Source organism: Xenopus laevis, chromosome 6L (assembly GCF_017654675.1).
Source record: "Xenopus laevis strain J_2021 chromosome 6L, Xenopus_laevis_v10.1, whole genome shotgun sequence".
Classification (NCBI taxonomy): Eukaryota; Metazoa; Chordata; class Amphibia; order Anura; family Pipidae; genus Xenopus; species Xenopus laevis.
The window spans coordinates 53,261,612-53,322,559 of record NC_054381.1 but is presented as its reverse complement, the minus strand read 5'-3'; the positions used below and the strand labels follow the sequence as shown (position 1 = coordinate 53,322,559).

The following is a 60,948-nucleotide window of genomic DNA, read 5'->3' as shown; positions in this document are numbered from 1 at the left end:
CTGTGGGTTCAGACAAATACCAGAGGGGCTGCCACAGAAAGTCACTATTTAGCGGGCTGCTGGGGAGCTTATTTGGCCTCTCTGTACTGTAATTCCTGTCCCTGTTTTGACTCCTAGTCCAGACCTGCACACAGAGATTGCCACTCTGTTGTATAAGCTCAGTTGCCCTACTTTATTATATAGCTATTTTATACCTGCCCATTCCTATAAAGGGTGCAAGCATAAATCGTAGTTAGCTTCACTGCTCCTTTAACACACGACTGCACCGTACAGACTTTAAATTCGTGCATACAACAGACGGCATCCCACCCTTTTCTAAAATGGCAGCTGGGTGCGATTTTTATGACGCTATTTCCTCGTCGGGTGTGTTTTCAGCGCTGCCAATCACAGCGTCGTTTTAGCGGCTCTTGACGTTTCTGCCCCTTCGTTCCCAGGTCTGATGACGCGTCTTGAAGGCGCGCGTTGATTGGTTAGAAAAACAGGGCTATCCGGAAAGCACCGCCGCTTCTCCTTCCTTTCTACGAGCCGGCGCCATCATGGTGAGTTCGTAGCGAGTGAGCTCTGTGTAATAGTGGCTTTTATTAGAAGCCGTTCTGCATTCGGAGACCCTTATTTAGTTTAGCGCGTCTAATATCCGGCACCTGTGTGGAGTATGGGCGGATGGAGTCAGTCTGTGGCTTGTTTATGACGATGAACCGCAGCCACATGGAGCCGGGTCTCCCCACACGGGCCCAGTCGTTCAGCTTTAGTGTGACACGTTGTAGTAGATGTACAATACGGTGGCGCTGCTGCAAACGTGCAACTTAGAGAGTCCCAGAGCTGTGTCAGTGTTCTTCCAGCTGACAGTCTGACACGACCTACTGTGACACTATAAGTGCTAGTTACTAGGAGCGCAAGTGATGTCGAGGCTTGGCACGCATTCCTATTGCACCAAGACTGCATGTTAAGCGGCGTGTTCATCTGTTTATCTTAGTGACAACGTTTAGTGTGAGAATTAATCTAGCCGAATGCATTGGAGGCAAATTTGTCAGTTTCATCGCAACAGTGTATTGCTACTGTGCAAACCCAGCGCTAACTCCTACTCCACAATGCGCCACATACTAGTTCATTCAGGAACTGTACTTGCTAATGCCAACAAAAACTATTGTGGTTTTCTCGAGAATGTTATTTTATACTTTTTTTATTGGATGCCTTTTTTTCTTTGGATTCTTGGCTCTGTAAAGCTATAAATGTAGTGGTGTTGCTACTTTTTTTTATTGCTCATCTTTCTATTCGTGCCTCTCCTATTCATATTCAAATCAGTGCATGGTTGCTAGGGTAATTTGGACCCTAGCAACCAGATTGCAGAAACTGCAAACTGGAGAGCTGCTGAATAAAAATCTAAACTCAAAAACCACAAATAATAAAAAATGAAAACCAACTGCAAATTCTCAGAATATCACTCATACTAAGTTAGTTTGAAGGGGAAGAATCCCTTTAAAGCAGCCAGCTGTCTTCTGTCTGTTAGAAATTGAAAGCTGTGATGCTGTTGGCTGCCATGGGCAACTGCTCTGGGGCAATGTAGCACCTGCCTTTCATTTTTTTATATTTAAATAGGTTGTTCACCTTCAACACTTAGTATAAAGGATGATAGAGATATTCTGAGACAATTTGCTATTGGGTTTAATTGAAATTTGTGTTTTTTTTGTTTTTTACTTAGCTCTTTGTCTGGCAGATTTCCAATTTCAGAAATCTGGCTGCTAGGGTGTAAACTACCCTAGCAACCATGCACCGACTTGAATTAGAAACTGGAATATGAATAAGAGAGGGCCTGAATAGAAAGATGAGAAATAAAAAGTACCCATAACAATAAATGCCTTACAGAGCATCAGCATCATCAGCAAATCATTCTGAAACGATAACAAAATAAAATGAAGGCCAATTGAAAAGTTGCTTAGAATTGGCCATTCTATAACATACTACACGTTTACTTAAAGGTGAACCACCCCTTTAAAGGCCACTGCAAATTTATGCTGACCTCAAGTCTTTTGGTGCCAAACTAAAGTGATTCTGAATTGATCCTATAACTAATTGTTCATATTGGTAATCCTACACAAGTGCACTGTTCTTTTACTAAACCTGTATATGGCCAGTGGACCATACCCAGTTCATACATAGAGCCAATGATTCATATGCTTGAGTTCCTTCCAACATAAAAAAAAAAAAAAGTACTGTGGCCTATAGAGTGATTTAGCTGCTGCCAATGCTGTTGGGAGGGGTAAGCACTGCTGGGCTATGGTGGCTTTAGTTTGATACAGACAGTACACTGGTGAATGATTAGCAATAATGACATGGCCCTTATAGGAATGTGTCGGGTCACTTTATTATATTTGATATGTTCAATATAATGTATATAACCTTTGTGTCAGTGATGTTGCAAAGTATTTAGAAGACTCTTTTTTTTTTTTTTTTTTTAATTAATTAATTTATTTTTAATGTATTACAGGTATTCAAGCGATACGTCCAGATTGGCCGTGTAGCCTACCTCTCCTTTGGCCCACATGCTGGCAAACTAGTGGCGATTGTTGATGTCATTGACCAAAACAGGGTAAACATGATCATTTAGACCTTGTTCTGTTAATTGTAATGCATTTCAAGTTTGCGAACAAAAGAATGTTGAAGAATATAAGTAGAAATTGACCAAAATACTGCAACAATATTGACTAACGTTTACCTGTACTAAAATCTTTAGCTTTTTGACATTGCATGAGATGACAGTTGTGTTTTAGATGCGTTTGAGTATAGTAGTTCTGAACTCAGAAACAGAGCATTTCAGTTTCAACAAGGTATCTGGAGTTGTTTGCAGGAAAAAGACCTTTATGTTTTGCTTTTACAGGCCCTTGTAGATGGTCCTTGCACTGGAGTAAGACGTCAGGCTATGCCTTTCAAGTGTATGCAGCTGACAGATTTTGTAATAAAGGTTCCACACAGGTATGTATTGCCTGGTGTCGGCACACTAAAAGGATACCACTAGCCTCCTTAAATTGTTACTCAGCATAGATGTCATCCATCCCCGTATTAGATGTCTTAAGAGCTCATTAAGTTGGCCAAGACTACTGCTCTCCAAGTACCTACCCCTGTAAGCTAGTAGGCTAAACTAAAATGTGGCTTTGCTCTGTGCTTCATTCACTAGTAAGAATGTGGGTTTTGCAGAGAGCAAAAAGTTTTGAAAGCTACAAGCGACTCTTGGGATTATATTTATCAATGCTGTTGTTTTGGTATCAACCGCTGTAGCCTACTTAAATGCAGTAAACTCCTTTTCAATCCATACGTCAGTGAAGTGAAAAAAACAATTGTATCCTTTGAAAGTCTAAACAAATATACATTTATGAAGTTCGCAAGAAAGGAGTACTAGTGTACTTTCCTCTTCATCCTTGCTTTCGGTTCATAATGCTTTTTTATTGCGACTGTACTCTAGCCAGTCGTCTGGGATCAGGTCCGGACTGAGAATTACAGTAGGCTCTGGCATTTCAGGTACACAGAGGCCCAAACAGACCCACCAGCCACTAAATACTGACTTTCTATGGCACCTTATAGCAGCCCCTCTGGCATTTGCCACAACCCACAGATTGCCAGTCCAGGACTGTCTGGGATGGTTGGCCGCCCATCCATCTGACATATACCATGCATTCCATTGTTCCGTTTATTTGGACTGACAAATTATTGCAAATTATTTGCAGTGGCACCTCTTTATTTCGTGTTTATTGGTGCACCATGTACTTGCCAACATAGTGCACTGGCAAATATTTTCAGCTGTAACAGATGAGATCTGGTAGAATCAGGATTGTATTTTCAAGCTGACTTTTCATACTTGCCAAGACACTCTGGAAGTTTAGCCATCCGCAAACTGACAGTGTTGATTTGCAGTGCTGCAAAGAACAGCGTAGGGTTAAGCTGGCCATAGACACACTAATATAGTTGTTCAAAATGTACACTTATCACTGTTTGGATTCAATCGGAAGTCGTTCAGACAGGCTAGAAAATGTGTCTATCTTTGCATGCATTTCATATCTGACAATATACATGGGTGACTGTAACTACTATTTCTCGGACATAACTTTTGTACAATTGCTTTCTTTCAGTTAATGGCCAAAACATCATCTAATTTGTTATTAAATCCTACAATTTAAATCTGAATTAGTTTTATATTGTTGCATTAAAACAAATGATCAGTACAATTAACATCTGAACGTCGCAAGCTTTACCTGCACACCTTCTAATAGTGGTCACTGCTCAAGGTGAAACTGATTTAGAAACTTTATTGGAGCGTTATGTATGGGGGTTAAAAACTGTAGATGGTAATGCAGGGGGTACTATTCGTATATTCATTTAGTGTGAACCAAGGCTGTATTTCTTATGTTTAGTTGAGCCAGCAGGAGGTGCTGTAGGACAGATTCCTATAACTGGCAGGGGCAGGCACTTGGTCTGCTCAAGTCAAGAAGTCCTTTTCAAACGTAAACAAATTGTTCAAAACAGAGAAATCCATTATGTTTGTAAACCGAATTTAAAAAATATAAGCCTATTCTCAATGGGGCTGAGGCATCTGTCTGCCATTAGTAATAGGGCCTGTGTTAAAAATAGTTGGATTACTAGTTAGGTAAAACATACACCTGTTTTCCGATATAATTTAGAGGTGCAGGAAACATCTGTTCAACATGTATTTGTAAAGAGTAGGTCTGTGATAATCCACTGGACAGACACGAACACAATGTTTACCAAAATTCAACCACTTTTGTTATGTGTTAATGTGAATGTGATCCTCTAAATCTTGTTACTTTCAGCTCCCTTACCTTCTCCTCTCTATATGGGTTTGAGTAAACTATAGCAGAAATATAAGTAAGAGTAAAACAAGTATATACTGCATTATGTTTAAAAGTGTATAAAACACCCTTGTGTGTGTGACATGTCCATAATGTTTAAAGACACAGGGAACAAATACTATTACACCACAGAAAATAGATCTCAATAAAAAAAGACTTCTCTATTTGCTTTTATTGAGATAATTGAATCTGGTCACTGTCCCAAATATTAAGCACACCCTGACACACAAGGGTTATACACTTTTCAGCATACGGCATTATATACTACACTTGTACTTTTCCTTATACTCCATCTTTCTTGTAGACTGGCACTACACTGTTGCTTTTTCACCCCTACGACTCTGCAGGCATGTTGTCTTAAATTAAGTTGTTTTTTTTTTTTGTTTTTTTAATTGGTTGTGTAAATGAAGGCTTTCTGCATTAACACCACAGAGTGATGACCACACTAATGACCCGATATCTGTTGATTCCATTATAGTGCTCGTCAAAAGTATGTTCGACGTGCCTGGGAGAAAGCCAATGTTAATGAGAAATGGGCCGAATCCAGCTGGGCAAAGAAAATTGATGCAAGACAAAGGGTAATATAGTCTAATCCTTTTCCTCCCTTTATCAAAGTAAAAGCCTCAAGGTCTAACTGGGATCACCTAAGAGGGCATCTTCCTACTCAACAGAATGGTCATCTTTGTGATTGGTGCAGTGTCCGCGTTAATTCCTGGAATTGTCGTCATTGGAATGGGGCACTGTGTTGCTGCACCCAAATTTAACTACAGTCCAATCATGTTGGGATCTGTTGTGCAGCAACATCAAAGCTGGATTGCCCAGCTGCCCAAAAATGTGGCCTGAGTGGGGAGAATTCTGCCTATGTACGTCAGTTGCCTATGCTTTGTTTATCTTAAGAGCTTTGCTGCCTGTAGTCACTAACTTTTTTTTTAGCAGTGAGAATCTGCACTCTCTGCTTTTGTGTTTTATTCATGCAATATCCGCTCGAAAAAAAGGCATATCCCTGATAAAAGCAAGGTGATTGAAATGGCACTGACTGACTCACTTGCATCTGTAATTTAATTTGAATGTTGGTTCTGGGGACTCGGTAAAACTTTCAGGCAATGTCATGTGTACGTGATGTGTTTCTGTGCCGTCTGTTACTGACATGATTGGAAGCTCCTATTGCAATGTTCCCTAAGCTGTGTGCTTGTGCATGCACATAGAGATCTTGAGGCCAGCGCACACAACAAATTGTGTTGTGAAAACAGTTTTGTATTCATTCTGACCTGAGCAGTTTTGCAAACCTGCACACACAATTTTTTTGTGCACTTAGCCGAGAAGCAATTGGAACATTGAACCTTTGACCGGTGGTTTATGGTACAGATATTCTACAAATGTGCATTTTTGGCCTGAAAGAACCCTGATACTACTGGAGAAAGTTTTACTTTGAGTTACAGTTGGCACATAAGGTACTTGAAGGTCTGGTGTTTCTTCAGTGTCTTGAGAACATTATGTACCGTTTTTGGGGAAAATTTTTGTGCCATTGCTTCTGATACAAAGATGTGGCTTTTTGAAGTCCTGCTTTTTATAGTATAGAAAAGGTTCAATGTCGATGCTAAAAACCATAAATCTGTAACTGTAAAATATTGAAAATCTTTCTAGTCTAATTCAGCAGGGGGATTAAAATTTGAAGTTTACTGCTCTAATCTTACTGCTCTCTGTAGCTGCACTAATTTCCTTGAACCTTGCAGTCCTTTTTATTCTTCAAGAAAGCTACTGTTCAAAGATAAATGTTTTAATACAAATTTATTATTGTTCATTTTAGAAAGCAAAGATGTCAGACTTTGACCGTTTCAAAGTTATGAAGGCAAAGAAAATGGTAAGGCAAACGTCTTGTTTTTTGAATTTGGTGCTTAAAGGGGAAGCTTATATTTATGTAAAAATTTGTGTAGCAGGAAGTGTAAAGCCAGTTATGGCATGGGAAATAAAAACAAAAATACTTTGTTAAATCTGGATAATAAGCTGCACAGAATTTTTGTTTGACTGGTTGAATGTTTAACATGGCCTGAATGGTACAGCCCATGTCCAAGTGGCAGAATGGTTGGATTATAAAAGAGGTTTAAAAGAAGTGTTCCACTTTAATGTTGGCACAGGACCCCCTGCGGATGATGAATTTTGCTAAATTTATAGATCAATCAGAGCTCTGGGCTCCTCTATCCCTTTGCATCTAAGGTTGAATTCCCAGGGAAGGGTCACGCTGATTTGGTTTAAAACTAGGCCACAAATACCACTCTGTTTGGGCCCATGTTGCAAGAAAAGCCTGTTTTTGAGTAATTACAATACAGCTATGGGATCAGTTATCCAGAAAGCTCCGAATTACAGAATGCCCATAGACTCCATTTTATCCAAAAAATTCAAATCTTCAAAAATAATTTACATTTTTCTCTGTAATAATAAAACAGTAGCTTGTACTTGATCCCAACTAAGATATAATGAATTCTTATTGGAAGCAAAACCAGCCTATTGGGTTTATTTAATGTTAAGATGATTTTCTAGTAGACTTAAGGTATGAAGATCCAAATTACAGAAAGATTTGGGAAACCCCAGGTCCCAAGCATTCTGGATAACCGGTCCCATACCCGTATTCTCCTTTTTCTACCTTTACTTTCTATTAATCTAGCAGGTAGCCAAACATTGTGACATTTCCCTGTTGTTAGTAAATTTATGCTGTATGTTGATTTTCATTTTAAGTTTAACAAGGGCCCATTTTGTCTATGAGCTGCTTCACTGTAGTGAGAATTTACAGGCGATTCATATTCGCACTACATTTTCACGGCAAATATTTTACTTTCTACCAACAACATGGTCTACTTTAAAATACTTTCCAATACATTTCTATTGCACTAGTTTGTATGACTGCTTCTTGGTTAAATCACCCCAAATATTGTTCATTGTATTCGCTGTATACAGAGACCATGAGGCAACAATCGCCCACATTGAAGTCTTGGCTCTATACAATGTGCTGCAATGTAGCGCCACAGAGCTGGGTACCTGTACTGTGAAATGCTGGTAGTAAAGCTATTTGTTTGCTATTTTTTATTAGAAAAGCTTCCATTAATTTAACAAAAATCGTATTGTAATATATTTTTACTTATTCCTATTTAGTTGTGAAAAGGATAATATGCTAATGTGTCTTTCTGCTAATGTTGGAGCTCATTCTGGAGAATACTTAACGAAAATGTCACTTTCTCTTTTCCACAGAGGAACAAGATCATCCGACATGAAATGAAAAAGCTCCAAAAGGAGGCTACCAAGAAAGCATAATCAGTTCTCTGAATTTGCAAAGTAAATCAAATAAACTGTTTATAGACATAGTTTGTGCTCTCTTTATTTTGCTGCCTTTGCACTGCGTGGGCATTAATTCCAAGTTTTCAAAAAAAAAAACGTTGTCACGGACAGGATTTACTTGGAAATCTGAAATCCCAGGTCCAAAGCTTACTTATCCTTTAATACAAAGATAGGCTGGGTTTCTTGGGAACAGTACACTGTAAGGTGCAGGGATTAATGGGGTAGTTCACCTTTAAGGTAACTTTTAGTATGTTATAGAATGGCTATATCTAAGAAACTTTTCATTTAGCTTTGATTTTTTTTCTTTAGTTTTTTAATTATTTGCCTTTCCAGCTTTTAAATTGTGGCCACTTGACACCTTCTAAAAACAAATGCTCTTGTAAGGCTACAAATGTATTTTTGTATTTCATATTACAGTCTCTCATTTATATCAATTAATGGTTGCTAAGGTAATTTGGACCCTAGCAACCAGATTGTAAACTGGAGAACTGCTGAATTAAAAACGTAAAAAACGCAAATAATAAAAAAACTCAAATCCAATTGCTAATTGTCTCAGAATATCACACTCTACATAACGTTAACAGTTAATTGGAAGGTGAACAACCCCTTTAAAGCTGTCCATTTGCTATTCGAAGTGCTATTCGAAAACACCCATTATTTAAATATTACGAATATTAAGACGTTATATACAACTACCCTTCCCCACCCCTGACCACATGTGACAAATCTCCTCTTCTTCGGGGTGACTAATCTCCCCGAACTGCCTTCCCGCCGGCTAGAATGTAAATCGCCGGCTGGATGGCACTCGTAGCGCTTTTGCGAAGCTCCCTCATGAGGAAACTTCAGGCGACTTCGGAACACGAAGCGCTCAAAATGCCATCCTGCCGCCTATTTACATTCTAGCCAACGGGAAGGCAGTTTCCCCCCCCTCCCCGAAGAAGAGATTTGTTGCCAGGCAACTAATCTCCCTGAATCTGACCGTGTGTCTCTGCCCTTATCAAGGATAATATTCTGATGTATTCTGGAATCTTTTTGGTGAAGCTTATTCTGAAAAATAATAAAAATGTAATTTATTTCCACAGAGGAACAAGATCTTGAAATAAAAGAAGCTCCAAAAGGATAAACAATTGGTTTTCTGATTTAGAACGTAAATCAAATAAACAGTTTAAAGACATCGTTTGTGTTGTGATTATTTTGCTGAATTTGCCTCTCATTGGCATTAGTCTCTTTTTCCCCCCAAGTTTTAGTTTTCCAAAAACAAAGAGTTAATTATAGACGAGATTTACTTTTTGCACAATGTTGCCTTAATGTATTAATTCTTTTGGGTATCTGTACATCTACTTTTTAGAAAGTAAGCTCTTTTGATTAGGGCCCAAAATAATAATAACAGAAGTCAGTGGCTACAATTCTGTTTCTAATGCTCAAGTAGTGTGTGTGCTCCTAGCTGCAAAGATATATCCAAATGTAAAATCCATTGTTAACCAAATATTCCATATAAAATCCAACACATCTAATGTTCACTTGCTGCAGAATATTAACACCAAACTGTATTTTTTTTCTGATTACAGCAAACAATGAAAAATGCGATTAGTCGCCAGGCGACTAAAACTCCCCCAATCTGCCCGTGTGCTTGAGACCTTAGGAAGGTTTTGCTTGGACAAAAGGTTGAAGTTTTTGGATGTATTTTGTTTTTAGTCACAACTACTATGATACAAACCCACCAATGATTGTACTGAAAAGCAGGGGTGTAAGTTTAAAGGAAGCAGACCCTAGAACTGTTGGGGGCCCAGAAACTATAGGTGCCCCAGTGGGACTGAAAATACATGTTCATGGAAATTGTCTTATTACCAAAGTTTAAGGATTTTGCTATGGAGCCCAATATTAGTCAAAGTAGTATTTTATTTAAATGGTAAAAATATGTAAAAAAAAGGGGCAGTTACTAACCCCTGATGTAGTGAGACACATCTTGCCATAGCTCTGGTGCAATTGATCCAATATAGCCGATCCTGTGGACCCCACGGGCACCAATTTATCGCAGAGGGTGCTGGTAGTACCCGCAGATACAAGATGGGAGGCATTAAAAAAACAGCCGACACAGCGGCCAATAAGCTAGACAAATATGTGCGACATTGGAACCAAGATGGCGCCCGCTTGAGCAGAGTTGACCCTCCTCCAGATCTGTCTGAGACGACACCACTATATGCCTCTCAGGATTTGAACAAGGCGATAAGTCTGGCAAGATGTAAGCCTATTTATCTAGAGTTACTACCACACAGACGATCATACACAGGGTGCTATCTGCTACAGGGGATCCGGTTACAGATCCGCGTGAAATAGCAGATGTATTTGCTGACTACTATACCAATCTATATCACTCACAGGAGACTTACACCGATGCCCAGCTAACAGAATTTTTACTAAACATTCCATTGCCCAGATTGCACCCCTCGCATGCAGCAATGCTTGATAGTGCCATTACTACAGGGGAAATCCGTGAAGCGATTGCTTCAATGGCCCCAGCTAAGGCCCCCGGACCAGATGGGCTACCCATTGAGTGGTACCAAACGTTGGAGGAAAAAACACCAGGCACAAAATGTAAAATTTTAAATTGGGCCAATCAGGAAAGTAGACTTCCACCCTCCTTTGCTAATGCACTCATTGTCCTGATCCATAAAGAGGGGAAAGACCCAGCACAATGCGGTTCATACCGTCCCATCTCCCTGATAAATGTGGACACCAAAATTTTGGCAAAGGTACTTGCGGTCAGGTTGCAACTGGTTATCACACAGCTAATCCAGCCCGATCAAACAGGGTTTATGCCCAAAAGGTCCACAGATGTTAATCTAAGAAGGCTCTGTTACAATATGCATTACCCACATGACAATTTGGGATCCAGGGTGGTGGTCTCCTTGGATTCCGAAATAGCGTTCGATTCAGTTGAATGGCCATACTTATGGGCAGTAACGGAATCCTTTGGCTTTGGCAGGCAATTTATTAAGTGGATTAGGCTGCTATATAGTAATCCCACAGCTCAAGTATTAGTGGATGACTTCATTAACCCATCCTTTCCTCTGGGTAGGGGGACGCGCCAGGGCTGCCCCCTGTCGCCTCTCTTGTTTGCCCTAACAATAGAGCCATTGGCTACTCAATTTCGTCTATCCCCCAACCTGACTGGTCTGAAATATGGCCGGATAGAGGAGAGGATTTCGCTTTATGCGGACGATGTCCTAAATTACTTGGCGGACCCTGGCCCCTCCTTGGCTGAAGTGTTAAACATTTTTGCCCAATTTACAATATACGCTGGTCTCCACATTAATTGGACTCAATCCGTGATATTCCCTCTGGACCCAGATTTAGACCCCCAGCTTGCAGCTGACTCGCGTCTCAAGTGGGTTACCACCTTTAAATATTTGGGAATCAATATCCATCTAGATCCCAATCAGTTTGTTCCCCTGAATATAGTTCCCGTTAACCAAAAATTGACCACTGTGCTGCAGGCTTGGGGCAACCTTCTTTTAACACTCTGGAGCAGAATAAAAATTGTAAAGATGGTCTACTTACTTAAATATCTGTACCTATTTCATAATTCCCCGACAGTAATATCTAAACAAACCTGTAAAGCCATACAGGCTTTGTTAACTCACTTTTTATGGCATAATAAAGCTCCAAGAATTTTGACAGTCAAGTTAATGGCTACATATGCTAATGGGGGTTTGAGTTAGTTACATCAATCGGTGGTTGACACAGGATTTGAGTAATACTAATGTACCTCTACAAGCCCGCCTAGTGGGATCCCTGGAAGCCCTGGGTAACTACATTCTCAGGAAACCAAGGGACTCGCCCTCATTACCCCAGTGCATGATAGCCCCTCATGCAGCCTGGATAGTTGCTCTGAGAACGTCCAAAAAGTCAGCCCTTATTATTTCCCCACGATTACCTCTGAGAAGGGACTCACACCTCCAACACTTTTTTCCATCCGAGGCTATGTGGTTCTGGGCCCAGAAGAATATTAAGTACCTAGGGGATATAATAAACAATGGGAGGTTTATAGATACGGTCACACTGAGAGACAAGATGGGAATTCCGGACCTTCCTATGTACCGCTATTTACAGCTGAGACACATGTTTATGGCACAATTTGGGTCGGGTGAGTTGGAGATGGGGGAACCAATCCTTCTGGTCCAACTGAGAAAAGAGGACCCTATCAAAATGATCTCCCTGCTCTATACATGCCTACAATCCACCAAATCCTCCCCCCCCCCCGTTCCAGTTGCTTTATAGACAATAGCAGGTGGATATCCCCAGTCTGAAGGAGGAACAATGGGGGGAAGTAACAGACAGGCTCTACCAGTTTCTCATAATTACGAGGGATAGACTTATTCAATACAAATTTTTGATGAGGATTTACCTGACCCCTAATAGACTCCATAAAATGGGGAAAATACCCTTTCCAGTGTGTAAGAGATGTGTAGATAATGATGGCTCACTTTGGCATATGATATGGTCGTGCCATATAATTTATAGATACTGGGACAGGGTGGTAGGCTATATTGTCGATACACTGGTGCTACCCCCTCTGAAAACACCAGAAATTTGCCTTTTGGATCTAATAGATGATGTGATACCGGCCAACAACACCAGGGTACTAGTGAGGACGCTGTTGTTCTATGCAAAAAAAATTATGATAATGCAATGGAAGGCCCCTACTCCCCCCAAAACAGGAATCTGGTTTGCCTATGTTAATAAGATGCTGCCGCTAATAAAGTTGACATATGAGGCCAGAGGGCAACCCGAAAAATTTGAAAGGATATGGGGTGTTTGGATGGAGTTGCATATGTTAACCTTGCCATAAATATGTGATACAAATATTTCTGGTCTTTCGATATGTACAGAATGTGATGCCATAATTGCTGCTGTGACTTTGTTTTTCTTTTTGTCTGCTTCCCCTTCTTTTCTGTATCCCCCCCCCGTTTGAAAATTCAATAAAAAGAACACCTGTTAAAAAAAAAATATGTAAAAAAAAGTTTAATGAGGCGCAGTGGAATTTTTTAAAATTAATTGTGGTCGGTGGAGTTTGCCTTAAGCTTGAACCATAACCACCTACCAACCCCATCACTGGCTCTGATACCCCATCACGTTGCTTGATACAAAACTTATATAAGTTTCATAAGTAAAGTATGGTTTTGCATGTGTATTGTTATTGCATACAACTAGGGGGACCATTGATCTTGCTGTGGGGCCCAATAACTAGTTGTTCCACTGCTGGAAAGTTCATGTAGGAGACACTCATATAATTCAATAAATGGATTCCAATATAAACATCTGATGTTACTCTATAACAGTGCTGTCCAACTGGTGGCCAGCGACCCCCCCCTTTTGTTGCCCCCACTAGAAATTGGCGAATAAATTTACCAGGCATGGATTTGTGGCGAATCTTCCACGTTTCGCCGCCGTGAATAAATTTTCGAAACTGCAGTGAAAATTCACCAGTGAAAGATCCACCATGAAAAAAAAAATTGGCGTGCTTCAAAATTGTTGTGCACATCAAAATTATTCAGACGCCCATTGACTATAATGCTATTGGAAGAAATTGTCGCGTGTATAAAAATTGTTGCTCGCATCAAAATTGTTGCACGTCAACATTATTTTGATGGCCATTGATTTCACAGTTTTTCATGATTTTTTTGGTAATGGGACAGATTCGCCCATCACTAGCCCCCACATGCTGGGGCTTCTTAACTTGTGTAAGATTTAAAATGTATCATTACTGAGATTAAGTGGCCCAGCATTTACACCTCAAATTCAGACAGTAAACTCCTGCATTGTTCACACCTGTAATCCCAGCTGAACTGTTTCCACCTGTAACATTTATATTGTTCACACCCCTTAAATCCTGGACTGTTCACAACTCAGACCCAGACTGGAAGTGCCGACATTATTCACCTATTCACACTTTATATACACTGCTGGAGGGGCACCAGCATTATGTCACTGTATGTAGCACATTATGAACTGTTCATCTTAGAGTGGCCCTGATAGGTTTCCTTGTCTCCTCCTATACTCTGCTTTCCATATGTTCCCTGTGTGTGCTATACTCTGCCTGCCCTATGTTCCCTGTGTGTGTATTGTCGAACTGGGATGCCAGGGGCCCACCAGAAAACCTTAGGCTGAGGGCCCACTTTCCAAACTTTTATACTTCCTCTCCTCACTCAACCTCTTTATTCTCCTAGTCTCTTTTCTCTACATACTATACTCTATTTTTCAATTAAGCCTCTTTGCTCTCATAAAGTAATAGGGAATGACCATGAAAAAAGCCAAATGGTTAGAAGCAAGAGGCCCACTTACCCCTGGGCCCACTGGGAGTTTTCCTGGTATCCTGGTGGGCCAGTCTGACATTTTGTGTGTCCCTGTTATTAGTTAATTAATGTGCTAATAAGTCAGTCATTTCATTGAGTTTAGTGGAATTTACCTTAAATTTTATAATTCATTGTTGGTCAGTGCAGCCGAAATTATGTAAATTGTGGAAGTTTTCAAGTAACTTTAAATGGAACTCATGCAATTTGTGTACCTTTCATGGCGCAGCCTTTTCAGATGTAAATTTCAACTGGTGCGGCACATCAGTCTCTCTTCCTCCCTGATGGCGGCGCTGTTGGAGAGCAGGACTAATTCTTATACCTGCATTTTTAACCCTATGGAATTACTTGACCTTCTGGGCATTTCTACAATGGCAAAAAATATCTGTCAAGTCAAGTAGAAATTTATTGCGAATCTGTACTACAGTACATAAGAATTCTTGGCAGTGGATTTTTTTCCACTTATTGGGGATCAATAGACTTAAACCCTACCCGGCTACCTGCCCCGTCATGTGGCTCTGCATTTTATACTGTTTTTGTGGATAAGAAAATGTCACTGTGACCATGATGATACAGTTAACCAGTTAACTGGCTCAAATGAACATTAATGAATTATGAAACACTTCCAATACTATGCTGTAATCTAACACTGTCACTTCATTGACATTCTCCAGTATTTTACAGAATTCTCTGTTACTGTTAAACTGGTTGTAATGAATGACATGACTGATGCAGCAGACACAACTAATGAGATGTTTGGGGTAACTGGGGAAGAAAAGCTGCTAGAACACAGAACAAGGCCCATTTATGTATTTTGAGAAACAATTTAAATTGTTGTGGAGCTGTGGAGATTTTAAAAAATGCATTGAAAGTGGGGTTCTGCTGTTTCTGGGGTTTCAAAAATGATTGTTGTTATTAAAAATATGCAAAATAATTTGCTGCACTACCACAATTCTGCCTTTGGGAAAGGAAAACGCACAAACACTTTTTATCCTGCATATTTTCATCTTAATAAAGAAAATAAATTAAACTTGCCATCCTCTACAGACACTTCCAATACTTGATACTAATATTCTGAAAGGAGGTTGCAGGTTTGTAATCAAATGTGCTTAAGCTCTGTATAATGCACAGGTTGCTAGGATCCCATTTATCTTAGCAACCAGACAGATTCGAATGCAAGATGAATAGAAAACGTTCTCAAAAGCAGTGGCATTACTAACGGTAGTTATGCCACTGCCACAGCACACCTGTCGACTGCGGGTGGCCCTGGAGATTGTGGGGTTTGCTGTGTGGTTCCAGCTTCAGTCTGCCCACCCAGCACTGCCGTGAGCCATCGGATTTGTGCGTAAAAGCATGCACAATGATGGTTAAGGTTGCCACCTATTTAGAATAATTTTACGGACAGGTAATTATTCTATTGGATCGCTTGAAGATTTATAAAGAAAGAGCTAGGGAGGAGATAAATGGGCAAATTAAAGGCAGCCTGGGGACAGATTGAGTACTTATTCCAAATTTACTGGCTAGTACAGGGCCGGAACTAGGGGTAGGCACAAGAGGCACGTGCCTAGGGCGCAAAGCTTGAGGGCGCCAGGCACTTACCTTATATGCAGCCTACCCCTAGTCTGGCAACTGTTACCCCAAGTGGACTCTGTGAAATCAAAATGCCTTGCGCACAACAACGCGCGCACGCCTTCGGCTGCCGCCATTGCGCATGCGCGTCCTCGGTTACGCACAGTTGCGCACAATTACGCACGCGCGTCCTCGGTGACGCACAATTACGCACGCGCGCTCTTCGCTACGCACGATTACGCACACGCGTTCTCTATTGCGCGCGGTTACGCACGGGAGTCCTGGGTTGCGCGTCGTTGCGCACAGCTGCGGTGGGGATCTAAGTTGCCAATGGCCAGTTGGGTTGCTGACAGACCTGGCCCGGCACTGGTTACCCCCTTGCTCTTGCCTCCATGCTGGCACAGGACTGTGCTGTTGTGGGCGCTTCCAGAATCAGGTGTATGGGCTGCAGGAGCAGGGTTTGGGTGGTGTGATTGGTAGGGGCCTCTATGGTTATGTGCCTTCTTTATCTTTACCATCTCTCTGTTTCCTTCAACCCCCTTTTATTTCCTCTGCTCTGTCTCTGTTCTCCTTTAGTTCTATACCCTCCCCTGCAGGTAGGGTTGCCACCTGACCGGTATTTTACAGGCCTGGCCTGTAAAAATGGTGGTTGATCCCAATATTATTAATAGGGAAAAAAGATGAATAAATAGGTAGGCCGGTATTTTTTTCCAGAAAAGGTGGCAACCCTACCTGCAGGGGTGATCCGACACCTAGCACTGCCATGAGGTGAATTAGCAAATACCAGCCCAACTAAGCTTACTCTTTTAGCATTGGAACGGTCAATACTCCCTGCACTGTAGTAGCTGAAAATCCAATTTTAAAATAAGAATTGTACACAGTTGCGCACAATTACGCACGCGCGTCCATGGTTATGCACATGTGTCCTTGGTTACGCAAGATTGCGCACGCGCCTTCTCTATTGTGCGCGGTTACGCACGGGAGTCCTCTGTTGCGCACAGCTGCAGTGGGGACTAAAGTTGCCAATGGCCAGCTTTTAAAGTTACCAGTGGTAACCTGCAGGGTGCTGCTGTCTGGGGCAAGATTCTCACTGTCCCTCATAGCTACCCTGCCTCCGGTTCCCTTCAATTACATTCCCTCCACTGTCCCCAGTCACCTCCATACCTCCCAACTGGAGGAGGTCACGATTTTGATGGCTCAGCTTGGAGTTTTTTCTTTGATCTGCTGCAATGACACCAGAAAAAGATACAACGTTTCTGAAACGTAATTAAAATAAAATGCTTGTTGGCAATGGACCCAGAACATTGAGCAGCTACACTTAGATACAACGCGGCTGGCTGGGTTTTCTGGGGTCGCTGGCCTTGATCTGGTCACTTCTGGACTGATAAATCTTATACAAGTTGTGACACCATTTTTCAAGTTTATGTGAGTGCGGAGTTGCCCCTTGACCGTTTTATTTCACGGCCCCCACAAAGCAACAACCACAACTGTGAGCACTTAAAATGGCTTATTAAAGACTGTTGTCATTTTCCTAATGAAAGTGTGGCACCACAGGGAGGAACAAACAACCTGGAAGTGACTTCACACAATAGGGAGTGGGTGGAGTGTTGCTGCATGTGAGACTGAGACAGGGCCGGAACTAGGGGTAGGCAGAGTAGGCACGTGCCTAGGGCGCAAAGGTGGAGGGGAGCCAGGCACGTACTTACTCCTACCCCTAGTTCGGTCCCTTCTCTGCCGACCGCCCACTTGTTTTCATCTGAGCGAGTGCGCATGCGTACGAGTGTCTTATTTGCATATGCGCTGAAGCTTCTTTTCACGCGTGAGCAGAATCGTCTTTTCACGCATGCACAGACGCGTCTTTTCGCGTATGCGCACAATTGCGTATTTGCCCACACGCAAACATCTGGTTTGCACGCATGCGTGCAACCAGACGGCGCAGCAACCGGGCAGGCTGCCTAGGGCGCCTGCCTGACTTGGCCAGGCTCTGGGCTAGTATATTTATAAAGATAAATTTGTACTACCGGCACTGGATGTGGCTGGTATTTTACTGGCTTGGCTGGTAAATTACAAACCAGGGGGCAACCCTGGTTGATGAGGGGGCAGTGGGTGGCAGGGCCTGCAGATCTAATTTTACTGGGACATTGTAGCCTCAGATCAATTAATTTGTGGCTGCTGGCATCTACTAGCATGTAGTAAGCTCAGAAAACATTATATAAGACAGACCCAACATAACCATATAATAGAAATAAAGAGAACATATTTTTAATATACACAACTCAAAAAGTGAAACAGTTGTTTTAAAATCGTCTGGATTCCCAGTTCAGTCTATAATAAACCTACCCCTATGTTTTGCTAGGCGAGTGAAAGAGCAGAAAACACCATTGAAACCCAACATGCAAGTATGGGGGAAATCATCTGGCACAGAAAGGGTTAAACACACAACATTCCACATTTTGGGGGTTTTGGAAAACTACTTGACTGAGCAAAAATGTGCATTTGAATTACTTGTTACTGGTGTGGAGATTTTATTTAGAAAACAAAGGAATCCAATGTTGTCAGTAAGCTTTCCATGGTGTTAACCTCATGCCTCCCCCACTTGTGTCACAACACAATCCTTAGGAGAGACAGTTCCAGTTTAGACATAAGGGCATCAGGGTTCAACTTTTTAGATAAGATCATATTGTAAAAATGGTTTGGGGAAAGTGAAATACACTTCAAACTGTAAACAGAATCCCCACCATTGCAGGTCTGTGTCAGGCTGACCACTACAATATCAGCATACCTATAGCGTAGTACAGGTATAGGGCCTGTTATCTAGAATGAGCAGGACCTGGGATTTTCCGGATAAGGGATCTTTCTGTAATTTTGGAAGCCATACCTTAAGTCCACAAAAAAAATAATTAAAACATTAATTCAACCCAACAGGATTGTCTGCTTCCAATAAGGATTAATTATATCGAAATAGTTGGGATCAAGTACAAGGTATTGTTTTATTATTACAGAGAAAAGTAAAATTATTTTTAAAAATGCAGATAATTTGATTAAAATGTAGTCTATGGGAGATGGCCATCCCATTATTCAAAGCTTTCTGTATAATGGGTTTCCGGATAACGGATCAGATATCTGCAGTACGACTTTAGATCATTTATTTAAGAAGTGAAAAAAGTGGAACAGATGGATGGGACTAGTAGGGATTTTAGAGACTTGTTTCAAGAAATCAGTCAAAAACAGAACTTTTGAAAGCACGTTCCTTCCATATTTAGAGGAGTATAATGCAGGGCCTCATGTAGCTGTTGATAGGCAACACGTGGCCACTTTACTCAGCTACATGAGATCACAGTGTGTAGGCTGCTGTATAGTTAAAGGGATCCTGTCATCGGAAAACATGTTTTTTTCCAAACGCATGAGTTAATAGTGCTACTCCAGCAGAATTCTGCACTGAAATCCATTTCTCAAAAGAGCAAAAGATTTTTTATATTCAATTTTGAAATCTGACATGGGGCTAGACATTTTGTCAATTTCCCAGCTGCCCCTGGTCATGTGACTTGTGCCTGCACTTTAGGAGAGAAATGCTTTCTGGCATGCTGCTGTTTTTCCTTCTCAATGTAACTGAATGTGTCTCAGTGGGACATGGGTTTTTACTATTGAGTGTTGTTCTTAGATCTACCAGGCAGCTGTTATCTGGTTACCTTCCCATTGTTCTTTTGTTTGGCTGCTGGGGGGAAAGGGAGGGGGGGTGATATCACTCCAACTTGCAGTACAGCAGTAAAGAGTGATTGAAGTTTATCAGAGCACAAGTCACATGACTTGGGGCAGCTGGGAAAATGACAATATGTCTAGCCCCATGTCAGATTTCAAAATTGAATATAAAAAAATCTGTTTGCTCTTTTGAGAAATGGATTTCAGTGCAGAATTCTGCTGGAGCAGCACTATTAACTGATTCATTTTGAAAAAAAAGTTTTTTCCCATGACAGTATCCCTTTAAAACAAGAATCACAAGTAAAAAGGATAACAATTAAGAACAGCTGTTTATTTCAAATATTTGTCAATTCAACCAGTCCAGTTTATAAATCCAAAAGCTTTCTATGCTCAGAAGTTCGTTGATCATCCTTTTAATCTGGGCTTCACTGTTATTTAGATAAAATTTACCTCCATCTACCTGCCATTGACACTCAAGGGAAATGCTTGAAAATGTCTGCAGGGGTTCATTCCTTGCAGTTCTCATTTAGGGTCTGCATTGGCCGGTGTGTTGTGTGTATTATGTCTGGGAGAAAGTGCCATATTCAAAATGATGCTGACCCAATGTTTGCCCTACAGCTACAGTTAGAACTGTGATTGAGCAAAAGCTTAAATTGCCCCAGAGTGTCTCCCTGGCAGCTTGCTGGCAATTGACAATATGCTGTTTCTGTTTATTTGCCAGGCTCTTGCTAGCAATCCATAGGAAAAAGCTGAACTGACAGCTGCACCCATGTAACTACATTGCATCATACTGCTCAGCTCAAGTGTTAGCTGTTAGGAACTAAGAAGAGACAGCTTCTCCTCCTTTTATCATTCTGTTATTTTCTCATATTGAATCAAAAATAGTAAAATGCTTCACAGGGCCCTTGGCGGTAGAAATTCGATTATTTCAAGTATTTTATGTTCTATGTAAATTTGCCACAACAACATAGGCTACAGACACTGGCCTGTAACGTAAAAGAAAAATAGTTGTGGTTACACTGACAAAATAAATGCAGTCTCCATCTACAGGTATGGGACCTGTTATCCAGAATGCTTGGGACCTGGGGTTTTCCGGGTTAATGGATCTTTCTGTGATTTGGATCTTCGTACGTTAAGTCTACTAGAAAATCATGTAAACATTAAATAAACCCAATAGGCTGGTTTTGCTTCCAATAAGTATTAATTATATCTTAGTTTGGACCAAGTACAAAGCACTCTTTTATTATTACAGAGAAAATGGAAATCATTTTTAGAAATTTGGATTAATTTATTATAATGGAGTCTATCGGAGACGGCCTTTCCGTAAATTCTGAACTTTCTGAATAATGGGTTTCCGGATAACGGATCCCATACCTGTACTAGGTGCATTCTGCAAAGTAAAAGAGCCTCCATACATTACTGTATTGTATAGTACAGGTATGGGACCTGTTATTCAGAATGCTTGGGACCTGGAGCTTTCCGGATAACGGATCTTTCCGTAATTTGGATCTTCGTATGTTAAGTCTAAATAGATTCAATACCTTGTTTTTGCTTCAGATTAATCTATTTTATTTGGGATTGAATACAAGGTACTGTTTTATTATTACACAGAAAAAGGAAATCATTTTTAAAAAATGTAATTGTTTGATTAAAATGGAGTCTATGGGAGGTGGCCTTCCTGCAATTTAGAGCTTTCTGGATAACAGGTTTCAGCATTATGGATCATATATTTCTGTATATAGTAGTGTCCTAAAGAAGTGGGTATTAGCACAGTGTTATCACTTGGCTATGAATTTTATTTGGCAACGTAAAATATTTATCCACAATCTATTTATCCACAATCGCTAGATCAGAGTTAAAGCTTTTGCATTGATCTAAGAACACTTGCTCTTTTTATGTTCCATATCCATTGAAGCTTGAGAAAAAAAACATTTTTCTGACGTAAGTTTTATGTTAAAGGGGTTGTTCACCTTTGCATTAACTTTTAGCATGATATTCTAAGACAATTTGCAGCTGGTTTTCATTTTATATTTGTGGATTTTTAGTTATTTAACTATTTAATCAGCAGCTCTCCAGTTTGCACTTCAGCAATCTGATTGCTAGGATCCAAATGACCCTAGAAACCATGCAGAGACTGGAATATGAATAGTAGAGGGCCGGAATAGAAAGATGAGTAATAAAAAGTAGCAACGACATTACATTTGTAGATGGGGTCAGTGACCCCCCCATTTAGAAGTTAGAAAGATCCAGAAGAAAAATGCAAATCAGTAAAAAAATAATAAAATATGCCTAATGAAAACCAATTGAAAAATTGCTTACTATTGGCCATCCTATAACATGCTAAAAGTTAATTTAAACATGTTTAATCTTCATGGATCACTTCTATAAGATGTTTGCTATTGTGTTTTGAAGTACAAGCTATGGTTTGGTGCTGATCAGATTCCAGCTAGGGATTCATTTCATTTACGTTGGTGCGCATCAGCATAACATGCCTTTCTTATCAGCAAATCCAGAGAAGTGGTTTTGGAGAGGAAAGGGGCAACAACTGGAAAGTTAAAGGCTTACATCTCCTTCCATGCAAGCCATGCCCTATGTTAGAATGCATTAATAAGACTGAGGTAGCACTTGTATGTACATAGGTAGGTAGGATTCTCACTGCTTAATAATTTACATCTATAATTATGATTTGGCTGCTTATGTGTAGAACATGTGATGGGGAACTTCTGTGAAATGTTTACGAGGGCAACCATATTAAGTTAACAAAATTATGACAGGGCTGGCTTAAGGGCAAAGCAACTGAGGCTGTCATCTTCAAAAAGCAGACACCACAAAATGGAAGCAGGAATTAGTAACCAATCAGAAGTTGCCTACCGGCTTCAAGAGTTTTCTCTTAAGGTGGCCATACACGGGCTGATAAAAGCTGCCGACAGACTAAGTCGGCAGCTTATTGGCCCGTGTATGGGGCCCTCCGATGGGCTTCCCTGATCGATATCTGGCCGAAAGCCAGGCAGATGTCGATTGTATGGGACTTAAAATCCCGTCGGATCGCGGCCACATCTGTTCGTTGATGCGGTCCCGCGATCCTACCGCCCTTTACCCATTGTTGGGATCCGATCGTTGGGCATATCGGGGAGAGATCCTCTTGTTTGGCGACATTGCCAACGAGCGGATCTATCCGTGTATGGCCACCTTTAGTCTTGTTTCTGCTGTCTCCAGGCACTAGTTGTACCACTCCTATTGTTTAGCCAACCTGAGCATCTGACAATCCAGTAGATGGGTTGTTCTTCTTTCACCATATTACTACCCACATAATCCATTAAAAGGAGTCATTTTCATTACTTGTGTGGTTTTTGCAACAGTTAAACGAGACAACCCTATATGCCGTTATGATCAATCACACGCTGCTTGTATGTAGACTGGCAATCTGTGGATTCTGGCAAATGCCAGAAGTGCTGCTGTAAGATGCCATAGAAAGTCAATATTTATTGGACTGGGGGGGCCTGTTTGGGTCTCTGTGTACTTGGAACACCATGGCCTATTCTGAAACTGCTTTTATGAATGACACATGGGTCCAGGAGCCTTTCTATTTTAAAGTGAATAAATCCCCACCCCCCTTTCTGACATGTACTCATTCAGTTGGGCTAACATTTATAAAGTTCATAAATTCAATCTGAACTTTCAAATATAAATGTATATATATCTTTTTTAAACAGATACAGAGCCTAAAGCCTTCCCCTGATTATCATGGTTTCCTATCAGTCTGAGAAATGATGTATGATGTATTTTATATATATATATATATATATATATATATATATATATATATATATATATATATATATATATATATATATATATATATATATAGCAAAAATATGGAAGATACCCGCACTCCTTCACATGCATTCTTTCTCCGGGTGCTAGGTCAAATATAGATATATAAAATTGTAGAAAGGACCAGCACTCCGTGTTCCAAAAAAATCAGTGCTTTATTCAAAACTCACAGTGTCTCCAACGTTTCGACCCTCTTTGGGGTCTTTATCAAGGATCCTTGATATCATCCTTGATAAAGACCCCAAAGAGGGTCGAAACGTTGGAGACACTGTGAGTTTTGAATAAAGCACTGATTTTTTTGGAACACAGAGTGCTGGTCCTTTCTACAATTTTATATATATATATATATATATATATATATATATATATATATATATATATATATATATATATATATATATATATATATATATTTAATATATCTTACCTGTTCCCTGAAAACAAAAATTACCATTTAGTTTTTTAGCTAGCATTTTAATCGGTGAGAACAAAAAAGCTAATGAAAAAATGTAACTGTGTACAAAGATCTGCCCCCAGGGCCACATATGACCCATGGGCAGGCATTTGGCCAGCATTTCTAAATAACAGGCCTGCTGCTTACTTGGTGTTTGTTCGCTTTTGTATAAACACATGTTGTTTGCATCCTTATCAAGGAAACAAGCACACAATAAATACACAACAATCAACACATTTCGTATGTATGAGTTACCTTCCCTTATGATTCATTTCATTGTATTGGTTTGAGTTGGCTGATGTTGCTTATTCAAATGTAATTAGCAATTCAGCAACAGTGTTATTTGCTATTTGCACACTATGCACACAAGATATCATCAACTGTTTATATAATACACTAAAAAGCACAAAATACTGAAAATGTTTTTTTTTTTTTTTTAAACAGAAGGGATGATTTTGGTGTCCTTTAACATAACAGCCTGCAAAGCTTATAGGTGATTATTGTTAAGGTTGCTCATTTATGTAACTTCATCAGGCAGAACACTTTTTCTAAACTGGCTCTTAAGATTAATAAAATCCTGGGGTAATGGCACATGGGAAAATTGCAGTATTTTGCCACCCCATTGATTTGTGATTCCAAGGGGCACATTTACTAAACAGCGAATTGTGTTTTTTGACAAATTTTCACAAAAAAAAAAGTTGCATCAACATTTACTAAAAGACAAGCAACACACTTCGTTATCAAATTGCCTTGTCGCTGGAGAACTTTCACTGTGTTTTGCCAGGCAAATTTTTGCTCAGTGAACGATTATAAATCCACTAATTTATCAATGTGTGAAAATTTGATTTAATTACCCTTGCATAAAAATCTATTTCACCAGGTTCTGATTGTCAAATTAATGCAATGAAGCTACATCCTTAACATCCTGTATTCCAAAAAACTCATAGGCAAAAGTCATATTTAAAGTGGTATTATGTTTACAAGTTGTAACTGTTAAAAATATCTTATTTACACTTTTTTAACATTTGAAGCTCATGCCACATTTATTTTAGGGTGGGCTCCTGTCTAGGATAATAGAAGGTCTCTATTGTCTTCATTTTGCTTCCTTGGACATTTTTAATAATAAGTGTTCACTTCCAGCCAACATCACTAATAAATACATTAGGGATGCACTATTTTGGATTCAGCCGAATCCCTGAATCCTTGGTAAAAGATTCGGCCGAATACCGAACCGAATCAACCAAGCCAAAAGTATTATATCCTCAGACAGCAGTGATTTATGTATTAAAGGGTTGAGATGGAATCCCTTGCTTTTACTGTTTGCACAAATACAAGAAACCTTTCTGAACACTGTTTCATTTATAATAAAGTTACCGGAGTGTTCCTCGCACTTTAATTAATTGCAAGTCAATGAATGCATACATAAAAACATATTCACACGCCATACATTTTTTTACCCTTGCCGCTTAGCCTTTGCCGACCCTTTTACCTTCCCAATCCTTCACCTTCCATAAATAAACATTACAAAGTTGGCCCGGGGAGAGAACTATACATTTTTAGCCTTACAGAGCATTTGGTTTTTTTTAGGATGGGGGGTCAGTAACCACCAATTGAAAGCTGGTAAATAATTAAAAAAATTTTAAAAAAAAGAAAGCCAATTAAAAAGTTGCTTAGAATTACCCATTCTATAATGAAAAGTTAAATTATAGGTGAACCACTCCTTTAAACCTTTGCAATGTTTAGTAAAGTAAAAGGTGTTTTTCAGTAACTATACACCTAATTGTTGCTAGTGTGATTCGTATCTAACTATGTTATGGTTGGAAACTTTCTGGTGCAGGTGCTACCTTGAAATTCAAGTTTTTATTGCCCTCGTGTCTTAAAGCCTGTTGTCTTTTAGGAGTTTCCTACGCTATGTTTGTGGCTTTGCAGGTGTGACTATATTGGGGTGGCTGGTTGTAGCAGATGTTTTGATCTATGTGTTTTCTTTATGATGGAAGGAGACACTGGCAATAACAACTTCCTCTCCAGGCAGGGGGTAGGGTTACTGGGGATGTCCTTTATTTAGGGAGTGGATGGGGATGTACAATATTACCTACAGTTTCAGTACCATGCAGCCTTTGTGCACCTCTGTAGTGGTGACATTTAATAAAAGTCTTTAGGGTTCTGGCAAATAAAACATAAACAACACTTTTTCTAGCAACCAAATGCTTATATTTTCTCACAGTATGATAAAGAGAGGTAGACAACAGATTGAGAAGACATGCAAGCTTTACAGTGTTGAATACTTTGGGTCACAGTGCCACCACTGTAGTGCATTATGAGGGAAGTAAATCATTGCCACTAGATATTCCCTATAATAAGAATTTGGGCTAAGGTTTATGGGTAAACCACTAAATCACTTGGTATCAACCTCTGCAACCCTCTCAAAAAGATTTTTTACAAAACAGTGTACAAAAAAGTCTCGTTAATGTCTTGGTAATGCAAGTACCCTTCCAGTTTGGCATTTCAGCAGCTTTTTGGTTGCTAGGGTCTTGTTTACCATAGCAGCCAGGCAATGGATTGAATGAGAGGCTGGAAAATGAGGAGAGGGACTAAACAGAAAGATAAGGAATAAAAGTAACAATAACAATAAAATTGTAGCCTCACAGAGCAATAGTGTTTTGGCTGCCAGGGTCCGTGTCCCCCATTTGAAAGCTGGAAAGAAAGAAAGGCAAAAAAAAAACTATAAATAATAAAGACCAATTGCAAAGTTGCTAGGAATAGGACACACATATTAAAAGTTAGCTTAAAGGTTAACCGCTTCTTTAAAGGGACCCAAAAGTTCATTACAACCCAGAAAGAAAACCTCAGAATCAGATGGTCAGTGGTCTGTATATTGCTTAATGGTATACTCTTACTTTTATCATGGTGCCAAAATAATTTGACGTTCTGAGTTCAGTTTGAAAGTAACTCCCTTAGCAGTAAAAGTGGGCGTGGATATAGTATCCATCTAAGACATCTAAGACATTATGGAGCAATTGGTACTTGAGCACCAGAAACATTACTCCCCCTCAAACATGCAGACAGGATTGTATTCCCAGGTTCATTTACAAAGAATATTAAAAAATGTAACAACGAAGTTAAACAATGGAGTGATGGCTGGGATGACTTGTGTAACATAGCCCTAAGCCATGGCAACATTCAGTCAGTCCTGCAAATGCCTTTGAGGTTATAGCAGTTTAGCTCATGGAGTTTAACCTGAAGATCAATAAATCGTCTATTGTTTTAATAAAGATCTTACCTTAGTTCCTTTTCCAAATCACTCTAAATGTATCTTCATTTGCTAGTTAAGGACCAGAGAGAACATGACAAGTACACTCTTATTTTTCCTTCCATCATTGGGAACATAGAGATTGTAATAAAGGGGTCCTCCTGCAGCATACACCCATTTATTATACAGCACATTATAAACACTTGTTAATATAACAATACTAAATAAAAACGAGTGCATGTAGGATCTCACAGTATCCCATTCCCCCAAATAGTGCCATGTTTATTCTATTATTTACAGTCCCCCCATTCTGTTTAGTCTTGCTTAACTAATACATAGTACAGTCCAGGGCCCAACACTTCTACAATGTTAAATATATTTAATGAAGATAGGAGTTCTAAAACCAGCTTTTTGGTAGAAGAGATGTGGTCATCTCCTAGTCAGGACAGTGAGGTTGTGGAATGCACTGCCGGGTGATGGCTGATTCAGTTAATGCCTTTAAGAATGGCTTGGATGATTTTTTGGACAGACATAATATCAAAGGCTATTGTGATACTAAACTCTATAGTTAGTATAGGTATGGGTATATAGAATTTAATTAAAAGTAGGGAGGGGTGTGTGTATGGATGCTGGGTTTTCATTTAGAGGGGTTGAACTTCATGGACTTTGTCTTTTTTCAACCCAATTTAACTATGTAACTATGTAACTATAAGGGGCAGATTTATCAAGGGTCGAAGTGAATTCGAGGGAATTTTCGAAGTAAAAAAATTCAAAATTCAAAGTTATTTTTTGGATACTTCGACCATCGAATAGGATGTAGTATCCTATTCGATGGTCGAAGTATCCAAAATATAACTTTGAATTTCGAATTTTTTTACTTCGAAAATTTCCTCGAATTCACTTCGACCCTTGATAAATCTGCCCCTTATATGTACTGGGTATGATACATTGCATACACATATAGTATATATAAATGTGTGCAGTGTATAACACCCAGTATATATCATGACAGTTGGGAAAACTCAGCAAAAGGAATAATACAAAACCCAACACAATCCTTAGGGCATGGGCATATGGAGTATAGACTTCACTGCTCTCAGCCAGTGTATTTTTTGCCCCAGCTTTATCCATCTGAACTGTTTCTGCTTGCATGCAGTTACACACAGCAGAAGTCAGCTGCAACGCCACCTTCACACTGCTGCACTGTGTGTGACGGCACTCTAGCAGATTTTATTAAAATCAATCTAGATGGGGCACAGAGCAGATCTGCTTCACTCAGTCTGCAAAAAATGCAGAAGCTGAGAGTAGCGTCAGACTGAAGGGTCGCCATAGCTTCCAATATAGGGCCCCCCTCAGTCACAACCACTAGGGGAGGCAGAGTGGGCTGTAAATTGGTGCGGGTTTGGGTCAATGGGCCCACTGGGTGTTTGTCCGGGGTCCCACCAGCCCAGTCCGACTCTGGCTGAGAGCAGTTGAAGCCAACACTCCTTTATGCCATTACCCTTAAGGTATATGTGGTGTGTGAGATGAGAATGGGGTAATCTGTAACTGTATTTGTTTTGGCTTTATTGGAATGCTGTAAGTCAGGGTGCAAACAAAGGAAAAACTTGGCTTGGCTTAACCCTTTTCCTGCCAATGTTTTAGAATGTATATCATTGGCAAATAAGTAAAAGAAGTGCTAGTGGCTTTGATTTTACTTACTTGGTTATATTAAAGTCATCAATGCACTGTCCTGAAGTTTTACAAATAAATGACAATAAATAAATAAATGGTTAATGATAGGTTGGTATATTTATTAGGCTAGGGCCACACAGGGGCAGAAATCTGCCAAATGACTTCTGCCCTACCACGGGCAGTAGCCTCCTTTCTCTTACTCACTTTCCTCACTGATTAGGCTCAGCACAAACAGACTCAAGGGGTTTCACTAAGTCTTTGCATTTTGAGCCGAAATCCACTGAAGTTTGTTTGCACCGAGCCGATTCAATAAGGAAGAGAGAGGAGGCTATTGCTCGCAGTAGGGCAGAACGTTTTTGTGATGTACTAATGGAAATCCAAATATCAATAGCATTTCTATGATCTCCATACAATTAAGAATAGGGAGTCAAATTACTTCTGGTTTCAAGTTCCATTGAATAGGATTTAGAATAAATCAATTCTGTGAAAGTTGAAGTTATAAATAAGCAAATCAAACGTCAGCCAATTTTTACGACTTTGCTGTATTAATAGGGCCCTAAAATATGTCAGTAGACTATACTGATATTCAAAATGATAGGCAGAAAATGTATGCTGCATGTGTGCTTCAGCGACTGCAATTTGGCTAGCAGTTAACTATATATTAAAAAAAGGATATTTATATTTTATTGTTTTGGTGTTTCTTTAGCATGATGGCTGGATACATTTAAATTTAAGCTCCCATGGACATTTTAAAAAATATCTGTGATTTGTATCTGTCACCTTGATTAAAAGAGTCGCAAAACACCCCTCGGCTCATCTGAATAAATCACAACAAGGGATGCTGAGCAGCAATTACACTGTTGCTCAAACTGGACAACGTTTTTACATAAACAATTTCCCCATCCAGCAAACACTATAAATTGTGCAAGGAAAACACTGGGACAGAAAGTTCCTTTGCAATGTAGTACAGGTAAGGCTATAGGGGGATTCTCCCCCATGCAATGCTTGTATATTGTAACTCAAATGTTGGTTCTCAGCTCTTTTCTTTCCTTCAGATCTCTTTGGACATCATGGAATCCTCAACTGACAGCAAGTATTTTGTGGCAAGATCTGTTTATTCAGACCAGTCCTTCAAGGAAGAACATGAGAAGAGAGAAATTGTTCACAGACCACTTAAACAAAAGTTAAAAAAAACATTCAGGTAATTCTATGTTTTTCTGACAGTTGCCACTGAAATCTTTTTTTTTCCAAACCACTCCCCAATTTCATTTTCATGACTATGCTTTATCTTAGAATAAATATTAAATTTCTCAGCCTAGTTAAAGTCCACAACCTCTGCTGAGAATCTGTGGCACATGGAGGCAGTCAGATTGTTTATTGTGTCATGAACAGTCATGATCAGTTTTTAAGAGGATTATTTTAAAATTCCATAGAAAGGAGATCTAGCACAGCTGACAGTGCCTCAGGCTTATAAACGTGTACAGTAAATATGGAGTATATATGGTGGGAGTAGGAGAGCTATCAAGGGGTTGCTCAAGGTTGTAGTTTACCAGTGTTTAGCATTTTAGCAAGGTTGTAGTATAGTAACAGCTGGGGGCAATATGGACATCCTTTGTGTGAATAATAAAAATATATTTGCCTCCTATATATTATTAGCAAGGGGTACCCCAAGTAGATTTAAAAACTCTGGCATAGTATGAGGGGGGGGGGGGGAAGATTATTAAGAATTGCTAAACCTTGGAATAAATATGATTAGGCCTTGTCTATACACTACTTGTTCTGCAATTAGTGTACAATTTAATATCCCATTTATTCTTATGCTTTCACATAGTGGTTGTGGCCAAGCAAGGCGTTAACAGTGCCACAATACCCTTACATTTATCCTCAGAACTGTGCTTACTACAAGGCAATACCAGTGTTTACATAGAATCTAATAGTATGTGTACAGAGTTTTGAACTGTGCCAATTGTGAGCTAATATAACTGGCTATGCACCAACCAGAATCATACAGAGCCTCCAATAAGACTGCTAGACATTGCCCCTTCTGGTTTCTTCCTTTGGTGATCTTCAGCACCCAAAATATTTTACATACAGTAAGAGAACAGATGTTAAGAATAAATTGGACTTTATAGCCCAGTAGCCCTGTTCATTTTTTATACATAAAAATATTATATATTACACGGTTTAACATTTGTGTTAATGACAAACATACAAACAATTTGTTAGTAATTACCTGTAGTGCATAACATCAGATTTTATAATGAACAGAATGGTATTTCACTAATTTCCATCATATATATTATTTGTAAATATATATTTTTATCAGCAAAAAGCGTTAGGGCATCATATTGATGAACACCACATTTTCTTGTTTTTTTTCCTGACAGCTGTACCCCTAAAAAGGCATACAGGGTAGCCAAAACTTTTATACCTGTCTTGGACTGGCTTCCCAAATACAGATGGAAAGAATGGATTGTGTCAGATATTATAGCTGGAGTCAGTGTAGGTCTAATTTCAGCTTTACAAGGTAAGCGTGTGTTTATAAAGTGACTAACAACATTCTATTTAAGCAGCACACAGCTGCACAATATAAAGATGCAACAGCAAACATCCTGAATGTTGTGCTGTAAATTCCGCTATGTAACATAATTGTCTAGGGCCAGAGCTAGTTGTAGGCAAAAGAGGTACGTGCCTAGGATGCAAAGCTGAAGGGGGCTCCGGGCACGTACAGTTGCTCTTCCATCCACATACCCCTAATCTGGGCCCTCTTTCAGACACTAAAAATTGTGGGCTCTCTGGTGCCCCCTCATGACAAGGTGGCTGGCTAGGTTGCCTAGAGTGCTTGGCTGGCTTGGCCATTGTCGAAACTTTCCCAAAACAATAGTGCCATAATATATCCCTTGAAACAATTATTTATGCCCTTGTCCTTTTTCTGCTTCACTATTGAACTGGCTTCTAATGGATTTTCCTAACTCCCACTTTTCTCCACTTCAGTCTGGCTAAAGCTGTTCTGCTAGAACCCTTCACCTCTTTCCTTGAAGATAACAGGTGAAATCTTGCTCACGGCTATTGTTAAGCAAAGAATAACTTCTCATACTTTTAAAGCCCTTAATCAAACTGCTCCTCACTACACCTCTTCTCTAGTTTTTCGCAGTGACAAAAGAGTTGCCATAATAAAAAACACACATTTGGACAAAAAAGTCGAGGAGACAAAAAAAGTTGGCACAGGAAAAAACTCCCATTGAAAAATTTTTTTGCCGCCTATTAACTTCAATGCATTTTTGGCGATTTGCTCATCACTACTCTTCTCTTATGTCTCAATTTCTGGCCAACTCTTTTGTTCCTCTCAAAGCCACTTTATTTTTTTTTTCATCGAACAAAAAAATGCCTGGACCTGCAAGAACATAGAATTTTGGAAAAGCAATGAAGTATAAATAGATACATTCTCTCAAAAGAAAAACAACTGTATATATAAAGTCTCTTTATTGTTGACTTCCATCACTTTGGTATCAAAAGGTTTATTAAAATGTATACATATTGGCACAGTTTATTCACCTTAAATAAGGGACATGGGTGGGACAATGGCCTCCATTGTAAGAGCAAGTTTTGGAGAAGAATAGAACATTGTTCTTTGGAGCATGATCTGATTTTATGTGTATTTAAACTGTTAAATGTAGAATACAGAACATGGCTCCCATGTTCCTTTAAATGTTGCCTGTTTATCTAGCATGATACGGGTCAATTAACCAGTATTGAGTTAAGTTTTTTTTTACTTGTGGTATAGGAAGTAAAGGAGACATCCATTGCTTTGCTATGGTTATATTAGCTGCTGTGCATTTATGGCTAATGAGGACTCTAGTAAAGTGGTCAATATATTCATTATTCTCTTATGCAACAATGCTTCCTCAATGTCTCTCACTGCCTGAACCAGGGCATAGAACCCTTGATTAGAACCTAATTACTCAAGGGCAGTGTCACCATATATGTAACACTGTGCCCTCCTCTGGACAGACCCGAAAGTACACTGGATTTAATTTACTCTAAGTTTTATAAAGCTGGACAGGAACCATGTACCACCTAAGGAGTACCTTATATGATAATTCCAACAAAGAAGTATTTATCGATACATGTACCGCAGTGCCAATTTATTTTTAATAGAGAATTTGTAATTTTCTTCTGTATTTTATAGGTCTGGCTTTCGGATTGTTGGCTGGAGTTCCTATTCAGTTTGGGCTATATTCCTCTTTCTTTCCTGTTTTAACATACTGCTTCTTGGGGACCTCTAAGCACATTTCAGTTGGTAAGTTACCCATAGGGGCTGATGTAAAAACATAGGTGATAAATCGTACAAATGCAGTTGCCAGCGGCAAACAATGGAGTCTTTGCTTTCATTTCAACTTGCAGAAGACTGTTCGAAATTGTTTGCCAATTGGAGGCTGCTGGAATCCGTACTTGTTTAATTTAGCAGCTATGTTGTCAATCTGCCCCTTTGTCTCTAGTCTCATGCACAGAACCAAAAATTATTATGTCCATTGCCAAAGCTGCCATAAATTCTGATACAAGGCAAGAATCTCCATTTTTTAGGCTAGGCCTCTAGTTATGCAAACAAGTGGTTTTGAGAAAAGTAATTTTTTGGGAACTGTCTTGGATTGTATCCATCATGCTAATTATACATATACTCTTAAAATAACATTAGATCTTTGACATATTTAAATAAACCTAATAAAGAGATGCTTTTTTTCATCAGGGCCATTCCCAGTGGTATGTCTGATGGTTGGGATTGTTACTATATCTATGGCTCCAGATGATCAATTTTCCGTTATAACCAATGGCACTACAGTCATAAACACAACGGCCAGGGATGCAGCTAGAATTAACATCTGTGGGACACTCTCCTTCCTGATTGGAATCCTACAGGTGATGCATTCATTTCAGTATAGTTTCCTATTTTACAATGAAATTACTGTAAGTCGGCATCTGCAGTGGATCTTTACTTTCTCTGTTTCTATCTTCGCTTACTCTAAGTGGCACAATCGCGATGCTGGGATTTATATTTTACCATTAAACGTAAGATTCTCACTTGAATTTAACTGCATGGGGCAGATTCATTAAGGGTCGAATTTCGAAGTTAAAAATACTTCGAAATTCGACCCTCGAATTGAAATCCTTCGACTTCGAATATCGAAGTCGAAGGATTTAGCGCTAAACGTTCGTTCGATCGATCGAAGGATTTTTCGTTCGATCGAATGATTCGAAGGATTTTAATCCAACGATCGAAGGAAAATCCTTCGATCAAAAAAAGGTTAGCAAACCTATGGGGACCTTCCCCATAGGCTAACATTGACTTCGGTAGGTTTTATCTGCCGAAGTAGGGGGTCGAAGTTTTTTTTAAAGGGAAAGTACTTCGACGGTCGAATGGTCGAATGGTCGAATAGTCGAAGGTCGTAGTCGAAGGTCGAAGTAGCCCATTCGATGGTCGAAGTATCCAAAAAATACTTCGAAATTCGAAGTATTTTTCATTCGAATCCTTCACTCGAGCTTAGTGAATGGGCCCCCAAGTGTTCAAGAATATATATTTTACTTTCCTTGGCAACCAAAAACAGATTGACTGTCTGCATTGAATTTTATTGTTTTCTGGCACTTTGCTATTTATTTTTATTTGGATTTAAGAATTGATCCCTGGTTGCTAGGGTATTAATCTTTAGAGGTAATGCCTGTGCCATGTTTTGTTACAAGCAAAGGTAGTGGCATAAAGTATTATTGGCATCATTCATCAGTGTAATTCAGACTGGTGCAGTCTGGCTTTTGCAAGCATTTTTCAACAACCATAGACTGGAGAACTTTAAATTGGATAGCCCTGACCTTATTATTAATATACATTTTTTTCAATACAGTATTAGTTTTGCAATAAATTGTTGTTTGAGACATGTCCCTGTCTGTCTGCAGCTTTTTCTGGGAATATTTCGGATTGGATTCATTGTTAGGTACCTGGCAGATCCACTGATCGGAGGCTTCACCACAGCTGCCGCTTTCCAAGTGACTGTTTCACAAATAAAAACCATCCTCAATGTTCCTGCCAAAAACTACAATGGTGTGCTTTCCATAATATATGTAAGTATGTATGTGGTCCAGTGAGGGTTTTGTCAATTTATGGGTGGATATTACCAATGCACTGTCCATCTATTTGTTGGTAAAGTCTTGAGCTCACCACTGAATGTGAGTGTGTACACTTTGGTGGAAGCATCTATGATTTTCCCTTTTCTGGAATACCTGCATTCTGTGTCTGAAATACTGGGCCTTGCATAGGGAATTTCATATTCTAAATGTGGCACTGTTAATGCAAACCTAGGGGTAGCCACAAGAGGCACATGCCTAGGGCACAATGGTAGGGGGGCACTGGGCACATCCCTCTTCTGCTGGTCTACACCTCGTTCCAGCCCTTCATTGACTCCAGACTACACAAGCAGTGAGTATTTGTTGTGTATGTTGCTGAAGGTGGCAGGGAAGGAAGAGATAAAGAGTGGGGATGCAATGGTGTTGGATGACAGTTGGGGGACAATCGGAGGCAGATGACAGGATGCCAAATTACATAGTTACATAGTTACATAGTTAAATTGGGTTGAAAAAAGACAAAGTCCATCAAGTTCAACCCCTCCAAATGAAAACCCAGCATCCATACACACACCCCTCCCTACTTTTAATTAAAATTCTATATACCCATACCTATATTAACTATAGAGTTTAGTATCACAATAGCCTTTAATATTATGTCTGTCCAAAAAATCATCCAAGCCATTCTTAAAGGCATTAACTGAATCAGCCATCACAACATCACCCGGCAGTGCATTCCACAACCTCACTGTCCTGACTGTGAAGAACCCTCTACGTTGCTTCAAATGAAAGTTCTTTTCTTCTAGTCTAAAGGGGTGGCCTCTGGTACGGTGATCCACTTTATGGGTAAAAAGGTCCCCTGCCATTTGTCTATAATGTCCTCTAATGTACTTGTAAAGTGTAATCATGTCCCCTCGCAAGCGCCTTTTTTCCAGAGAAAACAACCCCAACCTTGACAGTCTACCCTCATAATTTAAGTCTTCCGTCCCTCTAACCAATTTAGTTGCACGTCTCTGCACTCTCTCCAGCTCATTTATATCCCTCTTAAGGACTGGAGTCCAAAACTGAACTGCATACTCCAGATGAGGCCTTACCAGGGACCTATAAAGAGGCATAATTATGTTTTCATCCCTTGAGTTAATGCCCTTTTTTATGCAAGACAGAACTTTATTTGCTTTAGTAGCCACAGAATGACACTGCCCAGAATTAGACAACGTGTTATCTACAAAGACCCCTAGATCCTTTTCATTTAAGGAAACTCCCAACACATTGCCATTTAGTGTATAACTTGCATTTATATTATTTTTGCCAAAGTGCATAACCTTGCATTTATCAACATTGAACCTCATTTTCCAGTTTGCTGCCCAGTTTTCCAGTTTAGACAGATCACTTTGCAAAGTGGCAGCATCCTGCATGGAACCTATAGTTCTGCACAATTTAGTATCATCTGCAAAAATAGAAACAGTACTTTCAATGCCCACCTCCAGGTCATTAATAAACAAGTTGAAAAGCAAGGGACCTAGTACAGAGCCCTGCGGTACTCCACTAACAACACTGGTCCAATTAGAAAATGTTCCATTTACCACCACTCTTTGTAGTCTATCTTTTAGCCAGTTCGCTATCCAGGTACAAATACTATGTTCCAGGCCAACATTCCTTAATTTAACCAGTAAACTTTTGTGTGGCACTGTATCAAATGCTTTAGCAAAGTCTAAGTAAATCACATCCACTGCCATCCCAGAATCGAGGTCTCTACTTACATTCTCGTAAAAAGAAATTAAGTTAGTCTGGCAAGATCTATTACGCATAAAACCATGCTGGCACAAACTCATAGTATTATGATTTGCTATGAAGTCCAGTATCTTATCCTTTATTAACCCTTCGAAAAGCTTTCCTAATACTGACGTCAGACTAACTGGCCTATAGTTTTGAGGCTGAGAACGGGATCCTTTTTTGAATAGAGGCACCACATTAGCAATTCGCCAGTCTCTTGGCACAATACCAGATCTCAATGAATCCTGAAAAATTAAGTAAAGAGGTTTGGCAATCACAGAGCTAAGCTCGCTAATTACCCTGGGATGAATACCATCTGGCCCTGGACCTTTGTTAATCTTAACCTGTTCAAGTCTCTTTTGAATTTCTTCTTGTGTGAACCATGCATCATTAGTTGTATTACTAGAATTGGGAGTGTTAAGAAGGAAACCTTCACTTACTGGTTCTTCATTTGTGTAAACAGATGAAAAATACGAGTTCAGAATCTGCGCTTTTATTTTGTTTTCATCAACCAGCTGATCCCCCTCTGATAGTAAGGGTCCCACCCCTTCCTGCTTCATTTTTTTACTATTGACATATTTAAAAAATAATTTGGGATTTTTTTGACTGCTTGCTGCAATATCCTTTTCTATAGCAATTTTAGCTTGCCTTATAGCTTCTTTGCATGATTTATTGGCCTCCTTGTACCTTATAAATGTTTCGGCTGTACCAGCTAACTTGAAAGCCTTAAAAGCACGTCTTTTCTTACCCACCTCAACACCAACGCTTCTATTGAACCAAAAAGGTTTTGCTTTGCAACGACGTTCCTCGCATACAAGTGGAATATACTGATGAGTATATTTATTAAGCAGCATTTTAAAGACTTCCCATTTTTGTTCTGTGTTTAACCCTGTGAAAAGCATTTCCCACTTAATATGTTGCAGAGATGCCCTTATACTGTCAAAGTTTGCACGTCTGAAATTTAGTGTTTTAGTTACTCCCTTATAGAATTGCTTCTGCAACAGAATCTCAAAGGAGACCATGTTATGATCACTATTCCCTAAATGCTCACCCACACAAATGTTAGAGATGAGTTCAGTATTGTTAGTTATTACAAGGTCCAAAAGAGAGTTATTCCTAGTAGGTTCTTGAACGAGCTGGAATAAAAAGTTGTCATTCAGCATATTTACAAACCTACTAGCTTTTTCTGTCTTAGCAACCCCATTACCCCAGTCAATGTCTGGATAATTGAAGTCACCCATAGCAACAACTTGACCCAGCTGTGAAGCCACTTGTATCTGCAAGAGTAGCTGGGCTTCATACTCGACACTTATACGAGGTGGTTTATAGCATACACCAATGATAATTCTTTTTGATACCTTTTGCCCAGTCGAAATCTCTACCCAGAGTGATTCTACACCCTCACCAGTGCCAGCTATTTTTATTTCTTTAGCGCATGGCTTTAATTCAGGCTTTACATACAAACCCACTCCTCCACCCTTTTTAATCCCTCTGTCCCTCCTAAAAAGGGTTACGTTTCTTTAATCAGACTAACCTAATTTTTCATTTTTCTTCACTTTTCCCATTCAGACAATTATAGATATATTTTCCAACATTGCTCAAACTAATTTTGCCGACCTCATTGCTGGGCTGCTGACTTTAGTAATTGTTCTAGCGGTAAAGGAGGTAAATGATCGCTTTAAAGAGAAGATTCGTGTGCCTATTCCTATAGAGATTATTGTGGTAAGTGCCACGATTTTACTTGAATTTGACACTTTTGGGTTGTATTCCTCTCTCCAGTTTTTCACTTTCATGGTAATTGCTTGTCTTCAAGCAAATGCAGTGTAATTAATGTTAGAAATTTCATTAATTAGAAATTTCATCAAATGCCACCAAGTGGTTTCTGACCCTATTCTTACTTTTTTTTCATCTTTCTGCACAGGGCACGAGGCAAGGCTGTTAGGGCAGAGACACACGGTCAGATTCGGGGAGATTAGTCACCCGGTGACAAATCTCCTCTTCCTCACGACTAAACTTTGGGGGAACTTCGGAAAACGAAGTGCTCGTAGTGCCATCTCGCCGGCGGGAAGGCAGGGGAAGGCAGTTCGGGGAGATTAGTTGCCCTGAAGAAGAGGAGATTTGTCACCAGGCGACTAATCTCCCCGAACCTGACAATGTGTCTCTGCCCTTAACGAATGTGTGAAGATTAGATAATTAGATTATGGTTGATTGTTATTTTCTGTATAGCAGAGCTTTAGGCACAATTAATTAGTCAGGTAGCTAAGATTAGAAAGATTACAAAAAAAAGATTACTACAGGTAAAGGCATCTGACTTTCCTACCTCCTACTTTTTTTTTTTGCAAATGGTATGTAACAGTAACAGATTTAACAGGAACAGTAACACCAAAAAATGAAAGTGTTTAAAATGAATGACAATATAATGTACTGTTGCTCTGCACTGGTAAATCTGGAGTGTTTCCTTCAGAAAGATTACTATAGTTGATATAAACAAGTTGCTGTGAAGCCATGGGGGCAGCCATTCAAGCACAGGAGACAGTAGATAACAGATAAGTTCTGAAGAATCCCATTGTATACTAAAGAGCTTATCTGCTATCTGCTGTTTATCCTGTGCATTTTCTCCTTTTTCAGCTTTGAATGGCTGCCCCCCCCCCCATGGCTACACAGCAGCTTATATAAATGTCAACCTCACTCTGGATCTGAATTTTGTATAAAAACCATTCATTTAATCAATGTCTTATAAAACACTGTTTTTCTTTAAACACAAGACAATTGTAGCTACAGGAATTTCCTATGGAGCGAACCTAGCAGGGAAATACAATGCAGGAATAATAAAGACCATTCCGAGCGGGTGAGAATATTTTCATAAACTTACATTTTCTGCATTTTTTTCTGTAACAGGACCATTCACTGATCTGTTTGCCAAGTGAACTTTTCCATATTTTACTATAAGAAATCTTTTATCACCCTACTTGTTACTGTGTATCAGATGTAATTAAGTTAAGTTGATAAAATATTAGGTATTTAGATAAATTGACTTGACTTGTAAGAGTTTGCAATTTCTCTTACTTTTTGAATTTTGTTTTTAGTTATTTGCTTTTCACCTCTTGTTTCATAAAAACATTATACATGTGGATGCTGCTCTTATTATGTTCCAAATAAACTGTCATTTTGATACGGTTACTTAAATCCTAAAGCTTATTCCCATTTTTCATGTAATGTTGTTCATTTAAGCGTAAGGTGCCTTCCAATTTCCTGTTGTTTCAATTACAAAAATCTATGGTTTTTGTTATTTCCCTTTGCCTGTTTGAGCTAAACAGGCAAACTGGGAAACTTAAGATACTCCATGTTTGGTCCTTGCAAGTTAAATAAATAGGTAAGCAGTGCACAGATATAAGGAGTCCATTATGCACGGGGGTTTCTGTGCACTGGTAATCTAATATATTTGCTTCTTGAAGAAAATTGTACACTTGTAAGAGCTGGACTACATCAGTTAAAGAGCAGTAAAAAATTAAATTTTCCCTCGCAAGGACCAAAAATTGAGTAGCTTCAATTTCCCTGTTTAGCTCAAAATATTAACAAAAGCATAGATTTTTGTAATTGAAACAATAGGAAATGGGAAGGCGCCTTATACCTGCTATTTACAAACTAATGAATACTCACCAAGATGAACCCTTTGCTAAACATTATATGACAAAATGAGAATAAGCTTTAGGATATAAAGTAACCATACAAAAATGGCAGTTTATTTGGAACAATATAAAAGCAGCATACTAGGGATGCACCGAATCCAGGATTCAGTTGGGGATTCGGCCAGGATTCGGTCCTTTTCAGCAGGATTCGGATTTGGCCGAATCCTTCTGCCAGGCCGAACCGAATCCGAGGGCAGGGAGGGAAATTGTGTGAGTTTTTGTAAATAAACAAGGAAGTAAAATATTTTTCCCATTCACGTCCCTAATTTGCATATGCAAATTAGGATTCGGTTCGGTATTCGGCCGAATCTTTCGTGAAGGATTCGGGGGTTCGGTCAAATCCAAAATAGTGGATTCGATGCATCCCTACAGCATACACATGTATAACCCATTCAGAGGCCAACTGTAAAGTACTTACCTATTGACACCAGGACATGCAATGTAATTAAATTACATGTAAACTATGTATGAATCAGTACTTATTGTTTTTGATGCTTTCTTTTTTTTTTCTTGATGCATTGTTATCTTTGATCTTTTTTAAACTGTATGAAACACTAAAACAAAGAATAAAGTTAAAGACTGTCAAGCCCCATTCATTGAACTCAGGGTGAGCAAGGGGACATGCTGCACCTTTAAAGTACGGGTTTATGGGTTCAGTATGGGTTAACATTAGTTTTGTTCTCCTTTAAAGTACTTTTTAAGGTGAAATTTTCTATTTTCAAGGATGTATGTCTTTAATTCTACAGATTCATTCCACCTATGTCACCAGATGTCAGCTTGTTTTCCTCGCTCATTAGTTCTGCGTTTTCCACTGGAATAGTTGCATATGCTATTGTAATATCAGTTGGAAAGGTCTATGGGACAAAGAATAACTACAGGGTTGATGGAAATCAGGTAAATTGACCTAAAGTAATTTTAAGCAGTACTGGGATCAAGATGTTGTTTGGGATTGTTGTAACTGGCGGTAACAGAGATGTCATGGGAATCAGTAATAAGTTTGTGTAATGCAGAAGTAAAGTTGTGCATGGATATCAGTGAAAATATCAGAACCATTGAGGAGAAGCAGGGCATAGGGCCCAGACCTCCAATGCAATATGCAGCCAGTGATAACTGCATCCAAAACAATACACCTTCTTTAGCTTAAAGGGTCTTATAGACTCACTTGGCATCATAAATGCAGAAGTTATATACAGGTATTAGATACAATATCCAGAAACCTTTATCCAAAAAGCTCTGAATTTACGGAAAGGCTGTCTCCCATAGACTCCATTTTATCCAAATAATCCTCGTTTTTTAAAATTATTTCCTTTTTTTCTCGGTAATAATAAAACTGTACCTTGTACTTGATTTAAACTAAGATATAATTAGTCCTTATTGGAAGCAAAACCAGCCTATTGGGTTCATGTAATGTTTATAGTAGACATAAGTATGAAGATCCAAATTAAGGAAAGATCCGTTATCAGGGAAAACCTTTGGTCCCAACCATTCTGGATAACAGGTCCCATACCTGTTATAAAAATAGCCTGCAAGCAAGAGAAAGCAATATTCTGAAAATGAATTTACAAATATGAGAGACATTAATTCATGTATTAGCTCAAGATAAGCCCTATAGTAAACCAGGATACTCACTGTGCATTGACATTTTCCATAAACAAATTACAATACACTAATAATTAAATTGACTGGGGGAAGAAGTGCAATGGAGGCAGCGCTATATTAATCAGGGCGGCTGCAGGTCTCTGCACTCTAAAATGGACCTGCGGCAACTCAGTACGATCTGCAAGGCAGTGAAGTGTTTTGCACATTGTACATAAATAAACAATCCATTAAATGTACATCTAAAGCCACATACCATGACTGTAGGAAGTAAATTACATGAAAATTGCAATGTTCATTAAGATTTTTTTTTTTTTTTTAAGGAATTCATTGCCTATGGGATCAGCAATATGTTTGGAGGCATTTTCTCTTGTTTTTGTGCTAGCACTGCTCTGTCTCGTACTGCAATTCAAGAAGGAACTGGAGGAAAAAGCCAGGTATGTGTCAGGATGATCGTTCTCAATTAACCAACAGGACAATAGAAAGATTTACACATGGTACATGCAAGAGCAATGACATCTCAGAATATAGAGGCTTCATGTGTAATTACCTGCAGCTTGAAAGTTCTATTTGACTTCTGAAACATGACATTGATGTGTATTAGCTAATGTACCTACAGTTCATGTTCATCTATCAATGCACCTGTTTGAGAGTTACTGTGATTGCAGATAAAGTGGCTTTTGAGCATTATTTGTAATTTATCACCTTTAAGAACACAATATGTATTTGAGCATTGATATTATATTAATAATATAACTTATGAGATGGTTTTGGACATGATGTAATAAAGTTGCAAAGTTTTCACCTGGTCCAGGGACCCACAGCAGCCAATTAAATGCTTGTTTTCAGGAGATCGGTAAATGCTATTGGGTGTTTGGTTGATAAGAGTCCTAGAACCACATTTTTATTATATTAACCTATGTATCGATTTCCTCCAGCGTACAGAAAAACTGAATGTGCTGATCATTATGTCTGCACTGTGCCATCTTATAGTAAAGGAGCTGGCCCTGAAATCAACATGAACAGGCATACATACACAATCAAACCTTTTATTTCCAGTTTAATTCTTAAGTAATATACAGCAACTGCTACGCTACTAGATTCAACTGCTATGCCCAATAATTGCTGCGATATACATTCTATCAATCTAAAGAAAGGTGCAATCATTCATTTTATTATAAATTACCTGTATTAAGTTACAGCAAAGTGATACAAAAGAGTCCCACGGGATTTGGGAGCAGGGCCCAAGACACTCTAAATGGTGCTATTTGCATATGGAAGCATTCCCCCAGTATGCTGATATGGAACAAATACAGAAGACATAATATAGGGCCAAAGGACTGTGAAATGAGCTTGCTTTATATTGTTGCTGTATATTCACAGAAACAATACACCATACTCATTGTGACATACTTGTTTACACTCACAAAATGTAAATGAATGATTAAAACCAATATTCTATAGAAAGAACAGCCACTACAGTGACGTGGCTTGACTATTCCCCCCTTTCCAGCAACTGCCCTCCCCTTTCATCATGCTAATTATTTCAAAATCAGTTATTTTCTTATTTGAGAATATTGCTAGTGTTTGTTACTGCATTCTTACGGTGTATTTGCCTTGCTTTTAGATTGCAAGCATGATTTCAGCACTCATGGTTCTCATTGCTATTGTGGCCATTGGCAGGCTACTTGAACCTCTGCAAAAGGTACTGCATCCTCTATTGTACATACATGTGTATTAATGTCTGAAAAGTAATATAACTGTACAGAGATAATGTTTATGAGTGCCAGGGAATATTTAGTATGCATCGCCATCTTACTAAAAGGAGAGAAAGACACGTTTTGGAGAATTAACTTTGCATTGTTGATAATTCTTCAGGGCACTTAAAAAGTATATGCTGTACACAAACTGTATTTGCTTTAAATTGTATATGGTACACACAGTGACCAGCAATATAGATGCATATTTTGTACTGCAACACTTATTTAACCATAAAACGATTCTTCTTTTCCCAGTCGGTGTTGGCAGCTATTGTTGTAGCCAATTTAAAGGGAATGTTCATGCAGGTCCGTGATATTCCTGTTCTTTGGAGACAGAATAGATGGGATGCAGTAAGTGTTACATTTTGTATCTTTCTCTTGCATGAACCATCACAGTGTTCTCTGCATGTGGCTAAAGACTGAAATGTATAACTATAAGTGACTTTGGGTAATATGGGTAAATGCTCTGTGGGCAGTGATTGGTGGGCAACACTCAGAGACGCTTGCTTCTATTTCTGGGTCAGATTTGCCTGTGTCTGCCATAGACAAAGCATTCGGATTCTACACATCGTTTTCAAAGGGTCTAAGAAATTTGCTTACATTTTGCCAAGCACAAGTTTTTCGAGTATTTGGTGCTTAATATATATCTACAATACAAGTTTTTGAAAGTCTAATTTGAACCATGAATCGTGGTAAAAATGAAAACATTGATAAATCAGCCCTTATATAGTTCTTCCGAAAAATATCATGTATAAAGGCATTTTAGTTTGAATCACAAATAATGACTTAAAATATATAAGGACTTATTAAACATGACCCCTGTTTTGTAAGTTTGGAGTTACACTGTCATTTTTACCAGTATTTACGCAGGTATTCACAGTTTTCTTTCCTTGTGGAATAAAATTCATGATTATTTTTGCAGGTTATATGGGTTTTCACATGCGTCTCAGCAATCATCCTTGGTTTAGATTTGGGATTGTTGGCTGGTTTAGTGTTTGGACTATTGACTGTTGTTCTGCGTGTCCAGTTGTAAGTATGATCATTAAAGCACCAAACTGAAATGTTAAGGCACACTTGGGGTTAGTATCCAAGGACTGGATGGCAGCCTTTTTATACGCATTCTAAGGCATTGGATGAACAATCTTAAGGCTAGTTAGTGTGAGATTTGGAAGGAAGACTTGATTTCTTGGATAGTCTTTGACCTAATGCAGAATGACACAACATTGCATTATTATATCTATAATCTTAAAGGGGAACTCCGGGTTCCAAACCAAAATTTGATAGAGGCCCACATAACACAGAAACCCCTAATATACCCATCACAGTTACCTGTTTCTTCAAAAAGTATGAATAAATGCATAAATAATAAAATTGAATAAATTTTCTATGCTGAAATCCAGCTGTTTAACAATTCTTCTCTTTCTGCATCATTTGAAATCCTGGCAAGGAAAGAGGGACTAAACACTGATGTTACACATTGTAACAACTTCTCCAGACAGCATGCAGGAACTACATAACCGCCAATGCATTGCACTGTGATGTTGCATTACTTATTGAAATCACATGTGTAGGGACATCTGGCTGTTGATACAAAGTATCAGTAGTCAGCCAGCTCAGAAAAGTAGTCAGAGAGACCAGCAGGAGAGCAGGGGGCTAGACTTAGGGAATTGTTCCAAACCATTAAAAATCATGAAAAGTCTGCATATTTTTTAATTGATGTATATTGCAAAGTTGCTTGAAATTATGTTTACTTTTCAAAAAGCTAAAGTTATTTTTTTGTGGAGTTCCCCTTTAATGTGATGTGACACGAAATTGGGGTAACAACAAACATATTTTAAACTAGTGATTAACAAAGATAATTGTAAAAGTAGAGAAAATGAATGCATATAATTATTAATTAAAATTATATTTGATGAAAAAACGTATATCCTAATTCAATTTCACATTTTCCTATAAACTTCAGTCACGTTTTTACATTCAATCTGGCCCATTATCTCTCCAGCTTGTATAGAAATAACCAATGATTTAGATAAATACCAATCATCAAACTTTTTTTCTGTTAAAAAAGGATTAGAGTCCTGGAAAGGAATATACAAAAGTGTATTAAACAATACTAAGGGGCAGATTTACTAAGCGAATAGTTCGAATGCAAAAATATTCGAATTTCAAAGTATTTTTTTGGGTACTTCCACCATCGAATTGGTCAAATTCGATTGAATTTGATCGAATCGAATGATTCAAACGATTCGAAGTAAAAATCGTTTGACTATTCGACCATTCGATAATCGAAGTACTGTCTCTTTAAAAAAAACTTGGACTTCATACTTCGCCACATTAAAGCTACCGATAGCCTATGGGGACCTTCCAGAGCACTTTTCTAAGTTTTTTTTTGATCGAATAAAAATCATTCGCCCGATCGCTTAAAATCGCTTGAATCGTTCGATTGAACGTTTTGCACTAAAATCCTTCGAATTCGATATTCGAATTCAAAGGATTTTACTTCGAGGGTCGAATTCGAGGGTTTTTTAACCCTCGAAATTCGACGCTCGATAAATCTGCCCCTAACTTGTTTTAAGTGTATTTATTGGATGACCGTAGCCCTTAAAACTGTTAATAGCTATTCTATTTCTAATTCTATTTCTATTTTGTTTTTTACTCCAGCCCATCATGCAGTTCTCTTGCAAATATCCATAACACAGATCTTTATAAAGATGTAAAGATGTACAAAGATGTGAGTATTTTTGTGAAGATACGATTGGTTTAGTCAATCGACACACAGATGATGTGTAATTCATTCCAGCACAGTACAAAGAACAAGTGTATTTCTTTTTCAGCTTATTGAGCCAGGAGGTGTAAGAATTATTCGATTTTCTGGAGGAATTTTCTATGGCAATATTGAAGGTTTGAAGAATGGCATTAAAAAAATAGTGAGTGAAGTTTTATTTTTTGTGAACTGCTAAAAAAATAATTCTCGAACTATAAAAATTCTGATTTGTTTTCATATAAACTCAATTAAGGTTGGATTTGATGCTACCAGAGTTTTTGACAAGAGGACAAAGGCTCTTCGTATGATTCAAAACCTTATCAAGAAAGGTCAACTGGGAGCAACTTGGGTGAGTGCATTATATGTGTATGGATTCGTTTTATAGTAATGTCGGTTAAGTATTTTGAGCATATGTCACCCATGACACTCTATAGAGAATCTAAGTAGTTTGAGTTTCTTAGCAACAATTGGCAGTTACAGGTAGCATAGGGGCTCTAAATCTACTTAAAATATTGTCACATTTAGAGATCAGTCACTAGTGATCACCTTGCTAGTACAAATACAATGGGTTTACAGACTGATGGGATACTGGCAATTCCACCAACCTTTCTGTATCTGCCAGCAAGTGAATGGCTAGTATCTCCTTGCCCATCTATCAGTTTGAAAGCTTGGACACTTGTCTCCACACCCCAGTCTATCCTGGCCGTCCATTGGACCATGACACTTTGTTGCATTCAGATTCCTCGCTGTCTTGTTAAATTGGGGTGTTTACATCATGACAAATATATGTGTCTAACACACAAAAAGGAGGTACAAGGAGAAGTCATCAAGTTTTGCGAAGAAGTATTTGTTGCAACTTTTTTTAATAAAAATAAATTTATAATATAGAAATGCTTACAACCAGCTTCAATCTGTTAAAAACAATGACTGTCATGTATTGTGTCTCTTGCAGAATGGTATTGTCAGTGGTACAGGGATCGATAATGAGGGTTTCGAACTAGATGATGAACAAGATGACCCAGAATTAGAACAAAACCACGACATTCACACAAATGAAGTGGAGATCCAAGTGGATTGGAATTCAGAGCTCCCCTTAACAGTGTCTGTCCCTAAAGTTACTGTTCACACTATTGTTTTTGATTTTGCACCAGTCACCTTTCTCGATGTGATGGCAGTGAAAAACTTAAAACTGGTAGGTTTATAATTGCATGCATCTTTGAACAGTAGATAACTTCAGTATATAACTTCAAATGAATCATGAATGAAAGTATAAGACATTTGTTGCCAGGAAATGTATTAGTAAGTGTTGGATCAACAGGTGCAAACTTTATAAAGTTACTGGTCCTCTAATTCATATGCCTTCCTTTACTGAACCCATCCTATCCAATCTCATATATGCCCATCTCTTTCAGATCTAATTTCTTAATCTATATAAGCCACTAGTGTAATTACTTGTAAGCTTTCATTGGTATATGTTGGGCACTTAATATAGTGCTTTGCATGCACTCTTCCTCAGACTCAAATATGTTGCACTTTCAAATATAGTGGTAGTGTTCCTTCATCTCATGTAAACTGTAGGCTTTATTTTCATATCCTCCCTAACTATATAGTACAGTGTAAATTATTAATAAGATATTACGTTTGGTACAGGTTATTTGGAAACTTGTTATCCAGAAAGCTCTGATTTATGGAAAGGCCATCTCCCATAGACTACATTTTATCTAAAAAATTCACATTTTTAAAAATGATAACCTTTTTCCCTGTAATAATAAAACAGTACATTGATCTTAAACCAAACCAAGATATAATTAATCCTTATTGGAAGCAAAACCAGCTTATTGGGTTTATTTAATGTTTACATAAATTTATAGTTAATTTAAGGGATGTAGATACAAATTATGGAAAGATCCATTATCTGGAAAACCCCAGGTCCTGAGCATGCTTGATAACAGGTCCCATACCTGTACTTTACTCCTTATGTTCGTTCATCAATGCTCAAAATGTCCATTCCTGTAATATGAATTAATTTGTTCTTTTTTTTTTTTAGATAATTAAAGAATTCAAGAGGATTGATGTAGATATTTACATTGCAGCCTGTGATGGTATGTGTGAATAAATACAATTTGCAGTTACTTCTGCTTGTTTCATTTACCACTAAGATGTGATGGTAATGCACGTTGAAAAATATAACTGTGCTAAATTTACAGAACACTGTTTATACTAAAAGAGAATTATATAAGTCAAGTATTTCTGCTATATAAATGTATACAGTATATATATATGAATTGATTGTATGTCAGGCTTAAAAGGGGCGAAACTTCTTATTTATTATGACCTTAATGTATTCAGTGTAGTTTGAATAGTGAATAAAGTACCCCCTCTTGTAAAATATAAGGATATTATAAGTCACTGAAGAGGTACTTTATTTATTATAATACACAAGTTTTAGTGAGTCATGTGACAGAAATGACATCAGAACTCAGTTTATAACTGATGACATCAGAACTTACCATTTAAGGATATAATTTACAGGATATTCGTGGCTTTTGTGTATTATATATTTATAATCTACAGTTTGGTCATTTCCCTGTGGGACCAAACTGTAAATTCTATCCTTATAAACGGTTTAAGGCCAGAGACAGCACTTGCCGCTGGTGCTCTCTGCCTGCAGCTTACCCTCTGCTCTTCACCCAGAACACAAATACAGACTACAAACTATATACTGTACATGCAAATCAGCAGGGAAAACAAAAGCAAAACAGGTTGAAGGGTAGCATTTTATTGAACACAGAGCAAAGCTAGAGATCTTCACAAGGTAGTCCATTGCACACAGAAACTGTAGATTCCTCTGAATTATGTGACCTGTATAAAAGTACTCGGCCTATGCCTTGTGCTTGTATATGGTCACATAACTCCTCGGTGTCAAATAATATCTTTATAAATTACAGTAGGGGCTACAGTATCCACTATACAATACACAAAAGCCCTGAATATCCTGTAAATTATATTCTTATAAACGGCTCTTAGTGAAGTCTTTACTGGACAAAAATACCGGCCTTCCAATTTATCTTTTTTCCCTATTAATAACACTGGGATCAACCATAATTTTTACTGTCCTGGCCGGTAAAATAGCGGCCGGGACAGTAAAAATAGCCACCCTACCTACCCTGTCCCTATGACTATGGCATTGGATTTTCAAATTACTTTTCAAAAACCCCACCTCAACACACATCTTTATTTCCTTTCAGCTTGTACAATTTCATGTAAAATGTTGGCTGCTAGCTTTTGTCAAGTTTAATTTCCATTAGCATAACTCTTGTTTGTGACTGCTTAGTAAAGGGAACAGGAGATTAATTCAGAAGTTCCAAAACTCACACCATGTGATCTTATTCTACAGATAATGTCTACAACAAAATGGAAGTCTGCGGATTTTTTGATGATGCTATCAAGCCTGACATCTTTTTCCTCACTGTCCATGATGCTATGCTCTACATAGAAAAGGAGAGAAACTTTGAAAGTGCAAGTGATCCCATACTTGAAAAGGTATATATTGTTATCATCCAAATGGAGAGTCTTCTCAATCCTTGGCATTCCATGTTCATACAGAATATACTATTTGTATACAGCTGCAAAATGAAATAATTGTCAGATATGATGTACAGTAACATAACATGCTCTTTCCATTTCAGATTTCACTAATGCAGGAGAATAAAGGACAGCTGGACTTCTTGATAGAGCCAGTAGATCCAGTACACCAGGAGTTAGCGGCACATGAAGAGGTAGGATATGACATGTTCAGTGCTGTATTCCATGATTTATTTGTAGTATTTCATGTCATTCTTCTGCCTGAGATATAATTGTCAACCTTCCCTTCCAAGGGATTCATCATCAGAATTTGTTGTGCTATTGTGCTACCTGGCAAAATATAAAGATGTCCTGTGCCTGCCCTATACATCCCATTTATGAAGAATGGTTTCAGTTATAGGGATAAGGCGTCCAAGTTGTGTATTTAATATGCATCACACTGAACTGACAGAATCAATTTAACACCTAATAAAATCTAGAATATTCTTTATAATATTTATATCTTTAGAAAAAACATATAGCCAGCACACCCATACCATTAATTCATCTGATTTATTATAGTATGATCTTTGTGATAATAATCTCCGTTAATCAATTGATTGCAACAATTATTTTATAATGATGAACGGTAAATACACCCCACTGTGTTTTTCAAAAGTGACAACAGGGTTAGGATTAAATAATATTCCTGCCAGGCAGATAAATACAACACAGACTTAGCAAATTCTACTCAATAATGTGTTTCCCTTTGTCTCATTTCATAGGCTATTAAACGATACGCATCATAAGGCACCCTCGAGCTGCCAAACTGGATTCAAACACCATCTTCTTATCTCTAACCATACCAGAGTCTACAAACTTCTTTTCAAGTACAGAGATATATGTCATGTAATTAAATTATATAAATATTTGTACAACAAAAGAAAGAAATGCTGCAACTGTTTTACTGTATGTTATTGAAAGTTAGTCCTTTTATTGTGTGTTCTTTTTTTGATCTTTAGTAAATGCTATGTACAATGTATACTGTATCCCATTACATAAAAATAAACGTATTCTTTTTAACATTCAAAGAGTCTCCAAACCAAATTGGCTATTATTTATTATTTAGCTTTATGGATTTGGCTGGGCGCTCAGAGAAAGGAAAAAGAAGTGATCTATGAGAGGGGTTCTGTAGCTTATAGGCATTCTGGCCTGGGGAATAAGAGTAGGGGGTAAAAGAGAAAGGGAGTTGTATCTCTGAAACACTCTGATGAATTGAAAGGTAAAAAGAGATGTAGATGAGAGAGGGCACAGTATATGAAGACATATTATAAGCAACTTTCCAATATACATTTCCACCTGCCAATATTACACTTCATGAAACTGCAGAAGGTGTTGTTTAATTCTTATGAACTGGAAAAACATTGTTTTGGGTGACAGTAACAACATAAACCCAAGAGCACTGAGTCTGAGTAAAGGAAACACGTGCAGAAATCTCCAACAATAGGGCCACTGGCCCTGTAGAACTTGAATATCCTTTTTTTTTGTGTGTGTTGTTTTAAGTGTTCATCTTTATGGTGTCTAGACTACAACTCGCATTATGCTTTGACCCTTGTTATATACTGCAAAAAAAAGTTCAGTAATATTTGGGTGCTACAACATTTCTGAGAAAAGGCTATGACATCCTGAAGAATAGCAGTGTGCTATGTACACATTTCTGTGAAATCTGCTTTAAATCATCATTTTGCCTACATGTTTTTGTGTATGCCCCACCCTTTATCCTATGGTTGTAAATTGTTTGGTGGTTAACTATTTTTTTGGGGGTGAGGCTATCAGGTTCACTTGCTCAGGCTTTAACTATCTGGTCCACCTTCCCAAGTTACCTAAAACCCTGACAAAAATCCACCCCCATACCAATGACATCATCACCCCACCCTCTACTTCACAGCTGCACCTCTAAAGGTCACCAGCAATCCTCTCAATATCATAGTCTTATGATATGATACTATGAGTCCTACTAGTTAATCCATTTCTGGCTTTGCAACCCAGAGGTTCAGTGCTAAAAGTCCCTTCTAAATTCTGCCCTATCCTATCCAAGTGTCCAAGTGTGTCATCCTGTCCCACCTAATGACAAAACCTATTCCCCAGTCAATTTTCCTTGTGAGGGAATCAATACTAACATCAACCATGGAACAAATGTCCGAAGCTGGTACCAGCCATGGTACAAACTATCTCCTTTGGCCACCTTCCTGAGACTTTCCATTACTCAATGGGCTGTCACAGTAGTGTTTTGTAGGTCAATAAGAATCGACCTGCACCCATCCCTGACCCACCCATTTGTCACCTGCATCTGACCCTGGTGAGCCTCATATTTATAGGACTCCACCCGTCCCCCATGACTTCACAGAAGGGGCAGGAGCAAATCTATAAAAAGGAAAGCCTGGAGGTGGAAGCAGGGCACAGTATGGTCGCACATGCCCATGGCCCACAAAAGTTCTGTGGGAGTAGCCCAAACCTGCCACCCCGCGGGTGAACCCATAGGTCCCGCAGGTTTCAGGCCGGCCAGCACCTGACTACGTCTATGCTTTCAGTGGCATACAGGTATCCCATTATAAATCATATGTGAAAGGGTTACTGCTCTTTGTGGTTCAATGATCTACCTAGTCCTTTGCCTCATGAAACTGTGCCCCTGACTTGCAAGTAATGCTGGGGTAATTGCCACTTCCTTTCTTTATGGTGGAGCCCAGAGGCTCTAGCAACTAGTTGACCAACTAAGGCGCTCAGCAGCAGCTGCCCTAACACTAGCTGGCCTATCAAAATGATGTTGGATAATAAGTTGGATAATTTCACCATCCACAGGTCTCTGAAGTAATGGTCCTCATGCATCTACTGTTCTCTCTTTCATCAGTCAAACAAGTCTGGATCACACTACACACTTTATTATATGGAGAACAGGCAAACCACATCTCTCTTGATTGACACTGAATGACACCTACTTTTGGAATCTTTTCAACAGGGACCAGAGTTCCATCTAGAGCCTGGAATAGGTAACAACATTGAACAAAATATATTGATCCCTCCCTCTTTCGTAAACGTACACATACTTAATAGGTTCCCAATTATCACATGCATTGCTGTGTGGTAAAATACAGCATATGGTAAAACCCACTTTCAAACACCAAATTACTCAGCTATTAACTGCAAAGCTGATCATTTTGACCACAATTCATAACCATTGTGTCTTTTTCCTTATATATGAAAAAGATGATATAGTGAATAAAGTACACCCTTACATTAGGAAATTATAAGTTACTGAGGAGTTTAATGAAAACTCACTTTTTTAGTATAAATAATAATGAAGGTGTTTTGTCAGATGAAACATATACGTACCTGTCTGCCATCGGCAGTATATTTCCCCATGAAATAGTAGTAGGCAACATATTTGGCCAGGTTCAGGCTGGCGAACTCCCATTATAAAGATAGAGCAGCCACTTTTAAATCACAACCAACATTGCTGTTTCCATGTTACTTTTCTCCATGGCAAAGATTGCCTAGCAAAAATTCATAAGAGAAAATTCCCTACTACTATTGTATGGAGAAATACTGTAAACTGGCGAATTTTTGAAGATGATTTTGCCAGGAGAAAATTCAACACAATTCTCTTGAAAAAGTGAACTTATGATTTTTAGTAAATATGGAGATATTTTGTGAAAATAAACCCCGCAAATGAGGTGAAGATGAAGAGAAAATTCATACTTTAGTAAATGTGCCCCATAGGGAGGGTTATTATTTAATATTAATAATAATTAACATATCCAATTTTTAGTTTATAGACTGATGATGGATTTTATTATAGCTGATCCCTAATTGATATAAATGATGCTTTCAAGAGTCCCCTTCTTTTCTGATTGACCCTTTACTCAACCAATCTCTACACATGAACATAAACAGAAACATTTCAAAGGGGTTATCAACCAAAAGCAATATTTTTCCCTAGATTAAGCCTGTATACAGGTGATAAGGTAACGGCAGTAAGGTTCTCACCTCACCCCTTTAAAACTGAACACATATGGAATCCGCAGCCTGCATGGCTAATTCATTTAGATACTTGATGCATGGCTGCACATAAATTAGTTCAGTCTACAACATGCATCTAAATGAATTGCTAATTAGTCATGCAGGTTCGGTTTTAGAGGGGTGAGGTGGCAACCCAAAGGGCAGGTTTGTAGAATTGAATCTATCGGTGTAACTAGAGGGTGCTGTTTAAGTATAAATTAAGAAAATATGTTGCACTCCACATAACACAATAAAAGGTGATATTATTTGAGAAGAAAAATGCCACATCCCTGTTATTCATAGAGTTCTACATTCAGTACCTGTATCAGGTATGGTGGAACTCTTCTAATTTTTCCTGTGTTTTCTATGTTCCTGTCTAATAATAGTACTAGTAATCAGTGGTATCACTAGATATTGCAGGGCCCCACAGTAAATTAATTTTAGGGCCCGCAACATATCCAGAGATTCTCTTGTTTTAGCAATAAACGTTGAACTTATTTATTATTTGGGCATCATTGGGCCCCCTATAACTCCTGGGCCCCCTGCAGCTGCAGGGTCTGCTTCCTCTACAGTTATGCCCCTGCTAGTAATAGCAATAGTACAGAGGTCAGAAAAGCCATAGATTTATTTCACTTTAGGGTCAGAGCACACAGGCAGATTTGGGGAGATTAGTCGCCTGGCGACAAAGCTCCTCTTCTTCTTGGCGACTTATCTCCCCGAACTGCCTTCGATTGCCTTCCGCTGGCTATAATGAAAATCACCGGCGGGACGGCTCTCAGATCGTTTCGTCTTCCGAAGTTGCCTGAAGTTGCTTTACGAGGAAACTTCGGACGACTTTGGAAAACGAATTGCTCTGAGTGCCTTCCCACCGGCGATTTTCATTATAGCCGTCGGAAGGCAGTTCAGGGAGATTAGTTGCCCCGAAGAAGAGGAGATTTGTTGCCCGGTGTCTAATCTCCCCGAATCTGACCCTTTGGTGCAGAGACAAAGTAGTTCAATTTCAGTGAAAGCTGTGGATCTGGGGTCTGAAAATTTATGGACTTCTATGGAAAAACTGTCCCTTAATGTAAATATATGTCAGCAAGTCTCTGCTAGAATACCATTATCCGATTTACTAATCACCTGCCCTTCTGCTTAATGCAAATGTGCACTAAGGAACATTATTTTGCACTGTTTTTTTTAGCATCCTAGCACTTCCATACAGGGTCAAAGTTTATGACCCCCTAGAGGAAATAATTTGTGCATGAAATTGCTCAGCTAAATGAGAACTACTTGCACAAGTGCAATATATCCCATGGTGTAAAAGTGCAAAAATAGAATGAAACAAGTTGCCCTAGAAAATGAGTGAAAACAATACATAGTGCACCTACACAAATATGTGCAGTTATCCAACATATTAAAGATCATTGTATGCCATATTGTATATAAAAAGCACAGTATGCAGCCGTACACAAGTCAATTGGCTACACTCTTAAGTTATTGGCCCATGGGCTGAACAGATGGAGAAAGTACTAGGGGCCAAACATGAAATAACCCTCTTTCTGTTGTTCCAATATTTCAGGCTCTGCAAAAAAATATTTAAATACTGAACAATTTAGGAGTGGCGCATTTACAAAGAGTTAAAGTGTGAGAATTCTAATTCTATTATCTTAACTCTTAAATTTTCTTATTTTTTTCTTCCTTTATGGAACACACAGCCCCCTTTTCAGTTACCCAACCTAATTTCTCCATACTCAGAAACAGCTTAGGTATTTGGAAAGCCACTAATGCTATTTTAGGAGTCCCCTCTGAGGCCCCTTCACTGCATATCCCCCAAAGCACAGGATTACTGTTATACCTGTAGCACAAGCCAACCTAAATTTGCTTATAAATGAACTAACATTCACTTAGGGTACTAATACACAGGTGCAATGTTGACGCAATCCGAAGCTCCATCCTATAGAAAAAAATGTAGTTTGATTGCTCAAAAACCATTGAAAACATTCTGATGAATTGACAAATTAATCTGCTTTAAAAAACGTAATCGATTAAACACTTACTTAAACCATTAGGAACATTTATTGTCAGGAAAGTGTTAAACCCTGCTTGGCATCCCTCTGTAAATGTGACCCATAATGTGTTTGTATCATCAGAGGATCCTACCATTTGTATACAGAATTAATTAGCATGAAATTAATTATGGGGCACACATATATCTCAAATACAATATAATTAACACCTGTTGCTACAGTATTCCCTCTAGCTCAGCCGCAATAAAGGGTCATTCCTGCTTCTGTTTCCTTGCAGCTCTTTTCCATTAGTCTGCAGTGTCTCTTTCCATACTGTACCATACTTATGTTGTGCATGAGCTACTGGATCTCTATCATTACTGCAACGCCACAAATCCTTTTTCCAAAATAATACTGCCTTTTGAATGACTGTGTCAGTCAAATTCTGATAAGCAGGTCCGACCTGCTCATGGTTTTGGCTCAGTTCACAGTTTCTACTACAGGAAAAGATCAATACCTAGCAATGTGCTTTTCCAGAGCTGGGGAAACAGCAAGCAGGGAAAGGGTTAACCTCAACAACATACCAATAATAATGTGATATGTCAGGGTCATTAGAGGCCAACTGGGTCCCTCTCTTTGCTGCTGCCAACAATTTTTCCACTACCTCAATCCATTCATATTTTCTTATATAGTAAAAATCAAATCCTTGATGCCAAGGGAGCATATCTGGACCAAATGTCTAGGGGAGCTTGTTGTACAGCCTGTGTAGCTGCACATAAAATATGTCAATTCAAAAAGCACTCTTACTGTCCTAAACTGTGCAATATATTCCTGTATTTGCTGTGACAGAGAATGAATGGTCTCCAGGGATCATCAGCAGAGCCGGGCCAAGTCAGGCAGGCGCCCTAGGCAGCCTGCCCGGTTGCTGCGCCGTCTGGTTGCACGCATGCATGCAAACTAGATGTTTTCGTGTGCAAATACGCAATTGTGCGCATGCGCGACAAGACGCGTCTGTTCATGCGCGAAAAGACGCTTCTGCTCACACGTGAAAAGAAGCTTCAGCGCTTAAGCAAATAGACACTCGTAAGCATGCGCACTCGCTCAGATGAAAACAAGTGGGCGGTCGGCAGAGAAGGGACCGAACTAGGGGTAGGAGTAAGTACGTGCCTGGCTCCCCTCCACCTTTGCGCCCTAGGCACGTGCCTACTCTGCCTACCCCTAGTTCCGGCCCTGTCTCAGTCTCACATGCAGCAACACTCCACCCACTCCCTATTGTGTGAAGTCACTTCCAGGTTGTTTGTTCCTCCCTGTGGTGCCACACTTTCATTAGGAAAATGACAACAGTCTTTAATAAGCCATTTTAAGTGCTCACAGTTGTGGTTGTTGCTTTGTGGGGGCCGTGAAATAAAACGGTCAAGGGGCAACTCCGCACTCACATAAACTTGAAAAATGGTGTCACAACTTGTATAAGATTTATCAGTCCAGACGTGACCAGATCAAGGCCAGCGACCCCAGAAAACCCAGCCAGCCGCGTTGTATCTAAGTGTAGCTGCTCAATGTTCTGGGTCCATTGCCAACAAGCATTTTATTTTAATTACGTTTCAGAAACGTTGTATCTTTTTCTGGTGTCATTGCAGCAGAGAAAAAACTCCAGGCTGAGCCATCAAAATCGTGACCTCCTCCAGTTGGGAGGTATGGAGGTGACTGGGGACAGTGGAGGGAATGTAATTGAAGGGAACCGGAGGCAGGGTAGCTATGAGGGACAGTGAGAATCTTGCCCCAGACAGCAACACCCTGCAGGTTACCACTGGTAACTTTAAAAGCTGGCCATTGGCAACTTTAGTCCCCACTGCAGCTGTGCGCAACAGAGGACTCCCGTGCGTAACCGCGCACAATAGAGAACACGCGTGCGTAACCAAGGACACATGTGCGTATTATTGGACGCGCCTGCATAATTGTGCGCAACTGTGTACAATTCTTATTTTAAAATTGGATTTTCAGCTACTACAGTGCAGGGAGTATTGACCGTTCCAATGCTAAAAGAGTAAGCTTAGTTGGGCTGGTATTTGCTAGTTCACCTCAGGGCAGCGCTAGGTGTCGGATCACCCCTGCAGGTAGGGTTGCCACCTTTTCTGGAAAAAAATACCGGCCTACCTATTTATTTATTTATATTCCTTATTAATAATATTGGGATCAACCACCATTTTTACAGGCCAGGCCTGTAAAATACCGGCCAGGTGGCAACCCTACCTGCAGGGGAGGGTATAGAACTGAAGGAGAACAGAGACAGAGCAGAGGAAATAAAAGGGGGTTGAAGGAAACAGAGAGATGGTAAAGATAAAGAAGGCACATAACCATAGAGGCCCCTACCAATCACACCCCCAAACCCTGCTCCTGCAGCCCATACACCTGATTCTGGAAGCGCCCACAACAGCACAGTCCTTTGCCAGCATGAAGGCAAGAGCAAGGGGGTAACCAGTGCCGGGCCAGGTCTGTCAGCAACCCAACTGGCCATTGGCAACTTAGGTCCCCACCGCAGCTGTGCGCAACGACGCGCAACCCAGGACTCCCGTGCGTAACCGCGCGCAATAGAGAACGCGTGTGCGTAATCGTGCGTAACGAAGAGCGCGCGTGCGTAATTGTGCGTCACCGATGACGCGCGTGCGTAATTGTGCGCAACCGTGCGTAACCGAGGACGCGCGTGCGCAAAGGTGCGCAGCCGAATGCGGGTGCGCGTGGTTGTGCGCAAGGCATTTTGATTTCACAGAGTCCACTTGGGGTAACAGTTGCCAGACTAGGGGTAGGCTGCATATAAGGTAAGTGCCTGGCGCCCTCAAGCTTTGCGCCCTAGGCACGTGCCTCTTGTGCCTACCCCTAGTTCCGGACCTGATCATCAGTGCAAAAGGCAATAGCACACAGAATGGGCAAAAGAGTTTATAGAAACAGGTTTGCTTCATCTCTGCACATGCATATTATTAGCAGCCAGCACTACAGTTTTTATCCCTGAAAGCATTTTCCTATAACTTGGACAAAGGCAGCAGGGAGAGTGCCTAGATAAACACACAGCTGTTCAATAGTTTTATATCCCAAAGCTAAGAGATGGGAGATCAAGTCAGGTCATGTTGTACATTCTTATATATGACATCTTACTCGAGATTCATTGAATTGAGCTTTTTTTTAATAACTAGTTCCTTAAGTTTAGTGCTTTGTAATTTATTGCATTGGTGTGTGTTACTTTAACACAGCCATTCCTCTTGGCATTTCCTAAATTACTTGTGTACATTAACACAATCTTACTTGTGAAAGTGTCTAGTAGAGTCACAAAAACCCTATGTATGTGCAACTAAAGTAAAAATAAAATTATAGAAGTTGCACTTCTGACCAGTCTATAACCAAGCATGGAAAGGGCATATGGAATCAGTTGTTGATACCTGTAAATAAAGAACATTCACCGACTCTACAAACCAATCCTGTAATTACCCCTTGTTGCAGAGTAAGAGCAGCGGAGCTCACGGGCGCCATCTTCTTCTCTTTGGTAATCTTTGGGTCTTCTTCCTTCCCTTCGTCTATTTCTGTCACTTTCAGCGCATGCGCAGTTGTCAAGAACCAGAATATTGCTTCAACTGTGCATGCGCCGATTACTTCTGAAGATTACAAAAGAGAAGAAGATGGTGCCCGTGAGCTCTGCTGCACTTACTCTGCAACAAGGGGCAATTACAGGATTAGAGGTTATCACCTGTGCAGGCAGGAGCAGGGAGGGGGACTATGTATGTTCTTTTCCAAAATTTTATCACGTTAGTCAAGCAAAATGCACTTTAATGACACTATATAAATTATTTGAATGTTGTTTCCTTCAGTAAATATAGTAAGCAGGAAGGAGCCATTTTGTGGACACTGTTATTAAGGCAAGCCTTGCATCATCTCAAAATCTTGTTTGTGCACCAGAATGGGGGACCTGATGTCCATCCCCATGCCCTGGTAACACAATTAAATGGTAAAGATAGAGGGGGGACTGTTTGGAGAGCAGTAACATCTAAATGGAAAGTGAAAGTAATTGCCTGCCCCGCCTCTAAGCCTAAGGCCAGGGGAGCCCTTTGATTAACAATTGACAATTAACAATTGACCATCATTTCCTCAAAACCAATAAGAGAAACAATAAATGTACACAGAATTTAAAAGGAGAGGAGTCTATATACAAGTCAGCTCTCCAATGCACAAGTGGCACCACATTGGGGGCTGTGAATCACTTTTTTTTTAGCTTTAATCAGTAACCAATGGGAACAACGTGTGCAAAGCTAAACTGCAGTTGGTCCCTTGTTTTTTACTGCAGATATATTGAGATTTATTTTAAGGGGTTGTTCGCCTTTGACTGTAATGTTTAGTATGAGGTACAGAGTAATATTCTTAGACAATTTGTAATTGGTTTTCATTTTTTATTATTTGTATTTTTTATGAATAGGAGTTGGCCTGAATAGAAAGATGATTAATAAAAAGTAGCAACAACAATACATTTGTAGCCTTACAGAGTATTTGTTTTTTAGATGGGATCAGTGACCCCCATTTGAAAGCTGGATTGATTCAGAAGATATTATACAAAATAAATCATGAAGAGCAATTAAAAAGTT

General features: G+C 39.1%; 2 protein-coding genes across 5 annotated transcripts; both read left to right on the top strand.

The window, feature by feature from the left end:
* Positions 1-402: 402 nt before the first annotated feature.
* Positions 403-9,363, top strand: LOC121394610 (60S ribosomal protein L14-like). Of its 2 annotated transcripts, XM_041566032.1 has the most exons (7): positions 403-539; positions 2,486-2,587; positions 2,876-2,970; positions 5,338-5,437; positions 6,667-6,720; positions 8,103-8,186; positions 9,272-9,363. In XM_041566032.1, the coding sequence occupies exons 1-6, from the start codon at positions 537-539 to the stop codon at positions 8,163-8,165; spliced, it is 417 nt and encodes a 138-aa protein (XP_041421966.1). In that variant the 5' UTR covers positions 403-536; the 3' UTR covers positions 8,166-8,186; positions 9,272-9,363. The 2 variants fall into 2 exon arrangements, with proteins under 2 accessions (XP_041421966.1, XP_041421965.1); XM_041566031.1 differs by lacking the exon at positions 9,272-9,363 and having other exon boundaries at positions 8,103-8,215.
* Positions 9,364-15,633: 6,270 nt separating this feature from the next.
* Positions 15,634-51,370, top strand: slc26a4l.L (pendrin-like anion exchanger). Of its 3 annotated transcripts, none has more exons than XM_041565560.1 (21): positions 15,634-15,947; positions 30,078-30,223; positions 31,410-31,549; positions 33,212-33,322; positions 33,770-33,939; positions 34,969-35,133; positions 38,476-38,628; positions 39,672-39,754; positions 41,342-41,489; positions 42,515-42,628; positions 43,819-43,896; positions 44,207-44,302; positions 44,874-44,980; positions 46,613-46,682; positions 46,786-46,878; positions 46,969-47,064; positions 47,668-47,907; positions 48,763-48,817; positions 50,113-50,258; positions 50,405-50,494; positions 51,065-51,370. In XM_041565560.1, exons 2-21 carry the CDS (start codon positions 30,093-30,095, stop codon positions 51,086-51,088), a joined length of 2,310 nt encoding a protein of 769 aa, XP_041421494.1. In that variant the 5' UTR covers positions 15,634-15,947; positions 30,078-30,092; the 3' UTR covers positions 51,089-51,370.
* The last annotated feature ends 9,578 nt before the right edge of the window (positions 51,371-60,948 follow it).

Excerpts from the sequence above, each read along its gene's own strand:
- LOC121394610 (XM_041566032.1), top strand. Across the intron at positions 2,971-5,337 it reads GTAATAAAGGTTCCACACAG|TGCTCGTCAAAAGTATGTTC; the intron begins GTATGTATTGCC and ends ATTCCATTATAG. Across the intron at positions 5,438-6,666 it reads AAATTGATGCAAGACAAAGG|AAAGCAAAGATGTCAGACTT; the intron begins GTAATATAGTCT and ends TGTTCATTTTAG.
- slc26a4l.L (XM_041565560.1), top strand. The coding sequence starts at position 30,093 with ATGGAATCCTCAACTGACAGCAAGTATTTTGTGGCAAGATCTGTTTAT. Across the intron at positions 41,490-42,514 it reads ACAGGGTTGATGGAAATCAG|GAATTCATTGCCTATGGGAT; the intron begins GTAAATTGACCT and ends TTTTTTTTTAAG. Across the intron at positions 47,065-47,667 it reads GTCAACTGGGAGCAACTTGG|AATGGTATTGTCAGTGGTAC; the intron begins GTGAGTGCATTA and ends TGTCTCTTGCAG.